We start from the raw sequence: 72,089 nt of genomic DNA on the forward strand, positions 1-72,089 counted from the left end.
ATGCATGGAGCCCCTGGACCAGTTACAATGGGGTGCTTTTGCCACTTCCTCCCAGTCAGGCTGATTTCAGCTTCCAGCATAGTTAACGCTTGGGATCCTCCTGTCACTCCAGAAATATAAATGGGTTTCACCCCTTGATACCTTGATGGCATCAGAGTACACTGTGCACCGGTATCTACTAGAGCCTTATACTTCTGTGGGACTGATGTGCCAGGCCATCTGATCCACACAGTCCAGTAAACCCGATTATCCTCTCCTCCACCTGGCTGGAGGCAGGGCCCCTCTAATAGTGATCATAAAATTCTCCACTTCTGTCTTGTAGAAAGGGATTAGTATTCCTTATCACAGGAGCTGGAGTTAAATCAGCTCTTTCACTCCATCTGGGAAACTGCTCACCAGAGACTGGAGCAGCAGCTTTCCTGGGAGGATCATCCTTGACCATTGTTCTCCTCTTCAGTTCACGCACCCGTTGCTCCAGAGCTGAGGTAGGTTTTCCATCCCACTTTCTCATGTCTTCTCGTGATCCCGCAGGTAAAACCATAGGGTGGCACGTGGCGTGTACCTCCTATATTTCTTTCTCGAGCAGTAGGGCGCCTTCTGTTAATAGCTGAGACATGGGTTGGTACGCGTGGGAGCTGGATAGATCGGATAAATCGTCTCTCAATTGTTTGAACTCCTGGACAGTTTTTCCACAGCTGAAATGATGGAAGGGTGAGATTGTCTTCGAACTCTCGGAGTTGACGAATCAGGTAATCCACTGTTGGTGATATTCCCGTCATTCCAGGTCATTGATGCCAATGTGTGGGCATATGATGATGGCGCACTCCGTGTAAGTTTCCCGCCACATGGGTCGTGTACATTCGACCTCATCTGGATCTACGGATGTGTTCCTGGCATCCGGCCTACGATAGATCATCTCTAGAATGGCTGATTCCCTCAGGGACTGGATGCCTTTCTCTATCGTGGTCCCAGTTGGCTGAGCGACTCGTAAATATCGTCTTTGTAGGGAAACCTTTCCTTCACAGCTGCCAGGAGCCGCCTCCAAAGGCTGAGGGCTCGCTTCTCTCTTGCAATCGCTTTGTCAATTCTCCTTCCCTAGCAGTGATCCCAGCTGCTGGCTTCCCTACCTTCTAGTTCGTGACGTCGGCCCCATTGTCCCAGCATCGGAGCAACCAGGTGACAATGTGCTCCCCTGGAAGACGGTGTGAAATCTTTTCGCATATTGCGCAGCTCGGTTTGAGGTCCGGGGTCGAGAAGTGACCTCTTCTTTCTTCTTCCTCTTCCTCTGACCCACGTAGTAGTAACTCTTGTTCAGGTGCTGTTGCATATAGTAATGGCACTGGGTCTTCATCTTTCTTCGCTTCGCGGGTTGCTCTGTGCGCCTCTCGTCTGCTTTTGCTTACAGGCGGCACAGGACATTGTCACAAACTGGCCATTTGGTTTAGCTGCAGTGTTTGTCACTGTGGTTGGAGTGGCTGCAGTGTCTTGCCACTAGGATTGGAGTGGTTGCAATGTCTATTGCTGGGGTTGGTGCAGCTGTTGTGCTTGGGAGTTGAGTAACACCAACAGCTGCATTGTCTGTTGCTGTCGGGTTTGAGTAGCTACTGTGCTTGTCACTGGGGGTTTGGTGTAGCTTGCAGTGCTTGGAGTAGCCATATTGTCTGTTGCTGTCGGGGTTTGAGTAGCTACTGTGCTTGTCACTGGGGTTGGTGTAGCTGCAGTCTTGGAGTAGCCTATATTGTCTGTTTGCTGTCGGGTTTGAGTAGCTACTGTGCTTGTCACTGGGGTTGGGTGGCTGTGGTGCTTGGAGTAGCCACATTGTCTGTTGCTGTCGGGGTTTTGAGTAGCTGTTGTGCTTGTCACTGGGGTTGGTGTAACTGTGTATTTGAAGTTGAGAGTGCGTTGTCGTTGTGGTCAGGGTTTGAGTAGCTGTTGTGCTTGTCACTGGGGTTGGTGTAACTGCTGTATTTGAAGTTGGAGTAGTTGCGTTGTCTGTTGTGGTCAGGGTTTGAGTAGCTGTTGTGCTTGTCACTGGGGTTGATGTAGCTGCTTGTACTTGGAGTAGCTGTGTTGACTGTTGTGGTCAGGGTCTGAGTAGCTGCTGTGCTTGTAGTTGCATAGCTGCGTTGTCTGTTTGCTTTTGCCATCAGATCCAGAGATTTTTTCCCTTGAAGGTGCTGGATAGTGTTGAGCAGGGCTCTGTAGGCGTTAGGCCAAAGCCCCAGCACGTTGCCAAAATTTGTCCCTCTCTGGTATAACAGGACGACAGCACACCTCGTTTAAAGTGTTTTACTAGTTTTTTTCCGGATGTTGCACTTGTTCAGTGGTGAAGTTCCAAAGCACTGGAGGGGCCCACTGGCCTAGGTACTTGCCCATACTATCCCACACACCCTGCCACTCATAACTGTCCAGCCTCAGGGAAAATCTCCTGGTGGTCCTCCTATATCGATCGTCTAACCCTAGACCAGATTCGAACCTGATACTGCTGAATTTTTGAACATTAAACGAAATAGGATGTTCCTACGACGGGATGGCCGTGGGTAAAACACACTCCGTAATGTTTGCCAACATGCTGATCCCCAGCACAATCAGCAGGCAGGTTTCAAGGGTACTCAAAGCCATCTAAAACCTTCAGAACTCTCAACTGCTGTTGCAAATAGGCTGGTGGGGGAACGGGGGGGTGAAAGAGAATGCTTCCTTCGTAAGTTTACCCCTGAGGAGAAAAAAAAAGATATGCAATTGCTAAAAATATTTCATTATATACCTCCCAATGTATAGTGGTGATGGCCACGCTGGAAGCACAAACCAGACCAGTTTCATGATCAATGAGTCTATTGTATTACAAGTCATTACCATGAAGTACAGGGAAACAAGAACCTTATCCCAGGCCCCCCAGCCGATAAACGCTAAAACAGCAAATAGTGGCTGTAAGTAAGGTACAACATGCTGAAACTCTGAGATCAAGCGCAACAAGTCTGAGAGCCAAATAATCACCATTGTGACGAGTAGTAACAATGAATGCTTATCACAAAATATGATTAAACACACTCTGGTCAGATCTGTCGTTATCTCAACCTTTCGTGCCCCACGTTGGGCGCCAAAAAGAACTGTCGTGGTTTGAGCCCAGCCGGTAACTCAGAACCACACAGCCGCTCGCTCACTCTCCCCCCCCCCCTTCTTCCTCCCCCCGCTCCCGGAGGGATGGGGAGGAGAATGGGAAGAATGCAACTCCCACGGGTTGAGATAAGAGCAGTCCCGCAACTAAGGTATAACACAAAACCACTACTGCTACCACCAATGACAATAACGATTAGTGAAATAACAAGGGGAAGGATACAATTGCTCACCACCCGCCGACCGATACCGAGCCCAACCCGAGCAGTGATCTGGGCCTTCCGGGTAACTCCCCCCGGTTTATATACTGGGCATGACGTGCTGTGGTATGGAATACCCCTTTGGCTAGTTTGGGTCAGGTTGTCCTGTCTCTGCTTCCTCCCGGCTTCCCCTCCTCCCTGGCAAGGCATGAGACTGAGAAAGTCCTTGCTCGGAGTAAACATTACTTAGCAACAACTAAAAAACATCGGTGTTATCAGCGTTGTTCCCAGGCTGAAAGTTAAAAACACAGCACTGCACCATCTACTAAGCAGGAGAAAAATGACTGCTATAGCTGAACCCAGGACAGTAAACCTACTCTAGGTGACCCTGCTTGAGCTGGGAGGTTGGACTAGATGACCCCTGGTGGTCTCTTCCAACCTCAATCATGCTGTGATTTTTTAATAGTGATTCCTACTTTTCTGTCTAAATTCCCACTTTACAGGTATTCCTTGGTGTAGCAGGCTCATATATTGCAGTTTGAAGAATTATGCAGGTACTTTTTGTACCCACATTAAGTTACGGTACTCACTTGAGCTGCGCATTTGATGCTTCAAAAATGTCAAGTTTATTATCCCTGAGATGTTCCTCCCACCTTTCTATAAAAGAGCCTGGGATGAATCATCTGGATTCAGCCCCTCGTTTTGGCAGTGTTACTCCTTGCTTTGGTCTTTCTACTCTTTCCAACATTCTCAGGATTGCCCTTGTGGGAGCTGCTTGCTGTTCCTGTGTACACTGAACAGGGTAATATATGGAGATACTCGCATTCAAGTTATGCCACCTGCATTGGGTGCCTAATACAAGGTGATAACAACTGCCCTGGCAGAGCTAATACTAATGTGCATAGTGATAAATTGTCATGTTAAATATGCTTTGTTCTGTGCATGTAACAGTGCAATTGCTGTTTCACAACACAACCTCAGATGGAGGGTGTTTCTCCTTAAAGACTGCTTTTCTTTGTGGGTTTTCAAAATAAATAAAAAAACCAGCCCCAAAGTTAAGCACCATCTGGAGAGGACTCTGTGCCCATTTAGGCAGCATGAGATTCATAACTGTGGCCAGGGTAAAACAAAGTGCTTAAGACATCTGTCCCGGGTTCAGCTGCGACAGTTATTTTTCTCCTTCCTAGTAGCTGGTGCAGTGCTGTGTTTTGGCTTTAGTCTGAGAACCCGGGAGTGGGGGGAAGAAGGGGGGGAGTGAGCGAGCGGCTGCGTGGTTCTGAGTTACCGGCTGGGCTTAAACCACAACACACCCCTAGAGAAATCCCCTGAAGGAACAGAACAACTCCTCTGAACATAGTGGGCTTAGAATCGGGTACATTATTAAATGCTTTATGTGGGAAATTTATGGCCACATTGCTGAAATAGCAATAAGGCAATCTGCTTTAGATATCGATTCTATATTAAGTGCACAGGGATATTTAAGAGGTGTTTGGTGTATTCCTTATGCATCCATAGTCTGAGACTAACATATGTGCATCCCTACACACTGTAAATTTACTTTTTGACTGTGTTGACGTTGTTTGGACTAAGTAACTCAATCTTTCTCACTCAATGCACAAAAATTTCTGTTACAAGTATTTATGTGCATAAAGTAAAACCAGCTATTCCACAAACATTTACATGTGAAGCTTTGGAAATTTACTTTTCATAATATGTTCACGTCTTCACATTTGTTGACCATTTACTTACACAGAGAGAAAAGAAATCAAATGCGAGTTACAGTGGGAAGTCAATCCATATAAGTGTATACATATGTTCCAGGCTTTGGACAGCTTTATGGAAAATGATCCTAAACTACAACACGCCCTTGTGTAGCAAGCCCCGAAGACTGGAAGAACGACCACTTTGCCAACTTAGATTTGCGGGGGAGTTTATGAGATATTGCCAAATGGCAGGAGCTGCGCATTATGCTGTGTGCAATTGGCTTGCTTTGTGCTAACTTGCAGGAGGAATTCTAACTGCTTATCCTTATGTACAGAATCCTCTGCAGTTTGGTAGTGGTGCCAGGCTCTGAGCAATAATTATAGCAGCTGAGGTCAGTACGGCAAGCACCTCCCCTACATTACCTTGCATTTTGAAATCCTGGCAAGCAGAAGCAGAGTCTTTCTCTGTGGAACATCTCCACCTGCACGTATTGCTCAAGGCAAAGCCAGTAAGGTGTCACCACAACTAAATACCCATTTACTTGTATTCACCAGTTTCCCATCAAATCTTCTCTACAACACAGTTACTGACATAGGATCACCACTAATGTTTTACGTGTTGCTTCCTACAGGGGAAGTGTTTGCTCATCCAAAACTATCACATCTGAGCATTAATCCATAAAAGCTTACAAACTTCACCTTGCTGTGTAAAGGACCCAGCATTATAACAAATGTCAAACCTTAAAGTGAGCATTCCTGCCAATACCTAAAGGGGCCTACAAGAGAGCTAGAGAGGGATTTTACAAGGGCACATAGTGACAGGAAAAGGGGGAATGGCTTTAAAATGAACGAAGGTAAATTTAGATTATATCTAAGGAAGAAATTCTTTACTGTGAGGGTGGTGAGGCACTGGCACAGGTTGCCCACAGAAGCTGTGGCTGCCCCATCCCTGGAAGTGTTCAAGGCCAGGGTGGATGGGGCTTGGAGCAACCCGGTCTTGTGGAAGGTGTCCCTGCCTGTGGCAGGGGGTTGGAACTACATGATCTTAAGGTCACTTACAACCCAACCATTCTGTGATTCTATGATTCATTCATTTGCTTAAATGCATGTTTGTGGTTTAAGCCCAGCCAGTAACTCAGAACCACGCAGCTGCTCGCTTACTCCCCTCTTCTTCCCCCCGCCGCTCCCAGAAGGATGGGGAGGAGAATTGAAAGAACGTAAATCCCACGGGTTGAGATAAGAACAGTCCAGTAACTAAGGTATAATACAAAACTACTACTGCTACCACCACTAATAATAATGATAAGGGAAATAACAAGGGGAGAGAATAAAAAACTAAAAGGGGAAAAGAAAACAATAAACACAAGAGATGCACAATACAATTACTAACCACCCGCCGACTGATACCCATCCCGACCCGAGCAGCGATCCGGGCCTTCCGGGTAACTCCCCCCAGTTTATATAGTGGGCATGAGGTGCTGTGGTATGGAATATCCCTTTGGCTAGTTTGGGTCAGGTGTCCTGTCTCTGCTTCCTCCCGGCTTCCCCTCCTCCCTGGCAGAGCATGAGACTGAGAAAGTCCTTGATTGGAGCAGCATTACTTAGAACAACTAAAAACATCAGTGTTAACAGCACTGTTCCCCGACTAAAGTCGAAAAACACAGCCACTGCACCAGCTACTAAGAAGGAGAAAAATAACTGCTATAGATGAACCCAGGACAGTATCCACCCCTTATTCCATACCACTCGCGTCATGCTCAGATCCCACATTTTTCAATATACCATCGCTTTTGTCTCATATATATATACATATACATACACAACCACACACACACAAAGAGAGAGATATCATTCCTTAGTCCATGGACCAATCCCTATAAATCTGCTGAATTCACCCAGTCCATGATGTCAAGCTCCATCTCTTATAACAGTCTTTCAGGGCAGGAGGGACGGTGTGTGGTGTTGGACTGTTGCCTGCTGACGACACCGGCAAACTCGTCTGGTCACTGCTGAGCTCGTCTGGTTTCATCAAAGTTCATTCTTTGTTGGGGTGATGATCGGAGGGAAGTCAGGGTCAGTCAATGGTGACCTGAGGACAGTACTGCTGCTGCTGGATTTTCCCATGACTTGAGTCTCTGCTGATGATCATGACAGCACATATCTTCTCTTCAAAGCCCAGAGTGGTGGAGATGGGCATCTAGCTGATGGGCTATAGAAGCGTTATATAGCAGGCAACAGCATATAATTGAGTTCATTGGCTGTTTTCCCCCAAAATTAAATCCCCTTGGGGTACACACCGGACTTCCCCATCTTCCCGCACTACCCACCAAGTATATCCAGGTCCCTGAGCGAAAGCAATCCCACGAGTGGGTTTGCCTTTACCTGAAGCAGGAATAACCCAGACTGTCTGTGGAATAATTACTGAACATGATATAGAAATTAAACTTATATTTAAAAATGTAGCATTGTTCACACATAAAGGAAAAACGGACTTTCAGGGTAAGATGCAGCTGCACCTGGTATGCCAGGAATTCACTCCGCAGCGGTTCCCGTGGCAACATTGCTTGACGGAGGATGGAGCGGAGTGGAGATTCTGTGGCCAAGCTCTGTCCCAACACCAGCAGAGATGGGAACTGGGGGGGGAAAGTGTTTAACTAGGGAGTCCCTGACCCGTGAGGAAAGCGCGCCTTCTGCACCAGAACGCAACCTGATCGATCTGTCAGAATCCCAGCAAAAAAATTTCCATCCCCGGGGAGGGCAGTGAGCCACCCTGCCCGGTGGGTGTTAGTGGTACAATGGCTCTCTAGTAAAAACTCTGAACCTATTATTGCCATTCCGGTTGGACCCCAAAAAATATTGGTAGAATTTCTCATTGATACTGGAGTCCAAATGTCAGTGATCACTAATGAGACGGCACAAACCCTGGGTATAAAACCTACCCGACGCTGAGTTAAATTCACAGGAATTGATGGATATGTTTTTTCATGATTCCCCTCCTTGAGTAGGACAAAGCACAGTTTGCATTCACGTGGAAAGGGATCCAATATACTTTTAACCGACTTCCACAAGGATATAAACATTCCCCCGCCATTGCTCACAATGCTTTGGCTAAAGTCTTAGCAGAGATTCCTGTTCCACCTGACAACACTGTATACCAGTACATTGATGACATCCTAATAGGGGGAGAGAACCAAGAAAGTGTAAAAGACACAATGGAAAACATTCGGGGAACATTACTCGAACTGGGCTTAGAAATCCCAGACTCAAAGTGTCAGGGACCCGCACGAGAGGTCAAATTCCTGGGCATCTGGTGGGTTAAAGGAGCTGCTTCCATCCCTCAGGACACCCTAGAAAACCTAGAACATGGACAAAATCCATCTAGCATAAAGGAATTACAGCAAGTTTTGGAAGCCCTAGGTTACGGGCGTAAACACATTCCTGGCTTTTCCATTATTGCCCGTCCCCTTTACAGTTTGCTCAAAAAGGAAAAGAGTGGGAATGGACTGAACAACACACCAATGCACTGGAATTACTAATAAAAGAGCTAAGGTTATTCCAACAGCTTGGTCCTATACACCCAACTGACCTTATCCATGTAGAATGGGGGTTCAGTGAACATGGCTCTCACTGCAACTTATGGCAAAAGGGGCCAGAAGGACCAGAAAGACCGCTGGAGTTTAGCTCTCACTCTTTCAATGATACCGAAAGGAGGTATTCGGATCTTGAGAAAGGCCTACTATCCCTAGCGCGAGCAGTGAAACTAGCAGAACAAATGAGAACAGAGTGTGATCATTCGGGGGCCTTTTCGCCTCCTAGATGTGGTCCGTAAAGGAACAGCACCACTAGCTGGCATTGCCCAAAACCCCACAGTTCGTAAGTGGTATGCTTATTTAGAGGGCATTAATGAAATTATGCCAGTCTCTGAAGGCAATGTTAAAGTATCCAAACTGCAAAAAGACATAGATGGCACTCTGTTGTTCCAATCTCCACCGAATAAACCATCTCTGATTCAAGAAGCACCCCCTCTGAAGGAAGGCAGTGATCTTACTGGAGTGCGGCTTACAGATGCATCATCTTATTGAGAGAACAATAAGTGGAAATACAAAGCTGTAGCACTGGAGGTAGCAACGGGGGAAAGAATAACTGAAACAGGTGAAGGAAGTGCACAAGTGGGGGAGCTCAGAGCAGCCCTACTAGCTGCACAACACGGGGCTAGTCACATTTACACCGATTCATATGCTGTTTTCAAAGGAGCCACCGAATGGGTGGGTCATTGGGCAGCAAATGACTGGCAGGTGAACAGGGCCCCAGTTTGGGAAACCGATAGCTGGAAGTAACTGTTGGAGATAGGGGAACAGAAAGTGCTACATATTGGTTGGGTAAAAGGACATGACCGTTCAAACTCGATCACTGCTCAGTTTAACCAGCAGGTAGACAGCCACACGCGACTGAGGCAAATTGATATTACAAATGATGCTCAGAAATGGGAACGCTTACTCGAATGGTTACATGCTAAACGTGGCCATACTGGACAGGCAGATTTATATCGGGAAGGTTTAGCCCGAGGATGGCCTGTATTGGTTAAGCTGTGTGAAGAGGTAGTGACTGCCTGCTCACAATGTCGCTTACGACTCAATAAAGACCATCTGAGTAAAGCCCCTCCTTTACACATTCGGGACAGGAAAACATTGTGGCATTCCTGGCAAATTGACTATATAGAATCATAGAAGAGTAAGGGTTGGAAAGGACCTTAAGATCATCTAGTTCCAACCCCCCTGCCATGGGCAGGGACCCCTCACCCTAAACCATGTGGCCCAAGGCTCTGTCCAACCTGGCCTTGAACACCGCCAGGGATGGAGCATCCACAACCTCCCTGAGCAACCCATTCCAGTGCTTCACCACCCTCACTGTCAAGAACTTCCTCCTTATATCTAATCTAAACTTCCCCTGTTTAAGTTTGAAGCCATTCCCCCTTGTCCTACCACTACAGTCCCTAAGGAAGAGCCCCTCCCCAGCATCCTTGTAGGCCCCCTTCAGATACTGGAAGGCTGCTAGGAGGTCTCCACACAGCCTTCTCTTCTCCAGGCTGAACAGCCCCAACTTTCTCAGCCTGTCTTCATATGGGAGGTGCTCCAGCCCCCTTATCATCCTCATGGCCCTCCTCTGGACTCGCTCCAACAGCTCCATGTCCTTTTTATGTTGAGGACACCAGACCTGCGCACAGTACTCCAAGTGAGGTCTCACAAGAGCAGAGTAGAGGGGCAGGATCACCTCCTTCGACCTGCTGGTCACACTTCTTTTGATGCAGCCCAGGATATGGTTGGCTTTCTGGGCTGCGAGTGCACACTGCTGGCTCATGTTAAGCTTGTCGTCAACCAACACCCCCAAGTCCATCTCTGCAGGGCTGCTCTGAATCTCTTCTCTGCCCAACCTGTAGCAGTGCCTGGGATTGCCCTGACCCAGGTGTAGGACCTTACACTTGGCTTGGTTAAACTTCCTAAGGTTGGCATCGGCCCACCTCACAAGCATGTCAAGGTCCCTCTGGATGGCATCCTTTCCCTCCAGCGTATCAACCGAACCACACAGCTTGGTGTCGTCGGCAAACTTGCTGAGGGCGCACTCCATCCCACTGTCCATGTCGCCGACAAAGATGTTGAACAGGACCGGTCCCAACACCGATCCCTGAGGGACACCACTCGTTACAGGTTTCCAACTGGACATCGAGCCATTTACCACAACTCTTTGAGTGCGGCCATCGAGCCAGTTCTTTATCCACCGAGTGGTCCATCTATCAAATTGATGTCTCTACAATTTTGAGACAAGGATGTCGTGCGGGATGGTGTCGAACGCTTTGCACAAGTCCAGGTAGATGATGTCAACTGCTCTGCCCCTGTCCATCGGTTCCGTGGCTCCATCATAGAAGGCCACCAAATTGGTCAGGCAGGATTTGCCCTTAGTGAAGCCATGTTGGCTGTCACCAACCACCTTGTTGTTTTTCATGTGCCTTAGCATGTTTTCCAGGAGAATCTGCTCCAAGATTCTGCCAGGCACAGAGGTGAGGCTGACTGGTCTGTAGTTCCCCGGGTCTTCCACCTTCCCCTTCTTGAAAATGGGGGTTATATTACCCTTCTTCCAGTCATCGGGAACTTCACCCGACTGCCACGATTTTTCAAATATGATTGATGGACAGTGGTTTAGCAACTTCATTCGCCAGCTCCTTCAGGACCCGCAGATGGGTTTCATCAGGTCCCATGGACTTGTGCACGTTCAGGTTCTTAAGATGGTCTCGAACCTGATCCTCTCCTACAGTGGGCCTAAGGTCTTCATTTTCACAGTCCCTGCATCTGCTTTCCAAGACTTTCGTGGTGTGGTCAGAGCATTTGCTAGTGAAGACTGAGGCAAAGAAGTCATTAAGAACCTCAGCCTTCTCCAAATCCAGGGTAGCCAGTTCTCCTGATAGCTTCCGGAGAGGGCCCACGTTGTCCCTAGTCTGTCTTTTATTTGCTACGTATCTATAGAATCCTTTCCTGTTATCTTTCACATCCCTTGCCAAACTTAATTCTAGCTGGGCCTTAGCTTTCCTAACCTGGTCCCTGGCTTCCCGGACAATATCCCTGTATTCTTCCCAGGCCACCTGTCCTCGCTTCCACCTTCTATAAGCTTCTTTTTCCCCTCTAAGTTTCCTCAGCAGCTCCTTGTCCATCCACGGAGGTCTCCTGGCCCTCCTGCTGCACTTTCTTCTAGTCGGGATGCAACACTCCTGAGCACGTAGCAGGTGATCCTTGAATATCGACCAGCAGTCTTGGGCCCCCCTGCCCATTGGACCATTGAGACCATCAGGTGGGAAGAAATACTTTTTGGTGGGAGTAGAAATCATCTCTGGACTCACTGTGGCCGCTGACTTTACATCAGCCACAGGAGACAACACAGTAAAGGGTCTTAAGGGGTGGTTTAGCACACTTCCCCTTCCAGAGGAAATCCAAAGTGACAACGGGTCGCACTTTACAGCCACAGTAGTACAAGATTGGGCCAAGGAAGAAGGCATTCGGTGGGTATTCCACACCCCCTACTATCCTCAGGCTAATGGCATTGTGGAACGCACCAATGGATTGGTTAAGCGTTTTGCAAAAACTCATGAATCTGGGTGGCATTTGCAATTGAATGACGCCATCTGGAGATGGCTGTCCCAAAATGAAAGCTTTTTGTGCATCTGCTAATATAATCTCCCCAAAGGTTCATACCAAACCAGAAGAACACCTTACGGGACTTCACACCGGACAGCCTGTACTGGTGAAGATGCCCCAGATTGGAAGAGTACCAATGGTACTAGTTACACCCAAAAATCCCTATGCATGGGAAGCCAAAGACTGCTCAGGAAAGATACACCGGATTAGCACTCGGTGGATCTCACCTTCTTTTTAACCCCGTCGGTCAAATAAGACCGAGCATGTTTCTCTTCCCTTTTTGTGTTCATAGGAACCCTAGATGAATTGCACATGGACAGACGGATTGGCCTACGCTAACCTTGAGTGTCTCATTCATACATTTCACTTTCCCACTAGCCTGAGGTCTATATAGGGTATGCAGATCCCACTTGATTCCCAAACACTCTCCCACCTTCCTAACTACTTCTGCAACAAAATGCAGACCTCTGTCCGAGGACAAGCCTGCTGGTACACCATATCGGGGTATTATCTGATTCAATAAATGTTTTACTACTTCATGAGCCTCTGGCCAACCAGAAAACATATCTATTAGTACCAATATATATACATATACCTGAGCCCATTGTGCTGTGGCAATTCTGTAAAGTCCACTTGCCAGTAGTCTCCTGGACAATTGCCTTTGTTGTTCCAGGTGGGGGTCTCTTAGCATGGTAAACAAGGTTCACACTTCTTTATAACACTTGTATAATTCCAGCTATTTGCATACTCAGAACTTGGAGCTTTAAAGCCTCAGTCATTGATTCTGTTCCCCCATGAGTTGCCTGGTGGTTTTCTTCTCATAAGAGGCTGGGCAATTATTACTTGCCCGTTTGGTGTAACCCACCATCCTTCATCATTCTTCTTGGCTCCTAATAGACCAGGTAATTTCTCATCCTGTTTGATAACTTGGAACTTCATTATCCAAGCACTGATACTTATGAGGCAATATTAACAAAAGGTCCCCACCCACAGCTTCTTTGGCTGCTTTGTCAGCAACGTGATTACCAATATTCACTGGAGTGTTATCAAATTGATGTGCCTTAAAAGCAAATTTTGACCTTCTGACAATTCCAGAACTCTCAGTAGCACCATCAGCTCGGCTTTCTGTGCTGATGTGTTGGGGGAGGGGGGAATGCAGGGCTTTAGCCTCTATTATCTTATGTTTGGTTACCACAGCATATCCTGCTTTCTGGTTTCCATTTTCATAAAGCTGCTACCATCCACAAACAGTTCATAGTCCACATCCTTCAGGGATGTATCTTGCAGGTCAGTATGACTGGAATACACCTGCTCAATAGTCTGTAAACAGTTGTGAGTCAGCTCTCCTGCTTCTGGATTGGATGTCAAAACCACTGCTGGGTTCAAAAGGTTAGTTACTTTCAATTCTATGTCCTCTTGTTCTAAAAGCACAGCCTGATATTTTAACAGCCTGCTTGGGGAAAGCTTGCTTTTCTGTTCCAGAATGGTTGTTACCATGTGAAATACAAATACAGTCCATTTTTGTCCCAAAGTATTTGACAAAATTTTCTATTAGAGGCTCTAGTCCTTTTCTTGCTTCCGGTTTTATAGGATATTGTTTCTGTCTTACCGGTCTGATGTTTGGTTTCAGATGAATAGTTACTGGTTCTGCATTTCGTGATCGTACCGGTGCTCCAGCAGCCCATACTTGCAGGGTGTATTCTCCACTTCCTCTGGTATATCCGGCTCAGTGGCTGGTTTCTGTAACATAAAAACTCGGGTCTCCACAACCTTTTCATAATTTACTCAGTATATCTCTATCCAATAACAGCACGGGGCACTCAGGCATGTAAAGAAATTGATGGGCCAACATCTGTTTGCTAATTTTTAAAATTTAAAGAAAGGCCGGGATCCTGTCCACCCTGTGGCACCAATGACTAAAGCCGTTTGCTTGCTTAATTGCCCTTTACAAGTATTTATAACAGAATAAGTAGCTTCTGTTTCTACAAGAAATTTTATCTTATCATTCCCCAACCTAACTGTAGCCAGGGGTTCTGCTGGAGAGGGTTTCGAATCTTCCCCCACTCCTCCTCCATCCTCATCTAAAGTAATAATTTTCTCTGCCTGTCCTGACATTCCACTAAATCTCTGGTGTTTATTTTGATTCTGAGGGCATTCCCTCTTCCAGTGCAACCCATGGAGTCTGTTCACAAACCTTTCCATGTAATCCTTCTTTCCTCTCCTCCTGGGCCGCTCCCCCTTTTCCTGCTTTCCTGGGTAAGAGTTACAGCCAACAATTTTTCTTTTTTTTTTTCCTAAACATTCTGATTTTACTCTGGAGCTTATCTTATGCCCCCCACATATACAATAACCAATTCCTAGTTGAAACCTGATGCACTATAACCCACAATACCTAATATTGTATTATATGAATAATTATATTTACTATTATTATATTAATAATATATATTAATAATGGGGGACTCAAACCCCTTTCCGCCACCATTTGAACCATTTCAGGGAAATAGTGGGTGGTATGGGGAGGAGAATCAAAAGAATGTAAACCCCACCGGTTGAGATAAGAATAGTCCAATAACTAAAGTATAATAGAAAACTACTAATACTACTAATAATAGTAACGATAAGGGAAATAATAAGGGGAGAGACTATAAAACTAAAAGGGGAAAGGAAAAACCCCAATAAACAAAAGTGATGCACAATACAATTGCTCACCACCAGCTGACCGATACCCAGCCCGACCCAAGCAGCGATCCGGGCCTTCCGGGTAACTCCCCCCGGTTTATATACTGGGCATGACGTGCTGTGGTATGGAATACCCCTTTGGCTAGTTTGGGTCAGGTGTCCTGTCTCTGCTTCCTCCCGGCTTCCCGTGCCCCTCCTCACTGGCAGAGCATGAGAGCCTGAAAAGTCCTTGATCGGGGTAAGCATTACTTAGCAAAAACTAAAACATCAGTGTGTTATCAGTATTGTTCTCCTCCCCATCCCTCTGGGAGCGGCGGGGGGAAGAAGAGGGGGAGTGAGCGAGCGGCTGTGTGGTTCTGAGTTGTCTGAGTGTCTGGTATAGTCCTTGCTTCTGTTCTGTTCCAGTCTCACTCCATGATGGGCACCACTCTGCTATCTTGAAGGTTAGCATCCTTGGTCTTGTTTACTGTCTCCTTAGTTGTTATCAGTACCATGATGTTCCTTCCCTCATCAGCAGAACATTCCTTTCTCTCTACGTGTTAGTAAGTTAGAACAATTTGGTTCCTCCCAGCTTCCCGTGCCTCTCCTCACTGGCAGAGCATGAGACTGAGAAAGTCCTTGATCGGAGTAAACATTACTTAGCAACAACTAAAAACATTGATGTATTATCAGCACTGTTCTCAGAGTAAAGTCGAAAACACAGCACTGCACCAGCTACTAAGAAGGAGAAAAATAACTGCTGCAGCTGAACCCAGGACACATAGAGACAATTGTTGTAAAGAGAAGGAAGAAAGCTGTTAACCAGTCCCTGGCTCTATTTCCATTCCCCACTTCTCAGCACAGGGTCTATCCTGGAAATTCTGTCCTGACTGAATACTACTAGGTGGTACGCTGATGGCCATACTCTATCAAGCAGCATAGAAAAAGAAAAATAATCTCAATATCTAGATCAGATTAAACTTCATTAAACCAAACACAGTCAAACTGTAAAAATTATTTTGTCCCCGTTAGCCACAGACGATGCATCTTCATCCAGGCTAGCTGCTGATGTCCTCTATGAGAACACCTCCTTAGGATAAGCCCACTGTTGATGGGTTTTGGCCATCAGGACTATCTCATCTTTCATTTTATGGTACATTAAGTCTCTTAAGTGCCAGTAAAGGATGTTGTGATACTATGTATGTGTTCAAGAATGACATCCTAGGTTGAGACACTTCATACTGCAGTTTGTGTTCTATTGAAGAGCAGAGCAAATGAGTGGTTATAATCTTGTACCAGCAAGCAGCTCTCAGTCCTTCTAGAGACTTTGTTAGCATAGGGCCTCCCTACCTCTGCTTGTAAAGGTCTGATTCCCCTTTGATGGCATGGAAGAATTGGGGCAAACTTTTCACTGAGGGGTGCCTCTTGTAGCTGTAAAGTAGTTAGCTTTCTCCCCACTGCAATTTGGAAATATTTGAGTTAAAAGATGCTAATGAAGACCCAGGTTTCTCTAGCTGAACTGACATAAGATAATACATGTAAACTAAAGAAAACGCAAGAGTTGCAGAGGGATTTTCCCATCCTGCGTTCCTCTTTTCACAGGAAGCAAGTATTTTATGCTACAAGTGTGAACCATTAGCCTTTTATCACCAGGCAACCACATTATCAAGACATACATAACTATCCTACAGAACACGCTTTCTGTCTCGCAGCTCCCTGCGGTGTGGTTCATGGTTCACGCACAGTCCCGCATCTGCTGGGCAGGGGCTGCTCCTCCTCCCTGGGATCTGGAAGCACCCCAGCGCCTGCCTGGCTTGCAGGGTCTATTACTCCATCATGGCATGGGATCATCACTGGCTACACAGCCTCTTTCAGGGGGGTGGCAGGGGATGCTGGAGTTTAGGTCTTGCCGAGGATGTGCCAGACAATCTGAGCTAACTGTAGTTATTGTGTGTAATTTTGTTGTTGTTGTTGCTGTCTTTGCCAAACTGTGCGGGAGGTGAGGTTTGGTTTTAACGACTCTCCTACCTACTCTGGAGGGGGAAAGGACCCCAAAACTTCAGAATGGAAGGCAGAAATCCTGATCCCACGTCAAAACTGCCCCCCAGAAACCTTTCAGTGGCCCGGCGCTAACTTTTCTAGATGCCGTTTTTCTGCTCAGGTGTTTCTGGTTTTATTGGGGTCTTTTTCCCCTCTCGATGCTATTTTTTTTGCGAACAAAAAAAGCGTTCAGCAGGCTGAAGTGGTGGCAGAAGGCAAATACGCCTGTGCTCACAACGAAGTTACACTCCGAGGGGGAGTGGGCAGGGTGCGGGGTGCCCGGGCCGGGCAGCGGCAGAGCGCAGTGCCTCGGCGCTCGCCTTTGCCCCTGGAACTCCGGGAGGAAGGAAGAGGATGCCGCCCTTGCGGCGGTGCGGCTTTGGGGTGTGTGGTCGGGGGGGGGGAGGGGGGAAGACCTCGCAAGAGGTGCTCTTACCACCTCCATTTTTGTAGCAGAGGTACGGAAAGCGCCAGACGTTGGCCAGGTCCACGGAGAAGCCGATGACGGAGAGGAGGAAGTCGATCTTCTTGCCCCAGGTCTCCCTGTCCGGGGGTCCGTGTCGCGGGGCGGCGGGCAGGAGGCTGCTGCTGGTGTACTGCACCCCGTTGTGCTCCTTCACCAGAATCAGCTCCACGTCCTTCCGCGGCGGCGGCGGCCCCACGCGCTCCGGTAAGGGGGCCGCCACCGGCACTTTGCGGTCGGGCTGGATCTGTTTGTTCATCCTTGCCTTAAACATCCAGAGAGAGCGAGCTGAGGAGGAGGAGGAGCAGGCGAGGCGGGGTGCGGGAGTGCAGAAAACGGAAGTGCACTTCCCGCTGGAGGCGACTCCGCCGCTCCAGCCCGCCGGTGTCAGCGCGGCAGGAACGAGGCACGGCCGTAATAAGAGCCATGCAAATGAGGTGGGAGAGGGGGGACCGCGGCGCCCGCGCCCGCCGGGGAGCCCCCGGGGAGCAACGGGGCTGCCCGCGCCCTTCCTGCCTCCGCCGGCGAGCGGCTGGGAGCCGGGAGCAGCGCCGCTGCCCTCAGCCTGCCCGGAGCCGCGGGCGCACCTGGGCACCCGCACCAGGGACCGGCGTCAGCCTTCCGACCCGCGCCGCCCCTCCGCCGCCAGCGGCAGGGCCACCTTGATCTGGGCAGTTCGGGCTCGTCCTGCCGCAGGGCGAGGTGCGCGGCCTCGCTCAAGCAATCGGGAGGTGCCGGTAGCGGGCAACAGGTGGAGCTAAACGGGATTGCCCGCTTCCCTCCTTTCCCGGCCGAGCTGCCATACAGAGGCAGCTTCCTCCAGTCTGCTACCGTGGCCTTAGTTAAACAGTAGAACCTGGCTTTTGACATCAGGACCTGGCGGGGTGCAGATTGACTGGCAGAGCTGGACGCTGCTCATATTCCTATGCCAGGGTGGATGGATGCCTGGCTTTTTCTTTCCTGGCAAGTGTGGGCCTGGTAGGATTCAGTTGTCAGGTTGAGGTTGTTATAAATTAGTCGAGTCCCAAATAGGAATTTTAGAATTATTAAACAAATAAAGGCAAGCAAACAGCGCTGGGTGCGCCGGGAGTCTCTGCCCACCAAGACGCACACCCCACAGTTCCCGCCCCTGGTTTATATATCTTTCAGGGATAGGCGGGTCTCAAACTTTCCCGCTTCGGACTTTTCCCGCCTCGGCTAGCAGCGACCTTCCAGGGATAGGCGTGTCTCCAACTTTTTCCCGCGTCGGCTAGCAACAAAACCGGCCCGACCGGTTTTAGGCTGGTATGCTGCAATGCCTGCCAAACGACCTTGCAAAAACCTTTGCAAGCATAGGAACTATATACATTACAGATGTCCATCACGAGTCTTATCACCATCTTAGCCCTCACACATTCCACATTTATATGGTTAGGTTCCACAACATTCAACAACAGAACACATTCCTAACCCCCTAAAAGCATTTAAGCAACCAAACAAGGAACAAAACACTTCTTTCAGCAATTGTGTAATTAACCAAGGAATTATTCCCTTATCCCTTCTTCCCTCTTACTGTGATGTCGACAGGGACATTTATCATATTCTTTTACACATAACAATCACCAAGATTTCCTATTTGTTGACACAAATCACTCCTATGTTCCTCACAATTCCCCCCTTTGTTTTTGTGTAAATTATTGATTCGTGTCTTGGCTTCCAATTCAATAACTGCTTTACGAGCTGCGGATAACATCGGAGTCGTTTTAGTTTTTAATATCATTAATGGGTAAGTTTCTTCCTTGTTTGGTTCCAACGGCATGACAGTTAATTGCATGTTTTGTACAACCGCATGTATTAGCTTAGTGAAACACGGAATCATACATGGAATAATTAACAATCCTCCAAATATTCCCAATATCACTATAGCAACTTTAGTTATCCAGCTCCCAGTAAAAAATTGTTCCCAGGATCCCATTCCCCCAAGATTGATTCCATCCCATGTTTGCACTGGAACATGGGCTATCTTTTTCATTTCTTTTACAAGTTCATTTACAGCTTTTCCTTCATCATCAATTTCTAGGCAGCAATTACTAAGATTAAATTTTCCACAAACTCCTCCTTCCTGAGCTAGTAAATAATCTAAAGCCAAGCGATTTTGATATATTGCAGTTCTCATTTTGGTATTTTGTTTTGCAACCAATCCTAATGCATCCCCTGTTTTATTAACTACTATTTCTACTACAGCCTGTAACCTGATAATCCTGTTTAACATATATATAGGGGTTCTATATCCCCAGGACCCATCTTCAGCCCAAGTTGCCGGATCATAGTAAGAGATTATTCGTTCGGGCGGCCATTCATTATTTTTCCAATTACCGATTTGCAGTTCCCTTTTATATCATGTTTTCCTTAGTTCCTCTGTTTCTGTGTATAACTGGACTCCCAAGCGTTCCCCTCAATTTACAGGTAATAAAAAGAAACTAGGTCTAATTGTTCCTAAGATACATGATCCTGCCCAATTTCGAGGTAAGAATGCAAAGGCTATTTTACCACAGATCCAGTAATGTCCATCTGGGGTGGGCCAACCTTTTGGTATATTAGTTCCATTAGTCCAATTACTAAATTGTTGATTTATTTCCATAGGATCTCCCCATTTTTCCCAATCTTTCTTTGTTTTGTTCCATATATATCCCCCTTCACAAAGTAAATTCCCTACTGGTTCCCCATCATTTTCTAGGTTCTGCCAACAATTTTTCCCAATTATACTCATTTGTAAGATCCATTGCTGTCTTCTATTGTTCCCTTCTCGATTTTTCCAGATGGCTGGGTCGCTTATATTACTCTCCATCGCCTCCCAGGGCCATCTCTCCCCCTGGTTAGTTCCCCCACAAACATAACAGTTAGTTACATTTAATGCTTTAGCTGTATTCTCAGCCAAGTTTACAAAAAGATTTTTAGCAACTGTGGGAATTTCATACTGGACTCCTGTTTCCATTTCATGATAAAAAGAATTGAATAATAAATGGTGTTGCACGGATTCTCTTTTCTCTTCTTTGATTTCAATATATATGATCACACCCGGGTCTTCTCCTGACCCATATACCTTGAGTCCAATTTTGGTTACTCCTTTCTGTTTCCAATTTCCTAAATTTATAAGAGTTAAATTTACTGGATTGCAAGTACGGGTCGTACAATTACTGTCCGTTTGCATCCTTGCGATTGAGGCTTGCAAATCCCCACATTGATAATCATATCCCCAGCCTGCAGTATCCCAACATACACAGGACCAATCTCTCCTTCCACATAGGTGTGTCGATTGATATCTTGCTGTTGGACCAGGTACATAATTGGGATCTATTTGACATTGATATGCACCGGGGCAGATGTATTTTGGTTGATTACTATAATATCGTCTCCATTCCAAACTTCCACAATTAGTATCTAGATCATCATCTATAATATCGCATGCATCAAAGATTACCGACACTGATGCATTCAAATTGGCTAGGGCCTTACTTGTTCCAATTAATCTCCCTGCTTCTGAATTTGTCTTCATTTCTACCCAATATTGATAAGGGAGTTCTTTTGGGTTAAAGCATACCGTTTTGCTTTTCCTCTCTTTACAAAGTCCATATTGGGTTAGGTTATGTATACAGTAGCCAATTATTGTTCCTTTACATTCATATACAGTGTGATAAACCAGTGTTTGAGAGGTTATTCTCCCTCGTCTTGTTGTGGTAACGCATTCACTGCAGTTATTGGGGATGTTCTCGGAAGCCACGGTATTTTCTCCTATGGTTCCTATCAGAACCCACACCAAAAGAGGTCCGGTCAGGATCATAGCGCTCAGCGGTCACAGCCCCAGGGGTTGCAGCCCTCGGCAGACCTTTCCAGCTGCAGCACCGATTCCCTCCGGTCTTGCCCTCTCTGGTAGATCAAGGGTATATTTCCCGTTGGCTATTATGATAAATAATATTCGTCCCACAACAACTGCTCCAACAAGGTTGTGGTCTCACACTGAATGCAAGGAATTATGATTAATTTATTTTAAAAAAATTGTTCTTAGTCTTTCCCACAAGCAATAATATATTTTCAACTATACCTGCGTTCCTATATCATATTTACAGGAGTCAATATGAATTCCCTCAGTTACCTTTAGGTTCTTTTAAGTGTTATCTTAGTGCCTCCCGGCTCGGTCATGACCTTCCACTCTTTCACAGGTCCTTTCACTCGCGACGCATGAGTCCAACCCTTTTCGGCGGTCCTTACAGCTGTCTCTGTAGTTAGAAGAACAAGAAACGGTCCTTCCCAATGAGGGGACAAACTTTCTTCTTTCCAGCTTTTTACCAATACCCTGTCCCCGGGCTGAATTTTATGTATTGAGAATTCCAAAGGAGTGCTTTGAGCTAGCATTCCTTTGGCTCTGAGTTCTTGTATGTTTTTATTCAAAATAGTGATATATCGTTGGATAGTCTCATCTTCCAATTTGGGGTGACTTATTGGTAGCCCTTGAGTGTAGGGCATCCCATATAACATCTCAAAAGGTGAGATTCCAGTTATCGAATTTGGCATAGTTCTAATATTCAATAGGGCTAGAGGAAGGCATTTTGTCCAAGGCATTTTAGTTTCTATTATTAATTTTGACAATTGATGTTTTAGGGTCTGATTTACTCTTTCTACCCTCCCAGAACTTTGGGGATGCCAAGGAGTATGATAATCCCATTGGATTCCCAAAGCTGATATAACATCTTTAAGGACTTTAGAGGTAAAATGAGACCCCTGATCCGAATCTATTATTTCGATCATCCCATATCTGGGAATTATTTCCTCCAATAATTGCTTCGCCACCACCTGAGCCGTTGCCCTTGCAGTGGGGATGGCCTCAACCCAATGTGTTAATTGGTCTATTATTACTAACAGGTATTTATACCGTCCTACTTCTGGCAATTCGGTAAAATCGACCTGTATTCTTTCAAAAGGTCGATGGGCCAAAGGCCTCCCCCCCTTTGGGGCCTGTCTCATTTGTTTCTTATTAATTTTCTGACATATTAAGCATCCTTGTACTTCTTGTTTTGCCATTTCAAAAAGTCCAATACACCCATAGAATTTTAAAAATTGATCAACAAGTGCTCTTGTTCCCCAATGTGTTTGCTGATGTAATCTGCGTAATATTCTCCTAGCAAAACCCTTAGGTAACATTTCTGTCCCATCTGGTAATACCCATTTATTGTTTTCGAATTTGGCCCCCAATTTTTCATATTCCTTTAACTCATTTTGAGAGTATATTTTAGGTTCGTTTATCTGTTCTTTGTGGAGAGTTTTATCGAACTCTGGATGGAAGAAAGAGGACATGATAAAATACAGCTGGTGAAGTTAGAAACAACTGGGTGAGAAAAACATATAAAGCAAGGACGCTGTGTCCTTGACTAACGGGGGAGTTGGCTGAAGGCCGGAGAAGTGTTAAAAACAGGGTCTGTATAACCACAAGAGTTTCAGGAACAAGGAGGTATGGGCAGGGATGACATTTGACTGTAAGCCAATGATGAGCTAGCTTTTGCACTATGTATGAGGCTTATTATCATGTCTATATAACCGCAGCCTGTTGGTGAAATAAACGAGATTTGCTGATCATTCCCTGGGTGGTCGTGTTGCAATTTCTCCCGCCGTCTCCGACAAATGGCGACCCCGACGTGATAATCGGCGACCACGGCGGAGCGGCGAGTGAGCTCGGGTCCTTTAGCAGCGAGGACGGCAACTAAGCACCGACAAGAGAAGAGAGCGGTGCCGTGCCCTGGGTGATCTCAGCGGAGAGCCTGGCCGATACGTGCTGCCGAGACCTTGTGGGGCTGCAACAGCGCTGACGAGTAACAAAGAAATGGAACGGCAAGCAGCATATGATTTATTTACATGCTTTTTAAAAAAGCGACAGATAAAAGGGATAGACCTCCAAAAGGAGCTCCCTGGGCTTTTAACCTATGGTTATGCGAAGGGTTGTTTTCAGAACCCACATACTGTTCATGAGCTAGAGGAATGGCGAAAATTTGGCGATAAGTTATGGGAGGCCGTATTAGATGATGATAAGACAGCGAAAAAGCTGGGAAAGTTGTGGAGGGTGGTGCATAATGAGTTATTACAGTATCAGGTAGAAAAAGGGGCAGCCCATCACGCCACGGCAGCTCAAGAGAAGAATAAGAGATATACCGGTTGGTCAGACTGCCCATTACCCCCTGCTGTGTCCACGGTTGTATTGCCGCCACCGGCTGGTGAAGGGTCTGAAGATTCTCTCCCTATGCCTTTCCCCAAACCCCCTTTTTCAGCGGCTGTGGCGAATGTGCCAACTTCCCCCCCGCTCCGTGTCCGGAGGAGCCACCACCACCATCTCCAATTAGCAATGAGCCTATCCCTGGGGCAGAAAGTGACCTAGCGAGGGCTATTGCAAAGGAGAGGAGGGAAGCGTGGGCGGCTTTGGCAAAAGAATGCCTAGAGCTTGGGGATGGGGAGGCAATGGACACAGCAAAAGAGCTGGCTTGTCCGGTGGTTTTCACTCCGCTGGCGGGAGGTGGACTTCAGGCCACGATCAAAAAAAAAAAAAAAAAAGAAAAAAAAAAAAAAAAAAAAAAAAACCCCTTTAAAAAAAAAAAAAAAAAAAACAAAACAAAAAAAAAAAAACACAAACAAAAAAACAAAAAAAACCCCCAGGGATTCCGTCCTATATGGGGATAAAACAGGGTAGAGACGAAACATTTGGCAGTTTTATTGATAAGATCGCTAGCGCTATCCAGCGAGCGGGGGTTCCAGATTATATGAAAGGCACGATGCTTAAGCAATGTGCTCTTCAAAACTGCAATGCCACCACCAGAAGTGTATTAAACACCATGGGCGCGGACTGGAGTATTGAAGAAGCTCTAGACCGCCTAGCCAGCATCCCGGTGGGGCCACAGGCAATGTTGGTAGAGGCGATAAAAGAATTAGGTCTAGGACTGAAGGAACAGGCACAGGCAAGTCAAAATCAGGTACTAGCTGCTCTTGCACCCCTACAAGCCTCTGCAATAAGTAATCCTAGAGCTCCACCTAGTGGCCGAATCAAATGCTATCGTTGTGGAGGCGCAGGACATATGCGTCGAGAATGTCAAGCCTCAGGACTGTGGTGCCAAAAATGCCGCTCGGACTCTCATAATACTACGGCGTGCCGACGGTGGTCGGGAAACTCCAATGCCAGCGCGTCGCAACGCAGCAGCAGCCGCACTCAGACACAAGTAGCTGCCGCCAACCAGCACTCAGCCACATCAACCTGCAACCCGCCACAGCAGGGAGCCTCGGCCTGGACGTGGCAGCCGCAGTAACAATGACGTTGATATCTTCTAAACCAGAGAAGGTTCCCACTGGGATCAGGGGACCAATCATAATTAATGAACGAGTAATGGGAGCATTGCTTTTGGGCCTTTCATCAGCATCCATGATGGGACTATTTGTCTTACCAGGAGTTATTGACGCAGACTTCACGGGAGAGATTCAAGTTATGGTACACACCCCGTTCCCCCCAATACAAATCACAAAAGGACAAAGGATTGCCCAGTTAATCCCGCTTGAGCAAACAACGAGAGCTTTGTCCCCCCATCAGGAACACGAACGAGGGGAGCAAGGGTTTGGCTCCACAGGGGGACTCACATTGTTAACGATGAATTTAAGTGACAGACCAAGGCACAATCTTACCATAGAATTCCAGGGTAAAAAGGTGACTCTTCAAGGCTTGTTGGACACGGGGGCCGATGTCAGTATCATAAGCCCTGACTGTTGGCCTCAAGCTTGGCCTCTACAACCTGCCATGGCAACAGTAACGGGTGTAGGAGGGTTAACCTTGGCACGAAAGTCGCCAGTACTGACTGTGACTATTGATGGAAAAATATTGAAAAATGTCTTTTCAATTGTACCATTACCGCCTGCTGTTCAATGTTTAGTCGGTCGGGACATACTTGCCCAGCTAGGAATCGTGTTAACAAATGAGCACCCTTTGGGTTAATGGCCATTGCATGGACTTTCCCAATTCCCATTACGTGGAAAACTGATGCACCAGTATGGGTTAAGCAATGGCCCTTAAAACGGGAAAGTCTTTTACATGCTCATGAGCTTGTGAAGGAACAATTTGAACAAGGACATTTAAAACTTTCAACAAGCCCATGGAATACTCCCATTTTCATTATCAAAAAGAAATGAGGAAAATATCTCCTACTCCACGATCTTCGTGCAGTCAACGACCAAATGGAACCAATGGGTGCCTTGCAACCTGGTTTGCCCAATCCAGCAATGATTCCAGAACAATGGCCATTACTAATTATTGACTTAAAAGACTGTTTCTTTACTATTGCATTACACCCTAAAGATATGAGGCGATTTGCGTTTACCTTACCCGCCTTGAATAGGGAGAGCCCTGATCAACGCTTCGAATGGACTGTATTACCACAAGGGATGCGAAACAGTCCTACGTTGTGTCAACTCTATGTAGACTCTGCTCTACAGCCCCTACGGAGAAAATGGCCACAAACAATTATCTACCATTACATGGACGATATTCTCTTTGCCCAGCCCGTTCCGTTTTCACAACAAAGGACACTGGCACAATTCCACCTTGTCATAGCCCCGGAAAAAATTCAACGAACAGCACCCTGGAAATACTTGGGTTGGACACTGTCTGAACAAGTAGTTGCCCCGCAAAAACTACAGCTACAAACACAGATCGAAACATTAAATGATGCTCAAAAATTACTCGGCGACCTGCAGTGGCTAAAACCCATCGTGGGAATACCAAATGAACTATTAAGCAACTTGCGACCATTGCTTAAAGGGACCGACCCAACTGTACCAGTGCACATTACACCACACCAACGAGACATCTTGCAACAGATAATGGATCGAGTCACAACGGGCCAAGTTCGACGTCGCGACCCAGAGCTACCCGTCGATCTCACGATTTGGTGTGGCGAACAGTACCCATTAGCTGCCCTGATGCAGCTTAAAAGGAAAACGGGGGAGCTATGGGTATTGGAGTGGATCTCGCCTACGCTGCAACAAAACAAAACCCTATCACAAAAAATCGAAATGCTTGCAGAATTGGTTAAGAGAGGCCGCGAGCGGACCCTGCAAGTGATGGGTGCCGAGCCCACGACAATTAGAATGCCCATGAAAAAAGACGCATTGCAGTGGTACTTGAACAACAGCGCGGAGTTACAGGAAGCACTGCTGGGAGCAAGCTGTGTTATAGAAACAGGGAAGCTAAACCCAGCCCCCCTGCAGTGGTTAGGGAAATGGCAATGGATGACACGACCAAAACAAGAAAATACGCCCATCGCCGGTGCCCTCACCGTATATACAGACGCTGGGAAAAGGTCAAGAACTGCTGCTGTCACATGGCAGGAGAAGGACAGCTGGAAACATAAGATCTTATCGGCAGACGAAAGGGATACTTTGCAGACTCTGGAACTCCTTGCTGTAGTATGGACGATGATAAACTTTAAAGAGCCGCTGAATATTGTTACCGATTCCTTATATGTAGCAGGAGTGGTACAGAGAATTGAAGATGCATCAATCAAGGAAATACAAAATCAGAGGCTTTTTGAGTTGCTTGTGCAGCTACGGAAAGCGGCACAACTTAGGGAACATGCCTATGCTATTATTCATATTAGAAGTCATAAATGGGATATTGGTCTAGGTGAGGGCAATGCCAGAGCAGACGAATTAGTAATGATGGAGCAAAATACACCCATGTCAAAACATCAATTGGCTAGGGAAGCTCATTCTATGTTCCACCAAAACGCCAGGGGATTGAGCCGAGAATTTAGACTACCCCTAGCGGAAGCTAGAGGTAGAGTCAGGGCTTGCCCAACTTGCAGCCACCACAATGGTGGGTGCGGTCTAGGATTGGGAGTCAACCCACTTCACTACAGGGGTTGCTCTTTGTGCCTCTCGTTTGCTTTTCCTTACAGGGGCAACAGACATTGTCACAAACTGGCCATTTGGTTTAGCTGCAGTGTTTGTCACTGTGGTTGGAGTGGCTGCAGTGTCTGCCACTAGGGTTGGAGTGGCTGCAGCGTCTGCCGCTAGGGTTGGAGCGGCTGCAGTGTCTGTTGCTGGGGTTGGTACAGCTGTTGTGCTTGGGGGTTGAGTAACACCAACAGCTGCATTGTCTGTTGCTTTCAGGGTTTGAGTACCTACTGTGCTTGTCAGTGGGGTTGGTGTAGCTGCGGTGCTTGGAGTAGCCACATTGACTGTTGCTGTCAGGGTTTGAGTAGCTGTTGTGTTTGTCACTGGGGTTGGTGTAGCTGCTGTATTTGAAGTTGGAGTAGTTGCGTTGTCTGTTGTGCTCAGGGTTTGAGTAGCTGTTGTGCTTGTCACTGGGGTTGATGTAGCTGCTGTGCTTGGAGTTGGCGTAGCTGCGTTGTCTGTTGCTTTGCCATCTGATCCAGAGACATTTTTTTCCCTTTGAAGGTTCTGGATAGTGTTGAGCAGGGCTCTGTAGGCGTAGGCCAAGCCCCAGCACGTTTGTTGCATGAAAAGGTAAAATAATTTGGCAGAAAATAAACCCCCTTGCTTTCCAGCTGATCCTCAGATATTAGAGGGGCTGGGTGTGGCTAGGCTTAGATTCTGAGTGATCCCCAATTTACCACTATCAGTCCGGTCGCATTCAATATATTGAATAATCATGATTCCGGATGCACTAATAGTCACTGCACCTTCAGTCTAATCGGGCTCACGAAGTAGCATGGCCACACTGAGGGAGCTGGTCACGTTCAATGAGAGATTTACGATTAGCTACTTAAACAGTGCAGTTTATTAAAGCAACAGATACAGGTTCTTATGGATTGCCGGTGATAAATACACTGTCTGCAAAAGCACGTGCAAATAATAAGGTACGCAACCGCGTGACAAAGTTATGAATAATACAGCCTGGCTTTAAAGTATAAAAGTAAAAAGTAACTCTATATAGAGATTCCTAATTTTCCCAGGGAAGCACTGGATACAGTGCAAGTCTTACCCAAAGGCGTCCCTATGGGGGGCAAGAAAGGTCCAGCCCGTCGACCGGTCCCGGGAGTCGAGAGTAGTCTGCTGATGGGGTCTTCCTTGGCTCGTCCACAATGATGTCTTCCCTAATGCCCCCCACTTTTTGGGTCATTTTATACTATTTTTCACTTTCAAGGTGGAGCTTGAGTGACTCTAGTCATACATACCTTTGTTATTATTAGCGTAAATTTTCCTCGCTTCGCTTTTAAAGGTATATGCCACAAAAAATTCAAAGAGCATGCTCAAAGAGGGGTGGTCTCACTTTGGAGGTGGGTAGCATTGGAGGTGGAGGTGTGTTTTCATATTAAAATGCATTATAATGAAGCAAAGTTCACACAAAGGACAGCATTTTGTCAAAAGATGACAGGCCGTTGGCTCAGGGCAGCAAGTATGCAGCTTATCAGTTTTAAGTACCACCTAGTTCCCATCTCTGCTGGTGTTGGGACAGAGTTTGGCCGCAGAATCTCCACTCTGCTCCATCCTCCGTCAAGCAATGTTGCCACGGGAACCGCTGTGGAGTGAATTACTGGCATACCAGGTGCAGCTGCATCTTACCCTGAAAGTCCATTTTTCCTTTATGTGTGAGCAATGCTACATTTTTAAATATAACTTTAATTTCTAAATCATACTCAGTAATTATTCCATGCCTGGTCTCTTAGAGGATCCTTCTGTTGTGGGGTTGCTGAAGGTCGAAGAACAAGTGCCAATCGCGACCACAACAGAGCACCGGCAGCAATATCACACAACTGAGACTCCCTGATTCCCATCCATAAGCTGATCCACAGACTGGAGAGCCAAGGAGTGATCAGCAGGACCCGCTCACCCTTTAATAGCCCCATATGGCCAGTGCAAAAGTCTAATGGAGAGAGGAGACTAAGAGTAGACTGTTGCGGCCTGAATGATGTCACACCACCATTAAGTGCTGCTGTACCAGACATGCTGGAACTTCAATCTGAACTGGAGTCAAAGGCAGCCAAGTGGGATGCCACAAGTGATATTGCCAATGCATTTTTCTCAATGCATTTGGCAGCAGAGTGCAGGCCACAGTTCGCTTTTACTTGGAGGGGCATCCAGTACACTTGGAATTGACTGCCCCAGGGGTGGAAACACAGCCCTACCATCTGCCATGGATTGATCCAGACGGCACAGGAACAGGGGCAAGCTCCAAAACACCTGCAATACATTGATGACATCATCTTGTGGGGCAATATAGCGGAAGAAGATTTTGAGCAAGGGAGGAAGATCATCCAAATCCTGCTGAAGGCCGGTTTTGCCATAAAACGGAGTAAGGTCAAGGGACCTGTGCAGGAGATGACAGAATTTCTGGGAATAAAATGGCAAGATGGATGTCTCCAGATCCCCACAGATGTGATCAACCAGATAACAGCAATGTCTCCACCAACTAACGAGAAAGAAACACAAGCTTTCTTAGGTGTTGTGGGGTTCTGGAGAATGCACATCCCAAATTACAGTCTGACTGTAAGCCCTCTCTATCACGTGACCTGGAACAATAATGATTTGAAATCGGGCCCTGAGCAACAACAAGCCTTTGAACAAATTAAACAGGAGATAGTTCATGCAGTAGCCCTTAGACCAGTCCAAGGCCAGATATGAGAAATGTGCTCTATACCGCAGCTGGGGAGAATGTTCCTACCTGGAGCCTCTGGAAGAAAGCTCCAGGGGAGACTCGAGGTCGACCCCTCAGCTTTTGGAGTCGGAGATACAGAGGATCCGAGGCCAGCTATACTCCCACTGAAAAGGAGATACTGGCAGCCTATGAAGGGGTTCGAGCTGCTTCAGAAGAGATTGGCCCTGAAGCAGAGCTTCTCCTGGCACCCCGGTTGCCTGTGCTGGGCTGGATGTTCAAAGGCAGGGTCTCCTCTACACATCATGCAACCGATGCTACATGGAGTAATTGGGCTGCACTAATTACACAAGGAGCTTGAATAGGAAATCCCAGTCATCCAGGAATTCTAGAAGTCATCATGGACTGGCCAGAGGGCAAAGATTTTGGGAAGTCACCAGAAGAGGAGGTGACGCGTGCTGAAGAGGCCCCACCATATAATGAACCGTCAGAGAGTGAAAAGCAATATGCCTTGTTTACTGATGGGTCCTGCCATATTGTGGGAAAGCATCAGAGTTGGAAGGCAGCTGTGTGGAGTCCCCTGGGACAAGTTGCAGAAACTGCTGAAGGAGAGGGTGAATCGAGTCACTTTGCAGAGGTGAAAGCTATCCAGCTGGCCTTGGACATTGCTGAACGAGAAAAATGGCCAGTACTTTATCTCTATACTGACTCATGGATGGTGGCAAATGCCCTGTGGGGGTGGTTGCAGCAATGGAAGGAGAGCAACTGGCAACGCAGAAGTAAACCCATCTGGGCTGCTGCATTGTGGCAAGATATCGCTGCTCGGGTGCAGAACCTGGTGGTGAAGGTACGCCACGTAGATGCTCATGTACCCAAGAGTCAGGCCACTGAGGAACACCAGAACAACCATGAAGTAGATAAAGCTGCTAAGATTGAAGTGGCTCAGATGGATGTAAATTGGCAACATAAGGGTGAATTATTTTTAGCCCGGTGGGCCCATGACACCTCAGGCCATTAAGACAGAGATGCAACATATAGATGGGCTCATGATCGAGGAGTGGACTTAAAAATGGACACTATTGCCCAGGTTATTCAGGAATGCGAAATGTGCTGCAATTAAGCAAGCCAAACAGTTAAAGCCTCTCTGGTATGGAGGATGATGGCTGAAGTACAAGTATGGGGAGGCCTGGCAGATTGACTATATCACACTCCCACTGACCTGCCAAGGCAAGCGCCATGTGCTTACCATGGTGGAAGCAACCACCGGCTGGCTGGAAACATATGCTGTGTCCCACGCCACTGCCCGGAACACTATCCTGGGCCTTGAGAAACAAGTCTTGTGGTGACACGGCACCCCAGAGAGAATTGAGTCAGACAACGGGACTCATTTCCAGAATAAGCTTATAGACACTTGGGCCAAAGAGCATGGCATTGAGTGGCTATATCACATCCCCTACCATGCACCAGCCTCTGGGAAAATCGAACGGTACAATGGGCTGTTAAAAACTACCCTGAGAGCAATGGGTGGTGGGACTTTCAAACACTGGGATACACATTTACCAAAAGCCACCTGGTTGGTCAACACTAGGGGATCTGCCAACAGGGCTGGCCCAGCCCAGTCAGAACTTTTACGTACTGTAGAGGGGGATAAAGTTCCTGTGTTGCGCATGAATTTTTTGGGGAAGGCATTCTGGGTTATTTCTGCTTCAGGTAAAGGCAAACCCACTTGTGTGGTTGCTTTTGCTCAGGGACCTGGATATACTTGGTGGGTAATGTGGGAAGATGGGGAAGTCCGATGTGTACCTCAGGGGGATTTAATTTTGGGGAAACCAGCCAATGAACTCAGTTGCATGCTGTTGCCTGCTATATAACACTTTTATAGCCCACCAGCTAGATATCTTCAGGTCACCATCGACTGACCCTGACTTCCCTCCCATCATCACCCCAACAAAGAATGAATCTTGACGAAACCAGACGAGCTCAGCAGCGACCAGACGAGTTTGGCGGTGTCATCAGCAGGCAACAACCCAACACTCCACACCGTCCCTCCTGCCCTGAAAGACTTTTACAAGAGATGGAGCCTGAAATCATGGACTGGGTGAATTCAGCATCTTTATGGGGATTGGTCCATGGACTAAGGAATGATATCTCTCTCTTTGTGTGTGTGTGGTTGTGTATGTATATGTATATATATATGAGACAAAAGCGATGGTATATTGAAAAATGTCGGATCTGAGCATGACGTGAATCATATGGAATAAGGGGTGGATACTGTCCTGGGTTCAGCTACTTTGGCTTTATTTGTGGCGTATGTACAGCACGGACTCAAAGGATCTTCATGCAGTGAATCACTTTATTGCCTATTGCTCTAGCTTTTATACCATTCTAGCAAAAGCTATTTTTAGCACATCATGGTTAGTTCCTTTTTTTTCAACATTCTTTGTCGTTTCACAATCAGTCCCAAAATAACCAATTCCTTATCTTTATGTTCTCCTGCTTTTGACCAGCTTGCTCGCTCTGCTTGATCACACAATGTACTTTGTTTCTTCTTTAACTCTTTCTTCTTCAGCCAAGCAGTTACTTCTCTTTGGCAATAATCAAATAGTTTCCATCCTCTCCCACATTTATTCTCCTGCTGTAAACATACTATTACTGTAATTTAACCTAGAGTCACCTACCAAAACATATTAGGATTGTGTTAGATATTCTAGGGTATTTTTAGCATACTCATCTCTCTAATCCTATTCCAGCTCTTCTCTCTGGTAGTATTATGCAAGGTAGAAGATACAGAACAAACTGAATTTGGGTGCTGTTCTTATTCTGTGGTCACTAATCACTGTAGTATCTTCCCAGTGATCACTGGATTTGGTAGCTTTGAGTTACTTCTTGTATTTATTTATCACTACATCTACAGCAATTTTCAGAGGCAGTAGCTTCTCATGAATCCAAGCCCAGAGTTTACCTCCAGACCTTACCTCTGAATTTTTTTGCCTCTATACATTCAATTCATCTTGTCTTTCAAATGTACGTAGTGATTCCTCTTTGAAAGGATGAGGCATTTTTATTTATAAAACAATTTTTGTTGAGGTTTTCTTTCATTTTCTAAAAATAGCCCAGTTTAAAAGTCCTAAGTGATTTTGGCCTTTTCCATTTAACACTGCTTTCTGTTCAAAATAACGGAAGGGAAATTTATCTCCTTATTCACCCTTCTCCTCCACCATAGTCAATACTTTATTACATATTGTCCTTTTCTTAAAGAGTCTCTGTGGCAAACAGTAGCTTTTATTTAAGCAAGGTTTAAACCCAAAGGATACTTTCTTCTAATTATAAAGCAAGTCATATTTAGTGGCCCAGCTGATGGCTGATGTTTAAATCCTGTTATTAAATATATATTAATAATAAAGGAATTTCAAGTGCGGCAGTTCTAGTTCTGTAATTACACAAGAGGCCAGACAGTGAAAATACGTTGAGGGCTTCAAAAAAAGCCATCTCACCAACCTCATAGATAATCCCATTTTTATTGTTTGCTAAACTACATGAGAATCTTTCATTGTTATAAAGCTTACTTTTCAATAATACACCTGCTTCAGTCACCGGCTTGGCATGGCTCAAAAGCTTCTTAGCATAGATATAATTACCAAGTTTGATACTCTTGGGGGCTCTTTTACATGGAGCTTTAATAGTTTGTCACATTATGCACTGTTTGGTTCACTCATGACTGGAAATGCTACCAACCCACATCACTTGTGACACACCCTATCACCACCATCCATATAGCAAAACCCACACAGGAAAAGTTACATGTCATCACCACTCTGTTCTGAAATAGGAGCAAAGCTATATTAACATGGGAGTGCAAGCAGCTTTACCCAGTATGTTAGGGTTTGATTATATTTTTAATCCCAACTTGCAAGGCAATTACCCACTACATTATTTTTATTTCTATTTCTGAATAACTTCTTAGGTTTAGGGTAGTATTTATAGCTCAGAACTCCAGTGCACTATTGCCATCTCGTTCTGAGGTTTTATAGACAGACAACTTGCAATCTACACAGAAGATGATAGGCAAGTCAAAGAAAGCAGGAATCTTATTACCAGGAATAGCCCAAATGAGAAAGAAAGATAATACACACTGTGTGAGTGCACATCTAGGCTTTAAGTTCAAGATGCTGCCCAAAGGAAGTCTCCCCCAAAATAATACAACATCTGTCCCAGAGATGAAGAACGATGTCTTCAATTCTCCACAGAATAAGATGCTCAACTACCTCATGCCTCTCGGATGATAAATGATGCCATTAGACACAAACTAGTGTTCATTCAAACGCTGCTAACACCGATGTTTTTAGTTGTTGCTAAGTAGTGCTTATTCTGACCAAGGACTTTCTCAGTCTCATGCTCTGCCAGGGAGGAGGGGAAGCTGGGAGGAAGCAGACAGGACACCTGACCCAAACTAGCCAAAGGGGTATTCCATACTATGGCACGTCATGCCCAGTATATAAACCGGGGGGAGTTACCCGGAAGGCCCAGATCACTGCTCGGGTCGGGCTGGGTATCGGTCAGTGGGTGGTGAACAATTGTATCCTCTCCCCTTGTTATTTCCCTTATCATTATTATTGGTGGTAGCAGTAGTGGTTTTGTATGGTACCTTAGTTACTGGACTGTTCTTATCTCAACCTGTGGAAGTTACATTCTTTTGATTCTCCTCCCCATCCCTCCAGGAGTGGGGGGAGGAAGAGGGGGGAGAGTGAGTGAGCGGCTGCGTGGTTCCGAGTTACTGGCTGGGCTCAAACCACAACAATGTAGTGCAAGATGCTGCTGTCTAGTGTTCTGGTTCTTTTACTGAAGTAAAAAAAAAAAAAAGCAACAGGCTAGATGAGACCATAAGCAGTGCCTGTATCATAATTTTCTCGATTTCCAGATCTATTCAAACACCTTGGTCTACCTTGAATATTAAATTTCTTCAATCATTCTGATATTAGTGATGAACTCGAAAGATCTGCATTAATTCTAGCCTTTGGAGAATGTTGAAATAATTCCAGGAAATAGAGGATGAAGTTACATATTTGACAGAGAATGTCAAACCTGAAGTGGCTGCTGTTAAAGACAAAATACTGGGCTAAATGGATCTACTGCTGTCACCCAGTAAGGCATTTCTTCTGCCCTTGCTTGGATGCTCATTAAATGAACAAAGGCCATCCTGAACACAGGGCTACTTTGGGGGCATCCCACCTTCCCAGCATGTGGATATATGTTTAGAGACTCTTAAAATGCTAAGGTAGGAGAGGTCTAAATTAACTTTGTACATAGAACAGTTTACAACACTCCGGTATAGAGTGATAAAGCATACTTTGGACTGACTTCTGTTTAGATAGAGCCATGTGAAGACCATACCTCACAGCCGAATATGAAGATATCATAATTTGTGGTGTGGGGTTTTTGTTGGGTTTTTTGGGTTTGTTTTGTTTTTTTTTTTTTTGTTGTTGTTGTTAATAAGGAAAAAATAAATCTCATCAATTGCATTAATTACATGCATCAAAAATAATTTTTCAGAATTATGGTGCTGTCTAGAAAGCTAATTTCTATGTAAACTCAAACAGCATGCAGTAATCCTACCTCAAAACTCCCATCCATCTGATGGCTTATCAGCCCAAGGCCTCAGAGCTTGTATTCAGAGTGTTGCTCAAGCTCATCATGCAGACCCTGTCGCCTTCACCTCCCACACATAGCGAGGTCAAATTTCCATATTATTCATCCTGATCTTTTGATTTACAAATATGCATAGGAAAAGGTCCCAATATAAAACTGTAGTTATGTTCTGAATCTAACCTTTACACAAAGAAACCTAATTCACACAGTGGGATTTATTTTTTTCCCCCAGATGTAGTGAAGCACTTGTTTTTCGCATGAGACAGCTTATAAGGTATATTTAATATATCTCGTCAGTGTTTCACATAGCTAATTAGTGGGAATTAGTTGCATATTAGTTTTTCTAAGGTGTCATTCTACCATTTGGGGATCTTGGTATCCTCCAGTGAAAAATAAATTCTTGCTAACACCATCTCTTATCCTTGGTTAGTTTATTTTCCCAACAGAATTATTTGTGTTTAACACACACAGATGCTGGCAGGAGGGAGGACACTGCTTAAGTGTTCAGTATTCCCTAAGAAAAACTGCTTTCTTCAAATCCTGCTAAAGTGAAGGAAGAGAAGATGACCACAGCCACAATTAGCTTCTCTTTCACAACCAAAATGTATTATACAACATATAACCAATGCCACTGTGGGGAAAAAAGAATTAGATGGGAATGTCTTCTATTCATCCTGACAACACCCAGCATAGCAATGGGTATCTTGCTGCTGGTACCTATTATGTGTACTAGAAGTAGCATGCTGGCATTCTTTCCATGATGAAATAATTATCAGCATTTACCAATAAAAAAGCAGGGCTAACAAATTTCCAGAACAGTCTCCAGTAGAGGCCTGGCTTGAAGCCCATCATTTGTTGAATATCTTCACCTAATCTGTCCACACCTAGAAGAGATACGAACATCAGACTGGTGTAAACCTAAACTGATGAGATGCTGGCATACCCCAAACCATCTGCTTTTTCAGAAAGCAGACATGAATGACTTCCAAATCAGAAGATATACAAGATGATAACAACATTGATCTCCTTTCAATGACTAGATGCGTCTTTGAAATCACTGTATCCAAGACTTAAATGCCTGTGAGCACTTAAGGCCTGTTGCAAATGGCATTACATTGAAAAGTGGCATTTCACAAATATGTAGATTTTAAGCTGTGAATGGGACACACATTTTTTAATAGCTGTGGCCTATTGTAATTTAATTACTCGATATTATTAGGAGTACACTGAAGGAAAACCCAGAACCTTACTCAAACTGCTTACCGATAATGAGGTAAATTCATATGATTATTAATTTATTGAAGGAGACTTCTTTGTTCCACTTATTGGCATACTTTACTTTCAGTGCTTTACTGGAAATAGTCTAGTCCTAAGTGGAGCATTTTCCATCTTCAGTATTTATTGGAACGCTTCTTTGCATTAAGTAATTTATTATAATTTACTATGCAAAGCAAACATGCATTTTATAGTGATTGTAAAATGTCCACTTGAATGGTAGCTTCTTCCCATTTTTTTTTTAATTGATTGTATACTGGTTGGACTTACCAGTATAAGGTATCTTGCAAAAGTTTGATCTAAGCCCATGCTATTTTCCTCACTGTACTTTAGAATGGGATGATTATCGCTGATACAAAAATGGGGAAAAAATGTCCTTGGTTTTCTTTAAAAAGAAAAGAAAACAATCTCTAACTTTATGCCTTAGAGACATTGGCTCACAGAAAAGTAGTTCTCTCTAGTGCAAGCTGTCATGTCAGACTACTAGTTTGTAATTTATTATACTTGATGTGTTTAGGAAATATACTTTTAATCCTGAACCCCATTAGGTAAACAGCAGAAATGCAGCTTTTTGCTTTGAATATTTGTTCCTTAGGGAGGATATATAGTTTACCACAATAATTGTTTCTCTTCATGTTGATCAGTTAAGTAGGATTTACTCAATGTATTTAATGTAAATAATTGGGACAGCTTGAGTTAGTCCTTTACATGCAGCCAGGATGTAACATATTCACAAGGTCTGGATGTTTGAGTGTAAGCCTCTCTTTGATCCCCCCCCCCAATATTACATACAGTTGAAGAAGAGTAACCAAAAGGATCTGCAAATGCTCTTTAAATTTAATCTAATTCTATTTGCAGTGCCTTCTGTGAACTTTAAAGTGACTGAATTTCAACTGCTATGAATACTGAGTGAAATTTATCATTGTGCAGAAGGACAAAGAGAAGGACTAGATAGCTCCAAAAATGTTATTCATAGGTTTTCAGACAAACGTACCCAGAGCTCAAATAGTTCTTGATGTTCAATTTCTGCTGGAAATGGGGGATAAGTAGGCCATGCTCTCAGCCTGCTTTTTCAACAGCATGCTTTTTCAGTACTATATGTCTTCAAATAACCGTTCTAAGAATCAACATGTAAAGTAGAACACAGCTATAGCTACAGGTGACAGTACCTGTAAGTTTGTATACAAATGAAGAGTTGTAGTCAAACTGCTTCATTAATCAGTTCTATCTTTTGGCCCCTGGGAATTACAGTAAATCATAGAACTATTAAATTATTCCTGTTGGAGGAGTTCTTGGAAGGTGTGAGAGACTGAACTGAAATCAGACTCCACCGTCTATTGTCTCAAAGATTGCTATGAGAAGCTGAGATGGGACTCCACCATCCATTGTCTGAGAGATGGGTAGGAGGAGTTAAGACCCCACTGTCCATTATCTCAAGGATTGGTGTGAGGAATTGCTGCCCATTATCTCAAGGATTACTACAGACATGTGCAGTTGAAGAGCTGGCTGCAAGACTGCCGAAACTGGCCCACCAGGAACATGCAGTAAGTGACATTAAGAACAGAGATACTTCCCCCAACACATAATAAAAGGGGAAAAAAGGTAATCGCCATGGAGGACACTCTCCTCCGATGCCAACTACGGACCCTGGAGGACTCCCACCACCGAGGACGATGACTACGGACCCTCGGGACACCGTTGGATCCACGGTGGTAACTATCTCTCTGCACTCTGAATGCTTGCTTAATTTCTATCTATCCTTTTTCCAATCTGTTCTATCGCTATCTTTTTTTATTTAAAAATTTCCTTTTTTATAATAATTGTCTTTTTATAATAAACAAGCTGACCGATTGCAGTACTTGACCTCACTTGCGTCTTAATTTCACTCTGGGGATCACGAACGAAATAGGTTCGACACTGGGTTTTTATCCAGTCGGACCCTGACAGAAGGTCTTCAGTGCAGTCTCTTGCTCAAATCAAGGTCAGAAGAATTCAGAACAGCTTTCTCATGGCTTGGTCCCATTGGGTCTTGAAAACCTCCAAGAATAGAGTCATCAAGCACACTCTGGACAAACTGTTCCAATGTGTATTTATCCTTATACAGAAAAATAATTTTCCTCCTTTCAATTTGATCATGGTCATCTGTCCTCTCATTGTGTACCTCAGTGAAAAGCCTGACTCTTTCTTGGTAACTCCCTTGTAGGTACTGGAAGGCCACCATCAGGCCCTCCCTCAGCCTCCTTCAGGCTAAATAAGCTCAGTTCACTAAGACTGTGTTCACAGTGCATGTGCTCCAGCTCCTGAACATCTTGGTGGCCCACCACTGGACTCTCGCCAGTTTAACACCACAGTCTTTTACTGAGTCGAAAGCAGGACACAGTATTCCAGGTGCAGTATAACAAGTGCCAAGTAAGAGAGTAATCATCTCCTGTACTCTCCTGGCTATGCTTCTGCTACAGCTCAGTATGCTGTTGGCCTTGATATTCTGGCAGGTCACTCTTCTCACTCACTTAGCCTGCTGCCCACATCCCCGGGCAGCTTATCTTTGAGTGCAAGTAGCAGGTCCAGAAGAGTGTCACTTCTGGTTTGCCCACCTAGCATCTATGCTAAGAAGTTGCTCCTGATACCTTCATCTGTAAGAGCCAGGGTCTGATCTGGACACTTTAAGTTGCGTAAAGAAGGCTTCTTCTGCTTCTTGACCCTGATCGGGTGCTCTGTAATAACATTCCCCACAATGTCACCCTTGCTGGCCTTTGCCCTGACCCACAAGCACTCGGCCATCCCATCATCCATTTACTACATATGAGTTGCTCTTCTGCACATAAAGATGACACCTACTCTGTGCTTTTGTCTTAATGAGCATGTATCTATCAAATGCAGAACCCCAGTCATATAAGCCCTCATCCAGGAGAAGATGAGGAAGGATATTGTTGGGGTTTTTTTTCTTCACACAGTTCAGCAATTGTTGGTGTTGAGAAAATGACAAAGAAGGGATAAAAATAATATAAAAGCCATTGTGGGGTGTTCATTTGCAAATCCTACAGAGCATAGAGCAAGGTATCTATCTGTTGATTAGCCATGTAGTGAAGTAACAACTACTGTCCCCTTTTGTTCCTGTGCTTCCTTTCTAACTCTGGAGCAATATTGATATTTGGTGGTGGTGACCCTCACATGGTGGCAGTAAGGGCAGTAAGCCATACAGTACCATTCCCAAGGAAGGGCAGCTGTGCTAGCGTAAAAGCAAGCAGAACAGTAGGAAACATTCACCCCCATGGCAAAAATGGTAACAAGCTAGCAGCCATAACTAAAATACATCTGTATAGTAAAACAAACTAGCTCTCCCTTCTCTTACACATACAGTTGGCCTTTGCAAGAAGAAACTTCACAGTAAGTGGTCATAGGTATAATTTGAACTGAATTTCCATGGTTTTGGTCTGTGCCAAAATGTCAGTGCTTGCCTTCAGGCTGGCTTAATATTCATCTGGGTCATTAAGGCAACTGGGGTCTATCAGAAAAAAGAAGTAGACAAGACCATGCCAGATTTAATCAGTTTAAATAGCACCCGGGGCTGTGATAAGTTCTTTATACAGCAATAGGTCATGCTGTGTCAGTAAAAACATCGGTCAGGTGCTTAAGACAAGTGAATAGCTATTTTCCCAGTTATGAGGAGGCAGGAGAGAGAAAGGAAAGGATGGTGAAGGACAGAAGGTGCAACAAATAAACAAAATTTGACTAACCTTGGCTTAGTCTGTGAACCAAAGCAAAGCCTAGCTATTGTAAAGTGCAGTAAATCCTATTTTGATAGTAGCAGAGAATAATAATGCCCTTACTAACTGAAGAATATTATTATGGTTCTGCTTCCAAGCTAAGCTATGATCACTCTTCTGCATTCAGCTCTTTTTCAGGGATTAGAGAGAGTTTTCTCTGAAATCTAGTGCTTCCAGCAATAGGACAAGGGGTAATGGGTTCAAACTTAAACAGGGGAAGTTCAGGTTAGATATAAGGAAGTTCTTTATCGTTAGGGTGGTGAGGCACCGGAACAGCTTGCCCAAAGAAATGGCAGAAAGCACAACTTCAGTTTGGTGGGGTTTTCCCAGTTAAAGTTATCCAAGTGGATTCATATGGGTTTAGGGCAGGGAATGTGGCTGTTCGCTGTCATTGTGGTCATTTATACAGGGGAAAGAAAAATGTTTTTCTTCTTTCTTATGAAACTTGTGTATCAAGCATCTTGCTTTTTATTTATGTTATTTTAGAGAGGAGAAAAATATTCATTTCCCTGGCCTTATTTGGTCTTTTATTTAATAAGATGGGCACATCATCTGAGACGTGACTTAAATTTTTTTCAGGGTACTGTAGCACATCACTGCACTCCAGTTGGCACACAGTGATTCCAGCCTAGTGCCAGAGATCAACTGAATACTCCTAAAGCCTGCTATACTGGGGATAAAATGAATTACTGAACCCTTTTTGTAGCATAAATGAGTATGAAATACTAGAAACAGTATTACTTCTGGTATCTAGTATATTGGGTATTCCATACCATGCTATGAAATAAGAACATTGTAAAACACTAGCATTTTACAATGAAGTAGAATATTGTCTTAAACAAAAGGGAATAATGCAAGAATTATCATAACTCTCTAAAGACAAACTACCTTTATTTGTATTGCATGGGGAGGAGCTTGAGATTGGCCTGGGGAAATCATGGAAAGGAGGAACAGGTGAGTCTTTAGGTTAATCAACTCACTTTGAAAGTACCAGGTGTAAACCTGTTACTGCTAGTCATCAGCTATGTTAAAAACTGCAAAATACTGGCAAAAGTAGTAACATTTCCATCCCACTGCAGTCTCCTTAGCAAGGTTGGGTTGGGGTTTTTTTTTGGCTTTGTGCAGGGTTTCAAAGCTTGTCACACTAAACATCTGTATTTCTGTTACTATTCATAGATCAGATGAAAATCACTGTGTGACACCTGACTTGTCATGGTTTCATGTATACAAGGTTATGCTGTTTTCCCTTAAAACAATGTGTAAGCCTGTTGTGAGCACTTGGGATTGTAGAAAAGATTTTGCAGGTGCAAAATGAAGTGCTTACCATAAAACCAGGAAACTCCAATTTCCTCCATTAGAACAGCAAACAATATTGAAGTCCCAGCTGCAAATATGTCCAGAAGTGTGAGCACATAAATTCTACCCTAGCATTGGGGAGTTAAAAGATGCAACAAAACAAAGTTACAAATAGAATCATCTCAATAGTTTAGTATCTAATTATCAGAAGTCAGCTTTACTTGAAACATTATCAACCCAAGTATTTTAATATGGAGCAGACGTTGCAGACATGGGTTCATGCTCGCATACAAAATAGCAGAATCAGACTTGCAGCTCTTCTAAAGAGGCTTCCTTTCACCTGTCTTAACTCGGAAACAGAAGCCTCAGCTTGGCATGATTAATGGGTGCTCTTGGTACTCTGCGTTCAGTGGAAGCTGAAGGCACTGGCTGGTTGGGGAATGCTCAGCAGCTTGTAGGACAGGGCCTGTCTACAGCAGTTAATGAACATCTGAAATTATTAGAAGGCTTCCACAAGCCATTACCACTCTGTTCCTAAAGCCAATTATTCTGTAGTCCAGTGAATTTGCAGTCTTAGACTGATGTCTCCTTTTCCCAGACTGCCTGTGTCTCTCTTTTCCAATGTTCCTGCAAAAGGAGCAGTTGCATGTTAAGTCCCTGTTGCCACCCCAGCATAGCAGCAGCTTTGCTCTGTTTGGTTTCTTGGCTGTGGTATTAGCAAGCCTGTGCTCAATGGAGAGAGCAAACCAGATCATCTTCCTTCACAAGAGCACATTTCTGTTCTTCATTGGTTCATGACTGACAACTATAAATGCATTTACTACAGTCTTGTTTCACTGATACTATTTTTTTTAGCTCCAATCTGACTACTTTTTGCCTCATTTTACAATGTGGTATGAATTTGTGTAAATTACTGCTTATTTTATTTAGTTTGGAGGGATGAGGAATGAAGACCATGGTATGTTTACTTGTTTCAAATTGAACCTGAATAAAGAATGAAGTGTTTCAGGACATTATTTGTCGCATGTAAACAACTGAAATGTTTGCAGTTGCAATAGGTTTTCATTAAAATCTTTTTTTTTTTCTTCATCTAAACTTGATCTGACTATGCCTGCTCAGAAGGGGAGGACCAATGGAATTATTTTCCATGGTTTTACCAATGGCATAAATAGCACTTGGACTACTTAGATCTGTAGGTGATTTTAATCTCTGTGATCAATCGTTTTTCTTTTCTCTTATAAAAGATGGCTTTCTGAAACAGCTGTGCATATTTACAAAAAGAGAGAGAACAGTACTTGTCTAGGTTTTTAATTCTGTGGGGACTTGTCTGGAAACTGAATGAACTTTGGTGGTTGTGTTAGAAAGAAAATGTTGCTTCTTGAATGACATTTGAGTTTGACCTCTTGTTTTTGCTCTACACCTGCTCTAAATGAATGCCTCTGCTATCAAACTTAAAGTGAATGACAAATATGGTTATCCTGGGTTCAGCTGTAGCAGTCATTTTGCTCCTTCTTAGTAGCTGGTGCAGTGCTGTGTTTTTGACTTTCAGCCTGGGAACAATGCTGATAACACCGATGTTTTTAGTTGTTGCTAAGTAATGTTTACTCTGATCAAGGACTTTTTCAGTCTCATGCTCTGCCAGGGAGGAGGGGCACAAGAAACTGGGAGGAAGCAGAGACAGGACACCTGACCCAAGCTAGCCAAAGGGGTATTCCATACCACAGCATGTCATGCCCACTATATAAACTGGGGGGAGTTACCTGGAAGGCCTGGATTGCTGCTCGGGTCGGGCTGGGTATCGGTCAGTGGGTGGTGCGCAGTTGTATTGTGCATCACTTGTGTTTATTGTCTTCTTTTCCTTTTCGCCTTTTAGTTTTATATTCTCTCCCCTCGTTATTTCCCTTATCATTATTATTACTGGTGGTAGTAGTGGTAGTTTTGTATTGTACCTTAGTTACTGGACTGTTCTTATCTCAACCTGTGGGATTTACATTCTTTCGATTCTCTTCCCCATCCCTTTGGGAGCGGGGGGGGGAAGAAGAGGGGGAGTGAGCAAGCAGCTGTGTGGTTCTGAGTTACCAGCTGGGCTTAAACCATAACAATGGTTTTGTAAGAAACATGTTTTGAAAATACAGCCTTAAAGTTTCAGAGGACAAAATCAAACAGATGAATTTAATGTGATGGCATCATAAGGGTTTTTCTTTGTATTTTGTACATATTAGAAATGTTTGGTTAAGTGAACCAATACATTTGGACAAGTCTGGGTAGTTTTGTGCATTCCAGCTGGTGGGGTGAACTGAAGTCCAAACAGGTGCCATTATTTAAAAGCTAGAGCTAGGTTGTTATTTTGAACTGCTTTAGCTTGCTTGAAGGTAGTGGAATTGCACCCACTGGCACCTCTTCAGGTTCTTAACCATTGAATTTCTTCTGATCTTTTACTTCAGGAAATTTTATTCCAGTTGAAACTTTGAATAAGGAAGGAGCATGTTCAATTCTTTAGGTAACGATAGAGCTAACATGGTATTAAAAGGATGGGTATTTTAAATGCTACATCTATTTTTAGTGTCTCAAATGTTTTCCAGTTTGAGGAAACTAGAGTAAAAATGTTGCCATATTCTTTGAGTGTAAAGAGTTTTGTTACTTACGAACTTATGCCATTTCAGTGATCTTATTAATAGATCTGGAAACCATTTCTAGGGATGGAGAGAGGTTCAGCACATCTGCTTTCATGGTGGCTATCTCAAGTTTCAGTTTTTGCTTTTTCATCGAAAAATAATAATTAAAAAAAAAAATCTCTCCAACCTAGAACACTGTGATTCTCATCCTTTAATTAGTTGTCAAAAGACAGGTGAGGCAGATCATTCAGAATGATGGTAGTGCTAAATACAGGTTACTAGATGTTCAGGATAAGTTACTTGTGTGCTTTTTATGGTGTTAAGTGTAAGAGAGAATATCTAGGTACGTGAAGGAACATTAAGAAACATGGGGGGAAGGAGATAATTATTCTAAACTCCTTTCACAAGAAGTGAGTGCTGCTTATTTTCTTCAAGAAGAGAATAGCCAGATGGCCAAGGGTCTGGTCACTTAAAATTCTTAGTTCCTCACACAGGACTAAGCACTTAACACAGTTCCATTTGATGTGATTTAAAAACCAAACCAAAATACAGAAACCCAAACAAAACCAACAGTAGCACAGACAGTTCTTTGGAACAAAGACTTGCAAGTTCTGCTGATAGCTAATGATAATGATATTGTGCAAAAAAGCAGAGAAGTGTCATGTAGATTAGACTAAAAGTAAAGTATAAAATTTATAACAAAAATAGTCACCTGAGCATATTCAATCTGCATTTTTAATGTAACTTGTTGATGGAAACTTTTGTTGTACTTACATTGGTGATGCAAAAAAGGGCAAGTAGTAAAGTGCCAAAAGAAACAGCAAAGGTGAAGAGCTTTCTGTGCTGCTTCAGAATTTGGAAATCATCTGCCAAGCCAGTGATGACAGCCTCCATTCCACCCATCGGAGGAAGGGAAGGCAAGAATTCTGGTTAAACACTACTGACTGTTGTAAATACAGCTCAAAGAATGTAAAGCAACTTGTATAATTAATTCCCAACCACTGTATGATTCCTGACATTTGAGCTGTTGTCGAGGTTTAAGCCCAGCTGGTGACTCAGAACCACACAGCCACTCGCTTTACTCTGATCAAGGACTTTTTCAGTCTCTAAGCACTTAACACAGTTCCATTTGATGTGCCTCTCCTTACTGGCAGAGCATGAGAGAGTGAAAAGTCCTTGATTGGAGTAAGCATTACTTAGCAACAACTAAAAACATCGGTGTGTTATCAGCACTGCTCTCAGACTAAAGTCAAAAACACAGCAATGCACCAGCTACTAAGAAGGAGAAAAATAACTGTTACAACTGAACCCAGGATGGTAGCTTTGCACAGCACAACCAAACTAAGATTTATTGTGGCCTTTAGCCATAATACACAGAAAACTAAGCAAGATTCTCAATCAACTCACTTTCCCCCCTTCAAATGGGGAACAAATACCACCCTTGACATTTTTCACTCATCATTTTATACCTTTTCCTGGAATTTTCCATAGCAGCTACAGTTCACTCGGCATCCAAAGTCCTTCAGCTATTTGAAAAAACTTTTGATTTTTTTTTTTTAGTAGTAAAATATACTCCTACTCAGAGTAAATAATTTCCTGATTTCTCAGGTTTAGTTATGTCCTTTCTAAGTAACTGTCATTTCTACATGTCCAAATATGAACTTGAAACAAACATTTAAAACAAAACCTTAGAAAAGAATTTAAAATTTGGGAGATGTTATGTTTAAAGAACCACCAACTCCTCAGCTGGATCATGATCGGTATTAAATAATCTATTACTGCCAACAAAAACTATTGATACCACTTAAGGAGAGAGAGCAGAAGTGGGAGATGCATTTGTTCCCATAGGAAACAAACCACCTTTCAACTGAAATGCTGACAGAGTGGCAGACACAGTAAGTAGTGTAATAGACCAATGCATAGTAGCCTGAAATGGTAATACACGAAAAACAAGCTAATACTATTTGAAAAGCCTCCCTGTAGAACATACCAGCACTACTCCTAATTCAAGATATCCCAGCAGTCTGATCAATGGCAAACATCACAGGAGACTTCACAAAGGCAGTTATGGGATTTGTTTCTTCTAACGAACCTCTATCATCTATTAGTTTCTTTTTGCTGTAAGAGGATTTGTATTTTATTGTATCCATTTACTTTACATGCCCCTGAGAACACTGCAATTCAGAGGAACACTTACCTCTAAACCAAACAAACTTCTAGACCTTCCTGCATTGAGTTCCACAGATTGGGAGTTAAAATATTTGTTTGTTTGGATAGAGAACACAAGTAACACCCTTTTGAGGCTTGTAGCTATGCCCTTCTAACTATAGGTTCAGTCATAATAAGGATAACTTTATTGAGTGCCTTAGAACAAATGAAAAAACTATACTGTAAACATCTCTGTCGATACACAGTGGGGAATCTAGGCCACATTCCAGGATTTGTTATTTCTGTAAAGCAGGCTTGCAGGTCATTGTCTCACACATCCTCTGCAGATTCCAGCCCTTCAAAAATTTCATTTTTGTTTAACTCTGATGACTTTCATGATCTGGCTTCAAAGGTGTTCCCAGAAAAATAGCCTCAATGGAAAACTACAGCAGTGGCGAAATGCTGGGGTGGGAACTTGCAGCCTGTGGAGCGGTGGGGCCATGGCAGAATTTTACAAGCTAGTTTTCTAAACTATTGTAGTTACCACATCAACACAACAGGAATTTATGAAAATGAATCCAAGCCACTACAAGATGCTTCTGTGATACTTCTGATTAATCTGGTCACTCTGGAAATTACTTTAAAGCACTAAGAATAGCACAGCATAAATAGCTACTTACTTAATATAGGCTTTTCAAGGCACACAGCTTGTTTGTGAAGCCACACAACTTAATATTTGAAATGAGCTTATCAGGAATTGCTGTGTTATAATAAATGACACATGAAGGTTGATTCTTAACTATTCAAATATGGTGAGTTACACACCAATATTAGCTTAATAGAAAGGCCTACTGACAAGCTTGTGCACTATCAACAAACAGAGCACACGGGCACCAAATGAAACAAGTTTTCAATCTGACAGGGAGAAAATGCTTTCCTCAAAAGAGGTTCTTTCAAGTAGGAGGTCTTGAGCCTCACCATCACCCCTACTGAGCAAGCAGGAAAATCAACACAGAAGTCCCACTGTCTCCCATACATCCGACTTTCCTCTACACTTTCTTCTAACTGCCCTTTCTGTCCTATCTATCTCCTCACTCAATCTTCAGTCCAACTACATCATACAAAAACAACTCCAGAGGAGGATACAGCTTATCCCACTCTTCCCAGCTAAAGAGAACAGGGAAAGTTACCAGCAAACCATCAAATGAAGGAGCAGTAAGAATTCCTTTAACCAAAAATGCTGCAGTTTCTGGCCAGGTTGGACAGGGCTCTGAGCAGTTTCTACAGTTTTGTTCTGCATACAGAAGTTTAAAGCTTCAAAAATAAAGAAGCCAGAACCAACTCAGAAACTACAGCCAGCAGTAGGGCACTCATTTTACAGTTACTTCTCTCTTTGTTCCAAATCTAGAAAAGCAGAAATTTGAATCCATGTCCGCAGAAAAAATTCTAATGCTGGGTGTTCTGAAATAATTTATTTAAAACCTTTGTCTCCCTCAACATTCTTTAGAAAAGGAGCCACAATACATTCCTATTTTATTTCTGCCTATGTAATTAATGAATACAAGCTTGTCATGGTTTAAGCCCAGCAGGTTGCTGAATTCATTCAGTCCATGATGTCAGGCTCCATCTCTTATAACAGTCTTTCAGGGCAGGAGGGATGGTGTGGAGTGTTGGGTTGTTGCCTGCTGATGACACCGCCAAACTCATCTGGTCACTGCTGAGCTCATCTGGTTTCCTCAAAATTCATTCTTTGTTGGGGTGATGATGGGAGAGAAGTCGGGGTCAGTCGATGGTGACCTGAAGACATCTAGCTGGTGGGCTATAAAAGTGTTATATAGCAGGCAACAGCATGCAACTGAGTTCATTGGCTGTTTTCCCCCAAAATTAAATCCCCCTGAGGTACACATCAGACTTCCCCATCTTCCCACATTACCCACCAAGTATATCCAGGTCCCTGAGCAAAAGCAACCCCACGAGTGGGTTTGCCTTTACCTGAAGCAGAAATAACCCAGACTGTCTTCCCCAACAAATTCTTTATGTGCACCACAGGAACTTTATCCCCCTCTACAGTACGTAAAAGTTCTGATTGGGCTGGGCCAGCCCTGTTGGCAGATCCCCTAGTGTTGACCAACCAGGTGGCTTTTGGTAAATGTGTATCCCAGTGTTTGAAAGTCCCACCACCCATTGCTCTCAGTGTAGTTTTTAACAGCCCATTGTACCGTTCGATTTTCCCAGAGGCTGGTGCATGGTAGGGGATGTGATATAGCCACTCAATGCCATGCTCTTTGGCCCAAGTGTCTATAAGGTTGTTCCGGAAATGAGTCCCATTGTCTGACTCAATTCTTTCTGAGGTGCTGTGTCGCTTAAGGAGAAAAAATGACTGCTACAGCTGAACCCAGGACAAAGCTCTAACAGGGATTCCACTTTCCACCTACAGCAGCATTATCATTTTATTCTACTTTTACTTACCCATTTACCTACTTGGCAGGAACTATGTATGTATCTGAGGGATGATAAATAATTCCCTGACAAAACTTTTAGCGGAAGTTTTCGGTAAGTTCTTCCTTAAGCATTTTAAATGCATCAGAAATGTTTTAATTTTTTCAATTAGTCCATTTTCTGCTGCTGTTTTTCCTGATTTTAATTTGGTTGGAACTGCTGCTGCTTGTCTTGCTAGAGCTTCTCCTTGAGCTCAGATGGGATATGGTACTCTCCTTTTCAGTGTCCAGCTAGCATGCATTCCAACCACACCTATTTTTCTGGGACCATGTGGCAGTTGAAGTACCTGGCTGGTAATAATTTCTAGGTCATGTCACTTTCAATGCATAACACCAAACAAGTATTAAAGCTTCAGATGTACATTTTCAGTTAGGAAAATATCAAAAGCCAAGTAAATATTGTTAGGAGAAGAAAAACTGGTTTTGGAGGAATAACCAGAAGACTAAGTAATGAAATGCCCAAGTTAGGAAGCTGAAGTCCTATTAACAGTCAGTACTTTCTAACGAATGAAACCCTGTGTGAGCAGAGGGAGGAAACAACACTATTCTGGACCAACACACTGCCATTCTTGAAAAGATTAAGAACAGAGCACCTTCTAACTACAGGGGTAACTGTAGTAGGTCAGCTTCAAACCACATTACCAGATTCTCAAGGCAACAAAACCAGCACTTTCTTACTTTAAAAGCATGTAGCACTACAACATCACACAACCAAAAGTATAGCTGAAAAATAGCAGGAAGCAGTGGTCTCTTGATATTCTCTGAACAATCTGGGTGAGTGTAACTGCCCATTATCAGAAAGGTGGTACTCTTGCTACTCTTATTTAAGAACAGATGCTTACACTGGGACAGAAAACAATTATCTGTTGTGTTGGCACACTCTGATAGTCTCTTTTCTTGATGATATTTACATTTACTAAAAGCATGAAAAACGTATCTTGCTTTGCTCCATCTTGTATTTTTGTCCCCTCTTAGAAGGTTCTGTAGATAAGCAAAGCCATTACAAGGTTCTATAAACTGTAATATTGGCAGAATGTCAATGTCATACTTAAAAGCTTTTAGATCCAGATTTAAAAGCAACTCAAATCATCAAGAAAATAAGAGCTGAGACTTCTAACAGCACTAACTCCATATATAATTTTATCAGTTTGTTTTAAATGCTTCAAAACAAACTCAAAAAGACTTACTAGCCAGCAACTTCATAGACAACTAGCTATTTCAGCAGAACTGCTTAAATGCCAGAAAAACTCAGACAGAATGCTTTTAGAAAAGCCACCATGTTGTAATAAATAACATGCCTGATATAACTTAGTGTTATTATACTAGTAAAACAAGCCAGACTATCCCAGCAGGGCTCATAATTGCAAGCAGCAAATATTTCCACTTTAAAAAAAAAAAACAACAAAAACCAAAAAAACCCTTAAGACTTAGTTTTTGCAGTATCAGCTGTAGGTGTTTTATTCAAGTATGTGTTTTAGTCTTACCTTGATGACAGGCTCACTTTAGGAAGTTCCAATTCTCTCAGGTCATAGGCTGCTCCTTGAAGAGCCTGAAAATTTATTTCAGGGTAATTTCACCAAGGTCTCAGCAGTAAAACTAAAAGAAATATACAAAAAGCAGTTTAGCAGTCTCATTTTTAGGGGACAACAGCCCACATAAAAAGACAACAGTTTCAAATACAACACCTCCTATGGAATCACAAGAATTTAAAAAATACGTATAACCCTGCAATCATAATTTTTGACCATAATTATGTAGAAGGTTAATTCATGTTGTTACTGTAAAAGTCAGTCAGAGAAACTCTCTAAGACTCAATTTGGAGTTTTAGAAAGCAGGCATTCTTTATTGCAGCGCTGGGCACACATGTGAATAGTTTTGCAAAGGTGAGCACACCCGTTACTTGCTGGCAGCAGCTATATATTTAACATACTCATGAATATTTACAGCATTTCCAGGAAATGATTTATGTATTCATGGAATTTTCCAGGAACTAATTATAATATCTGCATTCTAATTACGCATGTGCTTTCTTGCTGAGTGGGGGTCTCTGGTGGTCACCGATGATAGTCTTCCTCACTGTGTTTACTGAATGACCTCACTGCTTGCGCATGCTTGCAAGGTTCTAGTGCCGAGTTAGCAGTTGGTATGTCCTTGCTTCTGTTCTGTTCCAGTCTTGCTCTATGATGGGCACCACTCTGCTATCTTGAAGGCTGGCATCCTTGGTCTTATTTACTGTCTCCTTAGTTGTTATCAGTCCTGTGATGTTCCTTCTCTCCTCAGCTGAACATTCCTTTCTCTCTACGTGTTGGCAAGTTAGAACAGTTTGCTGTATTTTACTATGTTAGTTTAAAGCCACACACACTATTGTTAATTTAAACATGATTTAAGCCTAGCCTACAATGTTCTCACAACATGATTTCAAATACATGGGGGAAAACCATACCAACCTACTAGGAGTTCTACACAACCAATATCCTACTGTTCGAAGTTTTCAGAATTTGTTTGCCCAGGTCCTAATCCCAACTTCTCATCTATTAAACTAAACTACATATGATTTGCTAACTAGAAAGAAATAAGGGTCTATTTCTATGGGTAGATTGGGATAAGGAGGAGAAAAAAAAACAAACCATACAACACAAAACCAAAACAAAAAAATCAAACAAAAATGTTCAGTTTCTCTCAAAAAATAAAAGGCTCTTCTTGTCTCATTGCAACAGAAAATAATTGAAGTACTCCTAAAAACACAAATAAAGTTCTATACAGTCACGGAATCTGGGTCTTCCCCTCCCACCAACTGTAAAAAGCAAGAGGGCAAGAGGAGTAAGAGATCTGGGTCCTAGCAGACCTACAAAAACTGCAGGTAGGGCAGTTTTCGTAAGTGTTCCTGTCTGACCAGCTGCTCTAAGTAAGTAGAGGTCAACATCTACCATCTATTTAACTGTCTGAAGCTAGGTTCACAGGTAACATGCCTATAGCAGATGCCATTTATCAATGCAAAAGAAAACTGAAAGGCAGGAGGGATCCCCTCCACTTTTTCTTTTAATGACTAGAGGCTTGCCTGGGTATCAACTGTAGCATTTAGGGAGGAGGGAAGATGAGAAATAGCCACTTTTATTACAAATTCATCAGTAACATTAGCACAACTGTCTAACTTGGTAAGCTCCTTCTCCCCAAATATCAGCAAAATTAAAATTGCTTTTTCCCCCTTACTAACCAGGCTTCTGGACTAGTTTCATGGTGGAAAATGCTATTGATACCATTTTTCAGAAAAACATTTTTACTAATTGTGACTTGTCGGAGACGGCGGGAGAAATTGCAACACGACCATCCAGGGAATGATCAGCAAATCTCGTTTATTTCACCAACAGGCTGCGGTTATATAGACATGATAATAAGCCTCATACATAGTGCAAAAGCTAGCTCATCATTGGCTTACAGTCAAATGTCATCCCCGCCCATACCTCCTTGTTCCTGAAACTCTTGTGGTTATACAGACCCTGTTTTTAACACTTCTCCGGCCTTCAGCCAACTTGCCCGTTGGTCAAGGACACAGTGTCCTTGCCTTATATAATCTTGTTTTTCTCACCCAGTTGTTTCTAACTTCACCAGCTGTATTTTATCATGTCCTTTTTCTTCCATCCAGAGTTCGATAAAACTCTCCACATTTCCCCCGTTTTCCTTTTGGGCGAGGAGGTTCGTCTGCCATATTTTCTGCATTGCATTGGTAATCATACCTCGAATACAATTGAGTACACAGGGCAGAAGGAGCAATAGTAACAATATCACACCCAAAAACCCTATTGCGTACATTATAAGACTCCTTAGCCATGGGCCAATTCCCAACCCCTTTAGCCAGTTCTCGACTCCTAAACCATCTTCCTTTTTTAATAGATGTAGCCCTTGTTGCAACTGCTTAATCTTGGTGTGGATAGAAACTGCATGGTCCGAGAGGTTCATGCAACACATACCTTCAAATTCGTCGCACCCATGTCCCTGAGCTAATAGAAGAAAATCGATAGCGGCCCTGTTTTGTAGCACTGCATGGTTTACGCTCTGTACATCGCTAGTGAGCATGTCAAGTATCTGAGATGTCTTATTAAATTCATCTTTGGTCCAGCATCCTAACTGTTCCACGAGTTTCATGGCTTTACCGGCTGCCGCACCTGGTACAAATATCGCTGTCATGATAAGCCGGAGATCACTCCAAAAGTTTGGGCTGCCAACGTTAGTGCATTGTAGTTCGTGTACGCTACGCTTGGTCCTTGTACTATTTGCACTACTACTATTCCATTTTAGTAATAATGACATGTTGGGGTGAAATAAGGTTAATTTTCCCAAATAACATGGTCCTCCCTGTGGCTGGGCAGGTATGCCATTCCAAGCTCTATCTCCACAAATAAGGAATATCCTATCGGGCAGTCTTTTTGGGGTAGTAACACTACTACCATTACAGTTTGAATACAATTGGTTGAAAACCGTGCTTGACTCCAGTGCTGAATCTAAAGTAGCCCAATCTTTTCTATGCACATTCCAATTTTGAGGGTTAATGGGGGTGAAGCTTATCCAATCCCCCTCAGCATTGTTTCCAAGGCTAGCATTGGCGCTCCCAAAGAGATCTAACTCTTCAGGAGGGGAGTGTAAGGTGGCATTAAGAGACAGTATTAGCTGACACTGCCTATGGCCATCCGGAAACATCTGTTCACTGGTACCAGAACTAGCTCTCGTAGTATTCATAGTCGTGTTACAGAGGGTTCCATTGTTGACCCAACCACAAAATTCTCCAGGTTCCCATATTGGTAGACCGACTAAACATGTACGAAAAGGGTTGGTGACTCCTCCCAGACTAAGGCAAAGCAAGGTTTGATTGGTTTGATTCGCTAATGTCACCCAAATGTTCTCTCTAGGCTGGTTAAATCATGTAATGCATACAACACTAGGCAGAGTAATAATCATAGAATCATAGAATCATAGAATCGTCAGGGTTGGAAAGGACCTTAAGATAATCTAGTTCCAACCCCCCTGCCATGGGCAGGGACACCTTGCCCTAAACCATGTGGCTCAAGGCTCTGTCCAACCTGGCCTTGAACACCGCCAGGGATGGAGCATCCACAACCTCCCTGGGCAACCCATTCCAGTGCTTCACCACCCTCACTGTGAAGAACTTCTTCCTTATATCTAATCTAAACTTCCTCTGTTTAAGTTTGAACCCATTACCCCTTGTCCTACCACTACAGTCCCTAAGGAAGAGTCCCTCCCCAGCATCCTTGTAGACCCCCTTCAGATACTGGAAGGCTGCTAGGAGGTCACCACGCAGCCTTCTCTTCTCCAGGCTGAACAGCCCCAACTTTCTCAGCCTGTCTTCATATGGGAGGTGCTCCACCCTCTTATCATCCTCGTGGCCCTCCTCTGGACTTGCTCCAACAGCTCCATGTCCTCCTTATGTTGAGGACACCAGACCTGTGCACAGTACTCCAAGGGAGGTCTCACAAGAGCAGAGTAGAGGGGCAGGATCACCTCCTTCGACCTGCTGGTCACGCTTCTTTTGATGCCGCCCAGGATACGGTTGGCTTTCTGGGCTGCAAGCGCACACTGCCGGCTCATGTTAAGCTTCTCGTCAACCAACACCCCCAAGTCCTTTCCTGCAGGGCTGCTCTGAATCTCTTCTCTGCCCAGCCTGTAGCAGTGCCTGGGGTTGCCCCGACCCAGGTGTAGGACCTTGCACTTGCCTTGGTTAAACTTCATAAGGTTGGCATCGGCCCACCTCACAAGCCTGTCAAGGTCCCTCTGGATGGCATCCCTTCCCTCCAGCGTATCAACCGAACCACACAGCTTGGTGTCGTCGGCAAACTTGCTGAGGGCGCACTCAATCCCACTGTCCATGTCACCGACAAAGATGTTGAACAGGACCGGTCCCAACACCGATCCCTGAGGGACACCACTCGTTACAGGTTTCCAACTGGACATCGAGCCATTTACCACAACTCTTTGCGTGCGGCCATTGAGCCAGTTTTTTATCCACCGAGTGGTCCATCTATCAAATTGATGTCTCTCCAATTTAGAGACAAGGATGTCATGTGGGACAGTGTCGAATGCTTTGCACAAGTCCAGGTAGATGACATCAACTGCTCTGCCGCTGTCCATCAGTTCCGTGGCTCCATCATAGAAGGCCACCAAATTGGTCAGGCAGGATTTCCCCTTAGTGAAGCCATGTTGGCTGTCACCAACCACCTCGTTGTTTTTCATGTGCCTTAGCATGTTTTCCAGGAGAAAACTGTTCCAAGATTTTGCCAGGCACAGAGGTGAGACTGACTGGTCTGTAGTTCCCCGGGTCTTCCACCTTCCCCTTCTTGAAAATGGGGGTTGTATTACCCTTCTTCCAGTCATTGGGAACTTCACCTGACTGCCAGGATTTTTCGAATATGATGGACAGTGGCTTAGCAACTTCATTCGCCAGCTCCTTCAGGACCCGTGGATGGATTTCATCAGGTCCCATGGACTTGTGCACGTTCAGGTTCTTAAGATGGTCTCGAACCTGATCCTCTCCTACAGTGGGCCTAAGGTCTTCGTTCTCACAGTCCCTGCATTTGCTTTCCAAGACTTTTGTGGTGTGGTCAGAGCATTTGCTGGTGAAGACTGAGGCAAAGAAGTCATTAAGAACCTCAGCCTTCTCCAAATCCATGGTAGCCAGTTCTCCTGATAGCTTCTGGAGAGGGCCTACATTGTCCCTAGTCTGTCTTTTATTTGCTATGTATCTATAGAATCCTTTCCTGTTATCTTTTACATCCCTTGCCAAACTTAATTCTAGCTGGGCCTTAGCTTTCCTAACCTGGTCCCTAGCTTCTCGGGCAATGTTCCTGTATTCTTCCCAGGCCGCCTGTCCTTGCTTCCACCTTCTATAAGCTTCTTTTTTCCCTCTAAGTTTCCTCAGCAGCTCCTTGTCCATCCATGGAGGTCTCCTGGCCCTCCTGCTGCACTTTCTTCTAGTCGGGATGCAACACTCCTGAGCACGTAGCAGGTGATCCTTGAATACCGACCAGCAGTCTTGGGCCCCCCTGCCCTCTAGGACTGTATCCCATGAAACCTTACTAAGGAGGTTCCTGAAGAGGCCAAAGTCTGCTTTCTTGAAGTCCAGGGCAGTGAGCTTGCTGCACGCTCTTCTCACCATCCTGAGGATCTCAAACTCAACCATCTCGTGATCACTAGAGCCAAGGCTGCCCTGGAGCGTTACATTTCCAACCAGTCCCTCCCTGTTGATGAGCACAAGGTCCAGCATGGCACCTCTCCTCGTCGGCTCCTCTACTGCTTGAAAGAGGAAGTTGTCTTCCACACAATCGAGGAACCTCCTGGATTGCTTCTGCCGGGCCGTACCGTCCCTCCAACAGATGTCAGGATGGTTGAAGTCCCCCATGAGGACCAGGGCCTGCGAGCGTGAGGCTGCTCCTATCTGTCTGTAGAGCGCTTCATCCACAGAGTCCTCTTGATCAGGCGGCCTGTAACAGATCCCCACCGTAATGTCCCCCGTTGCTGTTTTCCCTTTGATCCTGACCCACAAACACTCTGTTACCTCATCACCCATCCCCAGACAGAGTTCCATACTCTCTAGCCTATCACTGACATAGATAGCAACGCCCCCTCCCCGTCTGCCTGGCCTGTCTTTTCTAAACAGCCTGTAACCTTCCATTCCGACATTCCAGTCATAGGAGCCATCCCACCATGTTTCTGTGATACCAATGACATCATATTCCCGCAGCCTTGCACACATCTCTAATTCCTCTTGCTTGTTCCCCATACTACGGGCGTTTGTATAGAGGCACCTTAGCCGAGCTCCAAATGAAGCCGACTCAGTGGCTGGGGCAGCTGGAACATCTCTACATCGCTCCAAGCACTTATTACAGGTGCTGGCAACTGACCAGGAATGTTGGGATGGATCAATGCTCCCCTCCCCCAACACATCTAGTTTAAAGCTTTCCTGACCAGCCTGGCAAGCCTCCTACCAAAACAGCTCTTCCCCTTCTTTGTCAGACCAGCTCCACCAGCCTCCAGTAGATCTGGCCTCCCAAATGGAGCCCCATGTTCTAAATAGCCAAACCCCTGACTATAGCAAATATTATGTGATATCCCATTGTATCAATTCGCTTTCTTTCCTGATTTGTACTTATCCTTCCTTGTTCCCTTCAATCTGACTTGTCCTAGCTTTCTTACCCTTAGGTCCTTGAGACGTTGTAAGAGTAGATCTAACTCTTCTTCGGGGTCTCCACGTAATGGTCCTACAATCGAGTGTTGTGATATAGGTATTCTCTTTCTACACCTAACGGCTAATATACTAGACTGATTTTGAGCAGTTATTCTATAAACCACCCGCTCTAGTTCCCAACGCAAATAAGCTAAAATCTTTTGTTCTGCGGTTTCAAAAGCTGTACTGCAAGGTGTGTCCTTAGCCCAGTTTTCGCTTGCAATTCACTCTCCCAGGTAGTGTTATAATGTTGGAAGGCACACCTATTGCACCAGAGGTTGGTGATCAGAGACTGTTCTAACCAGAAGGTCTGATTGCAGCCTCCACACCTCAATGCTGTCCAAGCGGCGCAATCCTGATTGTCACACTCAAGACACTTATTCCCCCTAGGCCCGCGGATATTAAGTCTTTGCCAAGCCTCAATACTTCCAATCCAGTCCCCGAGTGTCCAGTGGCTTTTCTCAGTCTCAGTGAGGTTTCTCAGATGGTCACTTAGTTGATGCCGCAGGGGCTGTAGCGTAAGGAGTTCTTTATCTTCAACCCTCTTCCTGTCTGCCTCTGTTAAGTTCCCGGGTATCAGGAACATTAAGGGCAGGCTTAGTCCATCGTGATGGTACCCATATGTTTCCTGTAGGGGTAGAAACACATAGATATCCCCTTCCCCAATATATCACCTTTGCCGGATCCTGCCACTGTCCTGTTTTTGGATCCTTGTACTTCACCCATACCTCTCCTCTCTCCTTACTCTCAGCAAAGCTGTTATGTATTATCACTGGGGGTTGACTTGTCTCCCCAAATACACACAAATAGTTTATTACAAACAACACCTTCAGCAATCTGGACTGCGGATCTCCCACACCTTCATGTTTTTCAAGATACCTTTTTAGCGTCCCATTGGCTCTCTCTATGATGGCCTGCCCTGTGGGGGAATGTGCAATCCCGGTAGTGTGTGTGATTCCCCAATTGGCAAAAAACTGCTCGATCCTCCTACTCACATAGGCAGGTCCATTGTCTGTTTTTATCCCTTTTGGTGTACCCATTGCTGCAAAACAGCTGTATAGGTGCCTTTCTACATGGATTGCCCTTTCGCCCGTCTGAGCTGTCGCCCAGATATATTTACTATATGTATCAACAGTTACGTGGACATACTTTAAGCGTCCAAAACTAGGTACGTGTGTGACGTCCATCTGCCACAGTTCGTTGGACAACAGCCCATGTGGGTTGACTCCCAATCCTAGACCGCACCCACCATTGTGGTGGCTGCAAGTTGGGCAAGCCCTGACTCTACCTCTAGCTTCCGCTAGGGGTAGTCTAAATTCTCGGCTCAATCCCCTGGCGTTTTGGTGGAACATAGAATGAGCTTCCCTAGCCAATTGATGTTTTGACATGGGTGTATTTTGCTCCATCATTACTAATTCGTCTGCTCTGGCATTGCCCTCACCTAGACCAATATCCCATTTATGACTTCTAATATGAATAATAGCATAGGCATGTTCCCTAAGTTGTGCCGCTTTCCGTAGCTGCACAAGCAACTCAAAAAGCCTCTGATTTTGTATTTCCTTGATTGATGCATCTTCAATTCTCTGTACCACTCCTGCTACATATAAGGAATCGGTAACAATATTCAGCGGCTCTTTAAAGTTTATCATCGTCCATACTACAGCAAGGAGTTCCAGAGTCTGCAAAGTATCCCTTTCGTCTGCCGATAAGATCTTATGTTTCCAGCTGTCCTTCTCCTGCCATGTGACAGCAGCAGTTCTTGACCTTTTCCCAGCGTCTGTATATACGGTGAGGGCACCGGCGATGGGCGTATTTTCTTGTTTTGGTCGTGTCATCCATTGCCATTTCCCTAACCACTGCAGGGGGGCTGGGTTTAGCTTCCCCGTTTCTATAATACAGCTTACTCCCAGCAGTGCTTCCTGTAACTCCGCGCTGTTGTTCAAGTACCACTGCAATGCGTCTTTTTTCATGGGCATTCTAATTGTCGTGGGCTCGGCACCCATCACTTGCAGGGTCCGCTCGCGGCCTCTCTTAACCAATTCTGCAAGCATTTCGATCTTTTGTGATAGGGTTTTGTTTTGTTGCAGCGTAGGCGAGATCCACTCCAATACCCATAGCTCCCCCGTTTTCCTTTTAAGCTGCATCAGGGCAGCTAATGGGTACTGTTCGCCACACCAAATCGTGAGATCGACGGGTAGCTCTGGGTCGCGACGTCGAACTTGGCCCGTTGTGACTCGATCCATTATCTATCTGTTGCAAGATGTCTCGTTGGTGTGGTGTAATGTGCACTGGTACAGTTGGGTCGGTCCCTTTAAGCAATGGTCGCAAGTTGCTTAATAGTTCATTTGGTATTCCCACGATGGGTTTTAGCCACTGCAGGTCGCCGAGTAATTTTTGAGCATCATTTAATGTTTCGATCTGTGTTTGTAGCTGTAGTTTTTGCGGGGCAACTACTTGTTCAGACAGTGTCCAACCCAAGTATTTCCAGGGTGCTGTTCGTTGAATTTTTTCCGGGGCTATGACAAGGTGGAATTGTGCCAGTGTCCTTTGTTGTGAAAACGGAACAGGCTGGGCAAAGAGAATATCGTCCATGTAATGGTAGATAATTGTTTGTGGCCATTTTCTCCGTAGGGGCTGTAGAGCAGAGTCTACATAGAGTTGACACAACGTAGGACTGTTTCGCATCCCTTGTGGTAATACAGTCCATTCGAAGCGTTGATCAGGGCTCTCCCTATTCAAGGCGGGTAAGGTAAACGCAAATCGCCTCATATCTTTAGGGTGTAATGCAATAGTAAAGAAACAGTCTTTTAAGTCAATAATTAGTAATGGCCATTGTTCTGGAATCATTGCTGGATTGGGCAAACCAGGTTGCAAGGCACCCATTGGTTCCATTTGGTCGTTGACTGCACGAAGATCGTGGAGTAGGCGATATTTTCCTGATTTTTTTTTTTGATAACGAAAATGGGAGTATTCCATGGACTTGTTGAAAGTTTTAAATGTCCTTGTTCAAATTGTTCCTTCACAAGCACAGTCCTGAGGCTTGACATTCTCGACGCATATGTCCTGCGCCTCCACAACGATAGCATTTGATTCGACCACTAGGTGGAGCTCTAGGATTACTTATTGCAGAGGCTTGTAGGGGTGCAAGAGCAGCTAGTACCTGATTTTGACTTGCCTGTGCCTGTTCCTTCAGTCCTAGACCTAATTCTTTTATCGCCTCTACCAACATTGCCTGTGGCCCCACCGGGATGCTAGCTAGTCTGTCTAGAGCTTCTTCAATACTCCAGTCCGCGCCCATGGTGTTTAATACACTTCTGGTGGTGGCATTGCAGTTTTGAAGAGCACATTGCTTAAGCATCGTGCCTTTCATATAATCTGGAACCTCCGCTCGCTGGATGGCGCTAGCGATCTTATCAATAAAACTGCCAAATGTTTCTTCTCTACCCTGTTTTATCCCCATATAGGACGGAATTCCCCCCGGCTCTTTCACCCTATCCATTGCTTCCCTTGCCAGCCGCATGGCTTCCCGACATTTATCAGGGCCGATTAGAGCCTGAGCCTCAGTATGCAAAAAGGGTCCCAATCCCATTAGTTCTTCTAGGGTGACTCCCTGCAACGGGTCTCCAACAGCCCGATTCATCATCACACTCTGTTGGCATAGATTTTGCCAATGCGCATTAAATAAAAGTTGTTGATGCTGTGTAAAGATAAGTTTAACTATTCCCCGACAATCAGCTGGCAATAAAATATGCGTTCCCCAGATATAGTCTAGCATCTGTTTGACTGGCTCACTTTTAACCCCAAATTGGCTAACTGTAGATCGTAGCTGTGATAAAAGTTTCCAATCTAACGCAGTAATCGTGGCCTGAAGTCCACCTCCCACCAGCGGAGTGAAAACCACCGGACAAGCCAGCTCTTTTGCTGTCTCCATTGCCTCCCCATCCCCAAGCTCCAGGCATTCTTTTGCCAACGCCGCCCACGCTTCCCTCCTCTCCTTTGCAATAGCCCCCGCTAGGTCACTTTCTGCCCCAGGGATAGGCTCATTCCTAATTGGAGATGGTGGTGGTGGCTCCTCCGGACACGGAGCAGGGGGGGCAGTTGGCACATTCGCCACAGCCGTTGAAAAAGGGGGTTTGGGGAAAGGCATAGGGAGAGGATCTTCAGACCCTTCACCAGCCGGTGGCGGCAATACAACCGTGGACACAGCAGGGTGTAATGGGCAGTCTGACCAACCGGTATATCCCTTATTCTTCTCTTGAGCTGCCATGGCGTGATGGGCTGCCCCTTTTTCTACCTGATACTGTAATAACTCATTATGCACCACCCTCCACAACTTTCCCAGCTTTTTCGCTGTCTTATCATCATCTAATACGGCCTCCCATATCTTATCGCCAAATTTCCGCCACTCCTCTAACTCATGAACAGTATGTGGGTTCTGAAAACAATCCTTTGCATAGCCATAGGCTAAAAGCCCAGGGAGCTCCTTTTGGAGGTCTATCCCTTTTATCTGTCGCTTTTTTAAAAAGCATGCAAATAAATCATATGCTGCTTGCCTTTCCATCTCTTTGTTACTCGTCAGCGCTGTTGCAGCCCCACAAGGTCTCGGCAGCACGTATCGGCCAGGCTCTCCGCTGAGATCACCCAGGGCACGGCACCGCTCTCTTCTCTTGTCGGTGCTTAGTTGCCGTCCTCGCTGCTAAAGGACCCGAGCTCACTCGCCGCTCCGCCGTGGTCGCCGATTATCACGTCGGGGTCGCCATTTGTCGGAGACGGCGGGAGAAATTGCAACACGACCATCCAGGGAATGATCAGCAAATCTCGTTTATTTCACCAACAGGCTGCAGTTATATAGACATGATAATAAGCCTCATACATAGTGCAAAAGCTAGCTCATCATTGGCTTACAGTCAAATGTCATCCCCGCCCATACCTCCTTGTTCCTGAAACTCTTGTGGTTATACAGACCCTGTTTTTAACACTTCTCCGGCCTTCAGCCAACTTGCCCGTTGGTCAAGGACACAGTGTCCTTGCCTTATATAATCTTGTTTTTCTCACCCAGTTGTTTCTAACTTCACCAGCTGTATTTTATCATGTCCTTTTTCTTCCATCCAGAGTTCGATAAAACTCTCCTCAGTGACTTATAAACATTTAGTAAATGCAGCAAATTGGAAAAATTACCTGTTATGTCTTTCTATGTAAAGAATTAGAACTAAGGTAACCTTTGCACTTGTTGTTTGCTTTGTGTCTAGTATCAAAGTACATTTTGTGCTAAAAGATCACAACTGTTCTCAAAGAATTAATACTGCAAGAGAAATGAAGGTTATATTTATTCCTACACAGGTACCTCCTAGTATGGTTATTCTTTAGACAAGCTTTTTGAGAAAGTCTGCAGCCACCAGAGCTGCAGCTACATACAGGCCATTTGAACTGATTAAAGAACACAGCCCTAGTTCAGTGCTGTAAGACCACCATTTAACATCTACAGGAGGATAATAATCCCTTTAACAATGTCACAAGTGTATATACACTGAAGTACCACTTGCTCAAGCAAGCTATGAGCAAACAAGCAGAATAAAGCCTCATTTGCTGAGCTTGCTTTCTGACAGTGGCTTCCACTTTGACAACTTGTTGCTCCATTCTCAAACTATGAAACAGTTTTGCTTCCACAGTATGAAACATTTTATCTATACAGTAAGGAGAAGAAACAAGGTGAGTACTCTGGGCATGGTCTGTAGTAAAGCACCCCCATTCAAGAGTCCATGGCTTACCATTTCTATTAATTTTGATACTGTCAAGTCTTCCAACTGCTGAAAAGTTTCATACAGTAAGTGTAGTTGTTACACTGGAGACCCTTAGAATTTGCATTCAGTTGATGAGATCTACTGGATATCAGGCATTAGAATAAAAATTTAAGTCCCCTTAGCTCACCACAGCGTGAATAGAGAATAAGATATTGTAAGTGAAAATAATACCAAGTTACAGCAGATACATTCTGCCGTTTCTCCTGTTCTTGCATGCTGTGCAGCACACCATTGAAAAGCTTGAGTCTTCCACTTCTGAAGTAGATTCTTCCCTGTGCTTTTCAACTGGTCTGATTCAGCTGAAGGAATTAAGTTACAGCAGTTAGTGTTTTCTTCTAATCACACACGCAAAGGAAAAACAAGACTGTTTGTTTATACAGTTTGCTCACTCTTGGAAAACCAATTGAGGCTTGTTTGTTGTTGTAGTGCTTTTTAAGACAAGCCAGAACTTGCCACCTTTTACTTCCTTAGTGTTGCACACTGTCTAACATGGGAATAGATTATGAAATAAATGTTTGGAAGTTAGTCAAGCAAAGGACTGCTGGTTACTACATTATCACGATAGGGTCTGTTGTAGGAAATGAAAGGAGCAATTTCCTGGCCTACATTTGTTTCTCTCCAGAGTTGCTATGTAAATTACATCTTCTTTAACTCAGCAGCTAGTTCTTGTAATCCTGGTCTCACAAGAAGCCATGAAAGTCAGCTAGATAAATGAGGTAGCACATCTCTAAGCAACAGCTGTCAGCTGAAGACACTCTTAGCAGGTATAGCAGACTGCTCTCCAATTCCATCAGTTAGGCAGAAAGGTAACCAGCAGGCTTTGTACTTTTAGAAGGCCTGTCTAGTGCCAAGACTCTTCCATACTACTTGAGAGGAGCAGGAAGCCTATGCAGGAAGATGCATCTTCAGAAGGGAGAGGATATGCTAAGATTGTATTCAGCCCCAACTTCTGAAGAGTCCAGGAAATCTTGTCATCACAGGGAGTCTCTGCTGTTCTTTGTGAAAGATCTACCACCTTCCCAGTATCCCAATTCCAGTGTGACAAAGTGCACTGAGCATACATTGTTAGCTTGCATTCACAGAAAACTGGATTTAAGTCATGGCCTATGATGTAGTGGTTTCTCCATTTCCATTCATACTACATTATCCCTTGCGAGAATGACAGAGGTGAAGTGTTTTAACTCATTACAATGAGGAAACATTTTTTCCTCTGCCCTTTCAGCAGGATGGCCTGCTGGCTCAAAGCTAAGACTGAACTCTTATTCAATGAGAAGGTAAAGGGTTGCTGTCTTCGTTCACCTAGTTCTGGTACTCCGCGTGTGGACCGTTCTAAGCAATACACACCTTAATTGTTCCTATAAACACTGAGTGGCAGGAGAAACATGAAATTCCAAAAGCTTTGTCTTAAAATTCTTTGTAATCCCCTCATGGGTCATCAGACCTCTTTCAGGAGTCTAAACAGAACAGTAGCAACAAGGACCAAGTCCAAGACAGAATAATAGGAAAAATGGAAAATGCATGATGCTGAGAAGGCTCACAAGCAACATGGTCAGACAAATATTCTTCACTGCTTTTCCATACTGCAGGGTTATGTCAGACAGCACTACCAAACACCAGGTGAATCTGGTGAATTGTTAGGAGCTCAGTAAAGTCAGCATTCCCATTTTTTATTGGTGGTTTGGTTTTTTGGGGGAGGGGTTTTTTTTTCAGTTGGTTGGTTTGGTTTCTTTCTGTTTGTTTGTTTGTTTTGTTTTGGGTTTTGTTTTGGTTTGGTTTGGTTTTTTGGGTTTTTTTCTCTTCTTCTTAAGCCAATACAGACAAAACTCTTCTCTACAGACTTTGCCAGCCTAGGAAAAATAGCTAAACAATGGGACGTTGTTGTCATCTATAAATAGTACCAGGAACAAAAGCCCTAGTGAATTATTTAAGCTAAAGAGCAGTTTTATTATGAGAGAAAGTGGCTGTGAACTGGGAATAAATCTAGGTGAGAAATTAGAAGGCTTGAGAGGAGTTCTTGAACTATACCTCATCTCTTAGCAGCTAGGGAAAAAAAACCCCTAGTTATTTCAAATGTAGAACTCAAGTTCAAAAAGAATGCATCCTATTTTCCCACATTCACAGAATAATTAGATTTAGTTCAGTCCTATCATAATTTGCAGCTTTCTAACTTTCGGGTAAGCCAATATGCTGCCCTAAACTCAATATATGAACCAGTTATTTTATCTCTGCTGTTCTGTGAAGTGCAGATATTCACAGTGAATTCCCTGGCTGAAGAAAGTCATAGTCATTGCAAGTCTAAGAGGGAGTGTTGGTTGATGAGAAATTGAACATGAGCCAGCTTCAGTGTGCACTCACAGTCCAGAAAGCCAACCGTATCCTGGGCTGCATCAAAAGAAGCATGACCAGCAGGTCGAAGGAGGTGATCCTGCCCCTCTACTCTGCTCTTGCGAGATCCCACTTGGAGTACTGTGTACAGTTCTGGTGTCCTCAACATAAGAAGGACATGGAGCTGTTGGAGCGAGTCCAGAGGAGGGCCACGAGGATGATAAGGGGGCTGGAGCATCTCCCGTATGAAGACAGGCTGAGAAAGTTGGGGCTGTCCAGCCTGGAGAAGAGAAGGCTGCGTGGAGACCTCATAGCAGCCTTCCAATATCTGAAGAGGGCCTATGAGGATGCTGGAGAGGGACTCTTCCTTAGGGACTGTAGCAATAGGACAAGGGGTAACGGGTTCAAACTAAAACAGTGGAAGTTCAGGTTAGCTATATGGAAGAAGTTCTTTACTGTGAGGGTGGTGAGGCACTGGAACAGGTTGCCCAAGAAGTGGTAAATGCTCCATCCCTGGCAGCGTTCAAGGCCAGGTTGGACAGAGCTTTGGGTGACATGGTCTAGCGTGAGGCCTCCCTGCCCATGGCAGGGGGGTTGGAACTAGATGATCTTAAAGTCCTTTCCAACCCTAACTATTCTATGATTCTGTATCAGAAACTGTATCTCTGGCCATTTCAGTGCATGAGCTGAGAGACCTTCCAGGTAGAATGTAAAGACTCCTAAGAAGAGAAGAAATAGGGTATTTTGCTAGTAATGAAAAAAATAGAACAAAAATTATCGGTGCAATCATACATATGCACTGAATATACAGCTTTATAGTTATAAAACTATACAGAAGTACAGCCTTCTTTTTCCCTCCTCACCCTACACAACCTTTAATTCTGATCAGTGTAAGCATCCACCATAACTGACAGCTCTTCCCACCCAGTAGGGGCACACTCCTATGAGATGCATTCTGACAGCAGCTCACTGACAACGGACTCCATATCTCAGTAACTGGGCTAAGAGAATCAATAAAAGATAAGCTGGTTGGGTACACTGGAAGGCAGAGTTTGCCTCCTTCCTCTTTCTTTTTGTTGTTTTAGATTTAAGATCTTTAATGTCAATCAAATGAGCAGTTATCTTGCAACTTCAATTTTCAACCATACAGCTTGTCAGCAGTACATTCTTCCCAAATCAGACTTACTACCAGCTCACAGGACATCTTTAACATTGATCACTTCATGTGTATATATTTGCTTTGCAGCTTTCATGGAAGAAATACAACTGGTCCCAGTAGTCCCTGTTGTCTTAACAGGGAGAGTTAACAAACTCTCAGTGCAACAGGAGTAGAGATTTGTGCCATTAGTCATGTTAGTACCAGCATTCCAGAAACATTCTATACTTCATTCATAGAGCTCCAGCAAGAGCTTTGACATATTTCCTGAAGAAAGGGTGTCAATAGAATAATTTATTCTGACACCATGGCTGTCAAAGTGATGATACAAATGATGTCAAAGTGATGAGCACCTCCCGTATGAAGACATGCTAAGAAAGTTGGGGTTGTTCAGCCTGGAGAAGCTGTGTGGAGACCTCATAGCAGCCTACAGATATTGGATATCTGAAAGGGGCCTACAAGGATGCCAGAGAGAGACTCATCATCAGGGACTGTAGCAATAGGACAAGGGGGAATGAATTTAAACATAAACAGGGGAAGATCAGTTTAGCTATAAGGAAGAAGTTCTTTACTGTGAGTGTCTTGGGTTAAGCTATAGCAGTCATTTTTTCTTCTGAGTAGCTGGTGCAGTGCTGTGTTTTTGACTTTCAGCCTGGGAACAATGCTGATAACACCAATGTTTTTAGTTGTTGCTAAGTAATGTTTACTCCAACCAAGGACTTTCTCAGTCTCATGTTCTGCCAGGGAGGAGGGAAAGCTGGGAGGAAGCAGAGAAAGGACACCTGACCCAAACTGGCCAAAGGGGTATTCCATGCCACAGCACGTCATGCCCAGTATATAAACCAGGGGGAGTTACCCGGAAGGCCAGAACGCTGATTGGGTCGGGCTGGGTATCAGTCGGCAGGTGGTGAGCAATTGTATTCCCTCCCCTTGTTATTTCCCTTATCATTATTATTATTGGTGGTAGCAGTAGTAGTGTTGTATTATACCTTAGTTACTGGACTGTACTTATCTCAACCTGTGGGAGTAACATTCTTTCGATTCTCCTCCCCATCCCTCCAGGAGCATGGGAGAGGGAAGAAGATGGGGAATGAGCGAGTGGCTGCATGGCTCTGAGTTACTGGCTGGCCGTAAACCACAACAGTTCTTTGTGGCGCCCAACGTGGGGCTCAAACCCATGACCATGAGATTAAGACAGATCTGACCAGAGTGTGTCTAATCGTATTTGTGATAAGCATTCATTGTTTCGGATTAATAGTCACCCGTCAAAATGCTGATTTATTGGCTCTCAGAGTTGTTGCGCTTGATCTCAGAGTTTCAGCATGTCTGTCGTGGTTTGAGCCCAGCCGGTAACTCAGAACCACACAGCCGCTCGCTCACTCCCCCCCCCTCCCCCTTCTTCCTCCCCCCGCTCCCGGAGGGATGGGGAGGAGAATGGGAAGAATGTAACTCCCACGGGCTGAGATAAGAGCAGTCCCGCAACTAAGGTATAACACAAAACCACTACTGCTACCACCAATGATAATAACGATAAGGGAAATAACAAGGGGAGAGGATACAATTGCTCACCACCCGCCGACCGATACCCAGCCCGACCCGAGCAGTGATCTGGGCCTTCCGGGTAACTCCCCCGGTTTATATACTGGGCATGACGTGCTGTGGTATGGAATACCCCTTTGGCTAGTTTGGGTCAGGTGTCCTGTCTCTGCTTCCTCCCGGCTTCCCCTCCTCCCTGGCAAAGCATGAGACTGAGAAAGTCCTTGGTTGGAATAAACATTACTTAGCAACAACTAAAAACATCGGTGTTATCAGCGTTGTTCCCAGGCTGAAAGTTAAAAAAACACAGCACTGCACCAGCTACTAAGCAGGAGAAAAATGACTGCTATAGCTGAACCCAGGACAGTATCCACCCCTTATTCCATACCATTCACGTCATGCTCAGATCCCACATCTCTCAGCACACCATCACCCCTGTCCCATATATACACATATATATACACCCACACCCACACACAGAGAAAGATATCGTTCCCTAGTCCATGGACCAATCCCTGTAAAATTGCTGAACTCATCCAGTCCATGATGTCAGGCTCCATCTCTTGTAATAGTCTTTCAGGGCAGGAGGGACGGTACATAGTGTTGGGTTGTTGCCTGCTGATGATACCGCCAAACTCATCTGGTCACTGCTGAGCTCGTCTGGTTTCCTCAAAATTCATTCTTTGTTGAGGTGATGATCGGAGGGAAGTCAGGGTCAATGGCTGGTGACCTGAAGATATCTAGCTGGTGGGCTATAAAAGTGTTATAGAGCAGGCAACAGCGTACAATTGAGTTCATTGGCTGTTCTCCCCCAAAATCAAATCCCCTTGAGGTACACATCGGACTTCCCCATCTTCCCGCATTACCCACCAAGTATATCCAGGTCCCTGAGCAAAAGCAACCCCACGAGTGGGTTTGCCTTTACCTGAAGCAGGAATAACCCAGACTGTCTTCCCCAACAAATTCTTTATGTGCACCACAGGAACTTTATCCCCCTCTACAGTACGTAAAAGTTCTGATTGGGCTGGGCCAGCCCTGTTGGCAGATCCCCTACTGTTGACCAACCAGGTGGCTTTTGGTAAATGTGTATCCCAGTGTTTGAAAGTCCCACCACCCATTGCTCTCAGTGTAGTTTTTAACAGCCCATTGTACCGTTCGATTTTCCCAGAGGCTGGTGCATGGTAGGGGATGTGGTATACCCACTCAATGCCATGCTCTTTGGCCCAAGTGTCTATGAGGTTGTTCCGGAAATGAGTCCCATTGTCTTCGAACTCTCGGAGTTGACGAATCAGGAAATCCACTGTTGGTGATACTCCGTCATTCCAGGTCATTGATGCCAATGTGTGGGCATATGATGATGGCGCACTCCGTGTAAGTTTCCGCCACATGGGTCGTGTACATTCGACTTCATCTGGGTCTACGGATGTGTTCCTGGAATCCGGCCTACGATAGATCATCTCTATAATGGCTGATTCCCTCAGGGACTGGATGCCTTTCTCTATCGTGGTCCAGTTGGCTGAGCGATTCGTAATATCGTCTTTGTAGGGAAACCTTTCCTTCACAGCTGCCAGGAGCCGCCTCCAAAGACTGAGGGCTCGCTTCTCTCTTGCAATCGCTTTGTCAATTCCTCCTTCCTTAGCAAGTGATCCCAGCTGCTTGGCTTCCCTACCTTCTAGTTCATGACCGTCGGCCCCATTGTCCCAGCACCGGAGCAACCAGGTGACAATGTGCTCCCCTGGAAGACGGGTGAAATCTTTTCGCATATTCCGCAGTTCGGTTGAGGTCCGGGGTCGAGAAGTGACCTCTTCTTCTTCTTCCTCTTCCTCTGACCCACGTAGTAGTAACTCTTGTTCAGGTGCTGTTGCATATAGTAATGGCACTGGGTCTTCATCTTTCTTCGCTTCACGGGTTGCTCTTTGTGCCTTTCGTCTGCTTTTGCTTACAGGGGCAACAGACATTGTCACAAACTGGACATTTGGTTTAGCTGCAGTGTTTGTCACTGTGGTTGGAGTGGCTGCAGTGTCTGCCACTAGGATTGGAGTGGTTGCAATGTCTATTGCTGGGGTTGGTGCAGCTGTTGTGCTTGGGAGTTGAGTAACACCAACAGCTGCATTATCTGTTGCTGTCGGGGTTTGAGTAGCTACTGTGCTTGTCACTGGGGTTGGTGTAGCTGTGGTGCTTGGAGTAGCTATATTGTCTGTTGCTGTCGGGGTTTGAGTAGCTACTGTGCTTGTCACTGGGGTTGGTGTAGCTGCAGTGCTTGGAGTAGCCATATTGTCTGTTGCTGTCATTATCTCAACCTTTCGAGCCCCACGTTGGGCGCCAAAAAGAACTGTCGTGGTTTGAGCCCAGCCGGTAACTCAGAACCACACAGCCGCTCGCTCACTCCCCCCCCCTCCCCCTTCTTCCTCCCCCCGCTCCCGGAGGGATGGGGAGGAGAATGGGAAGAATGTAACTCCCACGGGCTGAGATAAGAGCAGTCCCGCAACTAAGGTATAACACAAAACCACTACTGCTACCACCAATGATAATAACGATTAGTGAAATAACAAGGGGAGAGGATACAATTGCTCACCACCCGCCGACCGATACCCAGCCCGACCCGAGCAGTGATCTGGGCCTTCCGGGTAACTCCCCCGGTTTATATACTGGGCATGACGTGCTGTGGTATGGAATACCCCTTTGGCTAGTTTGGGTCAGGTGTCCTGTCTCTGCTTCCTCCCGGCTTCCCCTCCTCCCTGGCAAAGCATGAGACTGAGAAAGTCCTTGGTTGGAATAAACATTACTTAGCAACAACTAAAAACATCGGTGTTATCAGCGTTGTTCCCAGGCTGAAAGTTAAAAAAACACAGCACTGCACCAGCTACTAAGCAGGAGAAAAATGACTGCTATAGCTGAACCCAGGACAATGTCGTACCTTACTTACAACCAGTATTTGCTGTTTTAGTGTTTATCGGCTGGGGGACCTGGGCTAAGGTTCTTGTTTCACTGTACTTCATTGTAATGACTTGTAATACAATTGGCTCATTGATCATGAAACTGGTCTGGCTTGCGTTCCCAGCATGGTCATCACATCTATACTTTTGGAGGTATATAATGGAAGTTTTTAGCAATTACATTTCTTTTTTTTTTCTCCTTGGGGGGTGAACCTATGAAGGAGACATTCCTTACACCCCCCGCTCCCCCACCAGTCTATTTACAGCAGCATTTGAGAGTTCTAAAGGTTTTGGATGGCCTTTGAATGCCCTTGAGACCTGCCTGCTGATTGTGCTGGGGATCAGCATGTTGGCACACATACAGAGCGTGTTTTACCCATGGCCAAGCCACCCTAAGTACACCCTATTTCATCCGATCTCGAAAGTTAAGCAGTGCCGGGTTTGAGTCTGGTCTAGGGTTAGACGATGATATAGGAGGACCACCAAGAGATTTTCCCCGAGTCCGGACAGTCATGAGTGGCAGGGTGCGTGGGATAGGATGGGCAAGTATCTAGGACAGTGGGCCCCTCCAGTGCTTTGGAACTTCACCCCTGAACAAGTGCAAAATACGGAAAAACTAGTAAAACACTTAAACGAGGTGTGCTGTCATCTTGGTTATACCAGAGAGGGACAAATCATGGCAACGTGCTGGGGCTTGGCCTACGCCTACAGAGCCCTGCTCAACACTATCCAGCACCTTCAAAGGGAAAAAGATGTCTCTGGATCTCATAGCAAAGCAACAGACAACACAGCTACGCCAACTCCAAGCACAGCAGCTACACCAACCCCAGTGACATGCACAGCAGCTACTCAAACCCTGACCACAGCAGACAA

General features: G+C 44.7%; 1 long non-coding RNA gene across 1 annotated transcript; it reads right to left on the reverse strand.

The window, feature by feature from the left end:
* Positions 1 to 1,099: 1,099 nt before the first annotated feature.
* Positions 1,100 to 21,650, reverse strand: LOC115619047. Its single transcript, XR_003994897.1, has 3 exons — positions 21,563 to 21,650; positions 5,945 to 5,949; positions 1,100 to 1,111 (listed from the first exon to the last, which is right to left on the reverse strand). It is a non-coding gene; the product is annotated as an uncharacterized LOC115619047 (long non-coding RNA).
* Positions 21,651 to 72,089: the final 50,439 nt, after the last annotated feature.

This window comes from Strigops habroptila, chromosome W (genome assembly GCF_004027225.2).
Source record: "Strigops habroptila isolate Jane chromosome W, bStrHab1.2.pri, whole genome shotgun sequence".
Taxonomy (NCBI): domain Eukaryota; kingdom Metazoa; phylum Chordata; class Aves; order Psittaciformes; family Psittacidae; genus Strigops; species Strigops habroptila.